The 72,089-nt window shown below is 36.2% G+C and overlaps 4 protein-coding genes, 2 long non-coding RNA genes and 1 pseudogene across 6 annotated transcripts; 6 read left to right on the plus strand and 1 right to left on the minus strand.

The window, feature by feature from the left end:
- Window positions 1–4,655: 4,655 nt before the first annotated feature.
- LOC146898877 (uncharacterized) lies at window positions 4,656–5,754 on the plus strand. Its single transcript, XR_015021822.1, has 3 exons — window positions 4,656–4,945; window positions 5,046–5,102; window positions 5,442–5,754. It is a non-coding gene; the product is annotated as an uncharacterized LOC146898877 (long non-coding RNA).
- Window positions 5,755–5,812: 58 nt separating this feature from the next.
- LOC146898878 (uncharacterized) lies at window positions 5,813–7,488 on the plus strand. Its single transcript, XR_015021823.1, has 4 exons — window positions 5,813–5,968; window positions 6,170–6,218; window positions 7,171–7,233; window positions 7,351–7,488. It is a non-coding gene; the product is annotated as an uncharacterized LOC146898878 (long non-coding RNA).
- Window positions 7,489–14,606: 7,118 nt separating this feature from the next.
- LOC146898879 (uncharacterized) lies at window positions 14,607–14,963 on the plus strand. Its single transcript, XM_085736639.1, has one exon. It carries the CDS (start codon window positions 14,607–14,609, stop codon window positions 14,961–14,963), a length of 357 nt encoding a protein of 118 aa, XP_085592765.1.
- A 47-nt stretch (window positions 14,964–15,010) lies between these two features.
- Window positions 15,011–16,855, plus strand: LOC146898880 (uncharacterized). The gene has a single exon (XM_085736640.1). It carries the CDS (start codon window positions 15,011–15,013, stop codon window positions 16,853–16,855), a length of 1,845 nt encoding a protein of 614 aa, XP_085592766.1.
- A 939-nt stretch (window positions 16,856–17,794) lies between these two features.
- LOC146898881 (uncharacterized) lies at window positions 17,795–18,693 on the plus strand. Its single transcript, XM_085736641.1, has 2 exons — window positions 17,795–18,031; window positions 18,094–18,693. The coding sequence occupies exons 1-2, from the start codon at window positions 17,795–17,797 to the stop codon at window positions 18,691–18,693; spliced, it is 837 nt and encodes a 278-aa protein (XP_085592767.1).
- A 19,155-nt stretch (window positions 18,694–37,848) lies between these two features.
- On the plus strand, window positions 37,849–44,067 carry LOC146898882 (uncharacterized; annotated as a pseudogene).
- Window positions 44,068–54,031: 9,964 nt separating this feature from the next.
- LOC146898883 (uncharacterized) lies at window positions 54,032–54,694 on the minus strand. Its single transcript, XM_085736643.1, has one exon. The coding sequence runs from the start codon at window positions 54,692–54,694 to the stop codon at window positions 54,032–54,034; it is 663 nt and encodes a 220-aa protein (XP_085592769.1).
- Between the last annotated feature and the right edge of the window lie 17,395 nt (window positions 54,695–72,089).

Genomic DNA, 72,089 nt, shown 5'->3' on the forward strand with positions numbered 1-72,089 from the left:
ACATGATTGGGAAAACATGGATATTAATAAATCCCTTTGGTTGCTCAACATAGACTTCTTCATTTAAGTAACCATTTAAAAAGGCACTCTTAACATCCATTTGGAACAGTTTAAATTTAAGTATACAAGACACCCCCAACAGTAATCTTATAGATTCCAGCCTAGAAACATGAGCAAAAGTTTTATCAAAGTCCATGCCTTCTACTTTAGTATAACCTTGAGCAACTAACCTTGCCTTGTTTCTGGTTAGAGTTCCATTTTCATCAGACTTTTTTTTATAAATCCACTTGGTGCCAATAACATTCATACCTTCATGTCTTGGAACCAGATCCCACACTTCACTTCTCTTGAACTAATTTAATTCTTCTTGCATTGCTTCAATCCAGAATTTATCAGTGAGAGCTTCTTTGAAATTCTTTGGTTCAACCTTGGACACAAAGCAAGAAATGTAAATAACTCAATTTGATCTTCTAGTTATGATCTCTTGATCAGAATTTTCAATAATGAGTTCTTGAGGATGATTCGTCTGAACTCTTGGACACTTGATCTTTCTCGGCTTCCTCGGTTACTTCTTTCTTAGGTTAAGACTCATTCACTTGGATATGTACATTTGTTTCCTGAACATATATTCCAACATCAGAGTCAACATCAGGAACTCTGTCTTCAAACACATCATCTATCACCACATTGATGCATTCCATGATTGGTTCTGGAATTGAAAACTCTATAAACTTTGATGTTTGTAGAGTATCCAAGAAAAATCCCTTCATCACTTTTGGGATCCATTTCCTTCTGTGATCTCTATATGTCAATATGTAGCACTTGCTTCCAAAGACATGGAAATATTTGACAGTAGGTTTTCTTACTTTCCATATCTCATATAAGGTTGTGGTGGTTTCTGGTCTTTAGAGTAACCCTGTTATGTATATGACATGCTGTGTTGATGGCTTCAGCCTAGAAATGATATGGCAAATGTTTTGCATGAAGCATAATTCTTGCTGACTCTTGTAAGGTTCTGTTCTTCCTTTTCACAACACCATTTTGCTGACGTGTTATAGGAGATGAGAATTCAAGTTTGATTCCCTCACAATAGCAGTATTCATTAAATTTGGCATTCTCAAACCTAGTTCCATGATCAATTATGTTTCTCATAATGGCACTATATTTTTCTCTTTGCAGTCGTGTGCACAGATTTTTAAACACATCAAAGGTGTCTGATTTTTCTCTAATAAAATTTATTCAAGTAAATCTTGAGAAATCATCAACAACTACAAAAGCATACCTTTTACCACCAATGCTTTCAACTTGCATAGGTCCCATCAAATCCATGTGCAGAAGTTCAAGAACTTTGGAGGTTACATGATGTTCCAACCTTCGATGGGACATTCTTGTCAGCTTACTAATCTGGCATTCACCACATATGCTGTCTTCAACAATTTTGAGATCAGGAAGTCCTTTGATAGCTTCTGAAGATATGGCTTTCTTCATTCCTTTCAAGTGTAAGTGTCCCAGTGTTTGGTTCCATAGCTTGACCTCTTCTTCTTTACTCATAAGACAAGTGATAAGGTGTGCTTCTTCTTGAGATACCCACAAGTAACAGTTGTCTTTAGACCTGGTTCCTTTCATGAGGACTTCACCTAGTTGGCAGTTAATCCTTTCACTAGAAGCACATTATCAAGTCTTGGCATACCATGCTTGATCAAGTTACCAATACCCAGAATTTTTCCTATAGCTCCATCACCAAAATTAACATAGCTGCTAGCATAAAGCCTCACATCTTCAAGGTATTTATCTACCCTAGTCGTGTGTCTGGAATAACCACTATCAAAGTAACAGTCCTCCTTAGATAATGCTATTAGAGATGTGTGAGCAATTAACCCAGTATTAACACTTCTGGGAATCCACTTCTTCTTGGGTTGTTTCTATTGAGATTGCTTATATCGCCCATGGAACTTGAAACAATATGGTCTAATATGATCACTCCCCTTACAGTGATGGAAAATCCAAGAGCTAGGTTTCTTCTTGGTCCTTGAACTCAGATGTTCCTTAGAATGTTCCAACATCGGCTTACTCCTTGTTCAGTCATCACTTCCAGCAGCAACTATAGATTTATGGTCATACTGTTGCTTCCTGACCATTCCACAATCTTCTAGAGCATAGGAAGAGTTTCTGTTTCGTTGTTTCTTGTTTAGATCTTTATAGTTAAAGCCAACACCTTCAAGTTTCTTTATGTTCTTGACTTCAAGAATTTCTTCTAGAACATTTTTTCCTATAGTCATCATTCTGACATGCTTCTTTATATGCTCCAGTTGTGAATTCAGTTGTGTAACGTCATCACTGAGTTCTGAAATTTTAGCAAGATTCTCACTCCTTTCATCTTGCAGCTTGCTGATGATATCTTCTTGTTTCTCAATCATCTGACTCATATCAGTGTTTTTGGCAATTAGTTCATTGTAAGAGACAGCTAACTCATCATAACTCAGCTCTTCATCATATGGCTTTGTATTTGACATAACTCTACCAGTCAATGCAGTGACATGTTTGGCAGATTCATTTTCCACTTCATCTTCTGAGTCATCTCCATCTGACCATGAAACATCCAAACTTTTCTTTTGTCATTTAAGAAAATTAGCACATTCTGTTCAGATGTGGTCGTACCCTTCACATTCATGACACTAAGCACCCTTATATTGATTATTCTTCTCATTAGTTCTTGCTATCATCTCTGTGTTGGGTTGGTTGTCAATGTTGGACTTGATGTTCTGACCATTGTTCTGACCATTAAATCTGGATCTTCTGTCAACTTGTTTGAAGATCTTTTTGAACTGTCTCCCAAGTAGCAGTAGAGACTTTGACAAATTTTCACCATCTTTATGATTTCCATGTGTCTCATCAGTTTTAACATTGGACACAAAAGCAATGCCCTTGCCTTTCTTATCTGTCTTGGTATGGATGGTTATTTCAAAGTTTTGCAGAGACCCTATCAATTCATCAACCTTCAGAATTGAGATATCATGAGCTTCCTCAATGGCAGTTACCTTCATGGGTAGTTTTGATAATCTCCCAATCATCCTTAGCCATAGTACATTGCTTGATCAATCTGAACATGTTCTTGTCTACCCCATAGAATAATGCATTCAATGCTTTGGAATTTCCAAGAGTCAGTTCATCTTTAGCAGTGGTCCATTCTTCTTCTAGTTTCAAGACAACTGTCTTGTTCCCATCTTTGCCAAGGGCCACAGGATGTTCCCAATCTTTCAGAACTGCTTTCCAAGTTCTGCTATCAATGGATTTGAGGAAAGCACTCACACATGATTTCCAATAGTCATAGTTTAACCCATCCAATTGAGGTGGTCTGTTAACAAATCCTCCTTCTGTAATATCTTGCTTGTCAGTATTGGAATATTACAAGTCGATCATGCCAGAGGATCATTGTAACAAAAAGCAAGTATGACGGAAAAATGTATTAAGTTATGTCACCTAAATACTAGTTAAGTATCAGTGTCGTATTTAACACGCTTAAGATGAAGGACATTTTGGTACTTTCACACAAAAGGGTATTTAAGTGTTTTTAGGCCAATAATCTTCATAATTTTGGGATGTTTCTCTCTCTAGGTTTTGGGGAAAATAGTTCTCTCTTCCTTCTCTCTAGGCCATCGCCCCTTCCTCTCTCCCAATCCACTCAAACTCTCTCAAGGATCCTTTGGATGGGGATGTAGCAAGCATCATAATCTTCTTCTTCTCCTTCATGTAACAACTAGAAAGCTTGGATTGATCATAGAGTTTGATCTTTGGAAACTTAAGCTTGTACTTATTGCAGGAATTTTCTTAGGTGAGTTCTTTCGCTAGTTCTCCTACCATGGGTTGTGCAATTCCTTGTGACAAAAGTATGAATTGTGTTAGTATATGTTTTAGGGTTTTAGTACCCCTTTGTACCATTTATGATTAAATATTGTTAATTGATGTCATGCATATGATATAAGTTGTTTGTATGATGTTTTTGGAAGATTAGGATGCATTAGAACACTTGAATTTGGAGGTTTTTATTTAAAAATACGATTTCTGCACTTGTGGACTGGTGTCAGCACGCTCAAGCGTGCAAAACGTCGTAACTTCTAGTTCTGCATGCTTGGGAGAACGCTTAAGCGTCTGGAGCACGCTTGGTAGCACGCTTAAGCCTCCACAACACGTTTAAGCGTGGAGCTGCCAGACAGCACTAGACAACACTTTTTGAAAATGTTCCGGTGGTCCAGAAATGTCGTTCGGGGACCTTTTCTTGCAAAATTTTGTTGTAATATGAACCTCTCAATTCCAAGTGTTTAATGTACAATCACTACAAAAAAACGCGTAAACTCCGGCGGTTTTGTTGCGGCGGTTGTAAAAAACCGCCACTATTAACGGTCTATTACGGCGGTTTTTCTGAACGCCACTATATACTGTGTATTACGGCAGTTTTAGCCGCCACTATATACAATGTCTTATTCAAACAACACCCATTGTATATTCTGGCAATTTCACCCGCCAGTATTTACAACTTCATTTTTCAAGCTAGGCGCACTTACATTTGACTTTCCCTCTTTTCCCCTCCTTTTTTTTAGAAAAATCCCTCCATATCCTTTTTTTTTTTTTCAATATCTCCTCTTATTTTTTTATTCCTTTTTATCCCTTTTCTTTCTTTTCTTCCATTCACATGTACCCAGAACCCATCGAAACCTTCTTCTCCAAATCGAAACCCTCCGTCTTCCTAGTTTGACTAAATTGAACACTTCTTTCTCCAAATCCTTTCTTCTATCGTCGAATCCTTCGAAACCGTATACAGCATCCAAACCGGCGAACCCATCGAAACCCTTTCGCCGAACTCCATCGAAACCATCTCAAACCCTTCCCTCACTATCGAATAATCTCAAACCATTGATTAGAATATGTTCTGGAAGGTGAAATTCAGGTTCGTATTGCTTTTGTTTCATTAGCTAGTTACTTATTGTTGAAGCCCTCGATTAATTATTCACAGATAGCTAAATTTCACTAAATCTTTGTTCTTGAAGGTGTGAATTCAGGTTCTTAAAGACACACCCATCATTGCTTCTCAAAGATTTGGACTGGTAAATTACTAAATCTTTGTTCTTTTTGATGTTTTTTTTTTAGTGATTTGGACTACTTAAAGATTTGGGTATTTTGGGTTAGTGGTTTCTTGTTCTTTCTGACTGTGGTTCTTGTTTCTTTGCTCATTATTTTGTTGTTTAACTATGAATAAAAAATATTATGTATGATATGCATATTGTTCAAGGTTTAGATCTACAATGCCCTGTTCACATGTTATGTGGTTTTCCCCCAAATTTAGCCAAATTAATTATGAACGATCCTAGCTGGGGTTATCGTTGGATTTGTTTGTGTTGGATAAATTTACGTTTTTAAGCAATGGAAGGAAAATCACTATGCAGAGGCTATTTCGGGTGCGCAAGAGCGTTTGGAGAGGCCGGGCATCTGATGGCTGATGGTATTGCTGCTACTGGATGTTGCGTCTGCGATCGATGTTGAGGGTGCGTTTGTGTTAGCCCAAACTATGTGGAAACATGCTCAGTTGACGGTTCTTGAAGGTATATTGACGATAAATTGAGTAGTTTCTATGATAGTACAATCAATCTAATATGTTGTTACTTAATCTTATTTTTATACGAAATAAGGAGATGTGTGTTCTAATTGTACTTTGATTGTACAGGAAATAAGCATCAATGTGTAATCTCGTAGTTTACAGTTAAGCATTTAAACTAGTACACTTAATCTAATACTTTGATTAGCGTATCTCATAGCTTGTCTGAGTTTCTTTTTTGTGCTGATAGAATATCCAAATAATTTTCAGGGAAGTAGAAATTGTTAAAGTATATGAAGCTCTGGACACATTGAAGCAACTCTTCCTTTCTCACAGTGAAGCGGATTTGAGGAACAAACAATAGAAATAAAAATAAAGGTAAAATATACATCGAAGTATGGTTATTGCTAAAAGTTCATTGTTGTGTAATAGAACGGCTAGATTATCTCCTTTATGAATTTTTTTGTAGTGTTATTAGCTTACTTTGAGTTGGTTTTATGCATCCATGTATTTGGTTTGATGATTGTGCCTAACTATAATGTAACATTTTACCTTATGGAATTGAAACTTGGATTAGAGATGGATGTGGTTGGTAGGGAATTGAAACTTGGATTAGAGAGCTTGAGAGGTACTAAGCTCCAATACTCTTCCTTATCACTTCCTCTTGATTTGTCTCATGTTAAAGCTGGTGGATTTGGTGACATGCTCTCTTTATCCTCTAAACTCTCAAATTCAGAATTTTGGTCTTTATTCTTCCCTTTTCTAACTGCTAAAATAAGTTTTTGGACTGCTATGGCTCTTAAAATGGAAATTTGTATTCCAGAAATCCTTTTGGTGCTTACTATTACTCTAAGGGATTTAATGTGGCAGCAATGGTGGCTCTAGTTGTTGGCTGTTTGCTTCAGTTTTAGTTTTCTGTTTGCTTCAGTTTCAGTTTTCTCCCTTTCAATCTTATATTGGTTGTATTTATTGTATTGCTTTATAGTGTTAACAATATTCTTGGTATTTTCTTCTAGCGTTTTCTCACTAATCTTCAGTGGTGTTGACTTCACATGAACAACAATGAGGTTGACTCTCATGATGGATTCTAACATTCTTTCATTTTATACAGCTTGTTCATGAAATTGTTCATGTGGATCATTTGTGGAATCTACTTGATTCACCTCATATTTGTCATTAAATGATTAGTTGGAATGATAAATAGGAATGTTACAAATGTTTGCTTTAATATGCTTTTTTGTGATATGCTTTTACAAGGTAGTTAAATATGCTTGACATATCTAGGTACTTTGATTTTTTGTCTTATCTCTTGAACCTTGTAAATGGTATATTTTTTCTTTTAGTAGAAATCATCCTTGTTTTGTACCAAAAAAAAGAAATAAAGAAATCATCCTTGTTTCTTAACCTAAAAAGTTTTAGGAGCATATATAAGTCTTTATGAGCAATGTCATGTACTAATGGCAGTAGTTCCTGTTCTGGTTTAGTAGTTGGTGTTTTCCTGTTCTTCATATAGTTTTGTTTTTCCAGTTAGGTATAATGTATTACAATCCTGTTCTATAATCTACGTAGTTTTGTTTCAGTACTTTGAGAGAGTTACTGATAGAAAGACAAGTGATCAATGGGGAATTGTTTTTGAAACTCAGGTTCCTCTTTCGCTTCCTCTTTTAATGCTTTTTTATCAAGTTTTGTTGTTTTATGACTTAGCATTATGTGAACCTTATTTGATCTATGTATACGTGTGTGTGCATGTATCCGAGAAGTTCAAGAAGAGCATAACATTAAGGAGATAAGGAGGACCATATATATGTAGAAGATATCACAGATAAACTCTACAACATAATTGAAGAGCTTAAGTTTACTTTATAAACATTCATGTTAGTATTAATAATTGCTATTTAGGTAAATCATTCAGATATTTTTTTTTTGTTGTAAAAGTGACTATTCCGGCGCTTCAAACTGCCACTATGTGCAGAATTTTTTTTTTCTTAAAAAATGGGCATTACGGCGGTTCAAACTGCCACTATGCTCAATTTTTTTTGCTGAAAAGGTGTATATTCTGGCGTGTTAAACCGCCGGTTTAACCAAACGCATGTTACGGCAGTTTGCATGGCGGTCCTTCTTAAACTGCCGCTTTAAACTTTGTGGCAGACAAAATTCCGGCAGTTTTGAAACCGCCAGAAAAGTGCATAGCGGCGGCTAAAACCGCCGGAACATCCAAATTTTAGCCGCCGGAAAATACATATTTTTTTGTAGTGAATTCCAAACAAGGTTTCAAACAAGGGAAAGGCATGGTAAATCATTAACAATGCTTGCTGATAAATGATACACAAGAGTGATATGTTACGCAATATGTTCGGGTAGTGATGAACTAAGAAGGGGAATGAATGTAGAGCCTTGACATAGCTTGTCAAGAACTAGAATAACTTGTAAGGAAATAGAATGCTACGCATGAGCAATAAGCTTGATAAGACGCGAAGTGATATAGAGTATTCTCTTTGCATAGGAGCTAGAGTGACCATACGAGTATGGCAAGACGTGAATTGATTAGATATCTATTCACAAAGGAAGTTAAGCAAGCATATAGTTTACCTTTAGTAGCATCGTTTAAGGAACCGAGGTAAAAGAGATAGCATATATAGTTGTAACATTCATGCATGCATAGACCAAGACTTTAAAAGTTAAAAGTGCCATGTCTCTTGTAATCCTTCCAAGGTTGGATACAAGGGGTTCTCATGATGGGAACGGGGTTAGCCGTAAGGAACCCGCATGTCACTTAGTAAGCAAGATGTAGTGGTCGTGTCTCTTGGGATCCACACTAGTTTGGACTCAAGGGGTTCTCCAAGGGGAATGGTTTAGCCGTAAGGGAGCCACGCGTCACTGCAGGAGTTCCGTTGGTTATACCTTAGATAGGTTTCCATCGGTTAGAAGGGATTGTGCTCGGGTTTACTCCACCCCGGGGCTCTCCGTAAAATGAACTCAGATAATTGTTTGTTTGTTGAACGCTAACCTAATGAATGAATCTGACTATGCATATTTATTAGACATTTATATGTCATGTCATAGAGCCATGGCGTAGATTGTCAAGAACTAGTAGACCATTGATGTAGATCGTCAAGAACTATTATGATAGAAAGATAAGATATGTTGTTAGACACAAAGTATGCATGCAATAGAGAATGTAGAGAAAGTTATGCCGATGACGATCTTAGGTTTCCCCTAATCGTCCGGTTTAGAATCGTGTCATGATTATGTTATGCTTAGGCCTCGATACGAAGAACATATTCTTGGCAATGCGGTTTTAGATTCCCCTTGACCGCCATGACACGTATAAGAAGTGAAGCCTATAACAAGGTAATAAGAATCTAATGACGACCCTAGTATGCATGACCGTCTAAGTATGTAAGTCCCCACACACGTATAATCAACCGTCAGGTTGTATTGTAGACACGTGGTGACCGTAGGTTTTCGCCGAGGTTACCTATAGCCCAGGATTAGGTAGAACTCACTGAGACATTATGTCTCATCCCAATCCTTATTTGTTTCAGATAAATAGGTTGGATGGCAAGCTAGTAGCCGAATGGATGTTTCAGCAAGTGTTCGTTCGTACCCGCTGCATGATGATGTGGATATTCGAGGACGTATTTACTATGTTATAGAAAAGTTGAATTGTATTATCATTGTACGAACGCATATTGTTGTATAAGATATTCATTCAAAGTTTTATTGTTGTAAATTTTAATGTATCCAGTACTAAACTTAACGCACATGCTAAACTTTCTAGATACGTTTAGTGTGGGTGTTACATTTGGTATCAGAGCAGGTCGATTCAGATCGTGCCATGGATCATTAAGTTACAACTAAGGTAGGGGAACCATTGGGTTCCGGGTAGATGTTTTAATTTTTGTTGTTAGTTGAGCCTGATCAACTCAATTTAGCATTCAACGATTAGAACGGATGCCTGAGAGATGGATAGTGTAACATCCCGTTTTCCCAACGTAAAAATTTCATAACAATTATTAGAGTTTTTCATCACAAAACGGAATGTCACATTTCTTAAAAATCATAAATGGAATAAATTAATATTTATCCTTCAAAATTCAATCAACAATTAATTAATACTTTGCAACGGAATTATTCATCATCTAAAATAGTCTTTGGCACAAAGGCCTCATCATAAAAGTCTCATAAATACTCTAAAACATAATAATTAGTTCAAATCCAACAACTTCATTATAAATCTCTTAAAACAATACGTAAGGAATAGAAACAATGTCAAAACTCCCATCCTGTTACGTATCAGAGCACCTAAAGACACACTGTGAGGAGTCCACTCACGACCACGCCTAATCTTGATTACCTGCAAGTTACTCATACGAAGAGCAACATTTTCAAGCAGAAAGGGTGAGATTTCTCAAACAATAATATTAAGGTCATAAATCATAAATTACATTTAACAATATAAACATCTTATAATATAACAATTATAATCAAATATATAGACATCATCATTTCATCTTAGCAATATATCATCATATAGCAGTCACAATCATCGTCACATATCATCATACTAAAAGACATCACAAGGTAATTCGTTAAAACATCACAACTTAACAACTTGACTTGACAATGCATCTAGACTCGACTATGCAACTCTTAACGTCTTAAACCATATGGAATCATCATCAAATGCAAATGCATGTGGTACCATTCTAGGGCATAAGCCCTCATCGTCGTTGAGCATAAATATACTCCTAGGGCATAAGCTCTCATCGTCGTTGAGCAAAAGCTCCTAGGGCATGAGCCCTAGTCGTCGTTGAGCAAAAGCTCTAGGGCATGAGCCCTCATCATTAAATGAGTATGCATGGACTCAACATCTTACGTCTTAGAAACTTCATGAACATCTTACAACTCTTTGACTTAGACCGACACTTACATCTTAAATAAGACTCAGCAGTTTATGCAGCATATAAATAATTCATCTCATATCAGCTTCATAATACAACATCATCAAATGATAATCAATAACATCTTAAACATCGCATCAACATAAGCATCATAATTAACACATATAGTGCATAAATAACAATATCACATATTTATATAACCCATCTTTAAATCACACATCTTCAAATAACATATTTTTATATAACACATCTTTAAATAACACAACTTCAAATAAGACATCTTTATATCAACGTACATCTTCAGATAGAACATCAGCAGATAATTCACAGATTACACTTCATTAAATAATCCATTCAACACACATCATCAAATAATTCATCATTATTAAATAAACCTTGTAATAAATAGAAATTGAAAGTTTCATTCCTATACTAATTGTTAAATTTCTAACTAAAATCTAAAATAGAAGAAAAATTTTCAAACAGTATAAATGAGAATTCCAAATAAATGGGCACAGGCTCAAATTTGATTAATTGAGTGGTAGTCTGCCAATCGCGTGGCTCCACGAATCTTTAAACGATTGGAAAATGGTAAATATATGTGAAAGCTACATTGAATACAATAACCGTTATTCTCCCTATCAACTTATAACTCCACCATTCCGAGTCTTTTATTTGCAGAAGCTTCAAGTTGGAGGTCTTTTGACAGCTAACATGTCTTAAGTGAATCAGCTATGACCCGATGCAATTACTTTGTCATAATCCTTAACTTTTGCATAGATCGCCCTTTTGGGTTTCAACCTATCAGGATAATCATTTTTTGTTTTTATGTCTCTAATTTTTTCCTGGACCGCCCTTTTGGGTTTTCAGTCCACCGAGACGCTTTTCAAGTTTGTGACTTATCGAGCTGTTTTTTTTAACAAAGTATTTCTTGACTACATCTGTATTTACAAGACGTGCGAGTTTGTCACCATCCTTTGTAATTAGGCATCCCTTTGCCCCTGGAGTCTGGTTGAAAAGATAATATATTTTTTAGCACAAGGTCTCCTTCTCGGGGATGAACTTTCTTGTCCAAAGCCTTCTTCATCCTTTTGATCTAATTGTCCATGACATAAGGCAATATGCGTTTAAGTTCAAGTCAAGCTTGGCCTTCATCAAAACTTCTATTGACGGGGCTTCGACCTCCACGGGAAGCACAACCTCCATGTTGTATACTGAGGGAAGCAGGGGGGGGGGGGGTTGCCCCTATTGAAGTGTGTGTCCTGAAGTACAATATCCATGCAAGACAAATGGTAGCATCTCGTGCCAGTCTTTGTAAGTGAATGTCATCTTCTGGACAAAATTTTGATACTTTTGTTTGCATCTTAGACGGCTAAGATGCCCTAGTAGGCGAGAGATCTCATTGGGAACCTCTTCATCCTTATCTTCTTCATTTTCGGACACAGGGAACTCAATGTTAGGAGAGAGTACAGGGTTGATGTGTTCAACTGGTTATTAATGTATGATTTGATTTTAGCATGTAAATAAATGTTATGATTATTTGTCAAAAAAATGTTATGATTATATGCAAATATTCGAAAATGATTATTCTTTTTCGGTTTTTTTTGTGTTACCATTTTTCCAGAAAAAAACACAAAATAAAAACAAAAGTCGGGATCAAAACGACCTTTTCATTAACGATGGAAATAAATAAAGCAAAAAGCCCGAACCAAGTTCACTTTCGGCTCGGGTGGGACGAAAGGATATATATTTTTTAAAACAGAAGACAACAAAAAAACACATTATTTGAACAAAGGAATAGTAGAAGGAACATCAACAGTGACCCAAATGCGGCTAAACATTCCATGTGTCAACACTAGGCACCATGATTTGGCAGTGGGTTAGCTTGCACATATAGATTCGGATGTTCGAAGGACAAGATGTTAGCTCGGACAAGGTGCCTTGGCGTGGACCAAATTCCTTTCAAGCAAAGTCGGGAGTAACTCTGAACACTTTCGTAGGAATCAGATTAATCTGTGTCCTTTGAGCACAATTTTGTTGCTTAAATTATTGAGGAGCCTTTTGTCGAGACTGACCTTTCACCATACTTACCTCCTGGTCTTTCTTCTTGGTACCGTTAGTGGGAACACTTTCTTTGACCAGACGTCCTTCTCGGATGAAGATCTCTCAGATGCATACCCATGTTTACTGTAACAACCCGATATTTGCCAGATTATTTTGAATTGTTTTAATATATGTTTATATGTGCTTGTGTCTGATTATTTATCAATGGATGAATTTTAAAGGGTTTTAGTGCAAAAAGAGTATTTTGGTCATTTAGTGAGCAAGGGTAAATTAGTAATTTCATGGTGAGGATTATTTTCAGTGTTTCAAGTGAGAACCATTATTTTTACCAAGTTACTAACGTGGTTGTGGTAATTAATTAAGAGCTGGTGTGCAATTGTTATTTTTACCGTTAAGTGAGTAGAAACTTTTTGAATTGGTTAATGAGTGTGTTTAACCCATTAAGACATTAAGGGTTAAGCCCAATAGTGGTGAGCCTATTTAAACATTAGTCTTTGAGGAAATTAGGTCACCTAGTATCATTTATTCATTCTCATAAAACATTTTGAGAGAGGTAGAAAGAGAAGGAGCTAGAGAGAGGGTTTTGAAGAGAGAAGATCTTGGGGAGCAAGAAGAGGGTAGAGACTAAAGGGATTGGAGCTAAATTGAAGCACTAGCTTAGATCTGTGAAGATTTGAGGTAAGGGGGCTAGTTTTCATTCATAATCTTTTGTATAATCTCTTTTCTTCTTAAACCCATAAGTGGTTATTTGTATAAAATGATTATTATGAATTTAATTGATTAAATTCGTGCTTATGCTTGATGTATTGTTTGGGTATGTGAATTTGTTGACAATTAAGTTGTTGTTGATGAAATTACATGCTCAGTATATGTTTATAAGTATTCTTTGTTGATTTTGCTCAAATTGGTATAAATTAGTTGTTGGGTATTTGTGTTGGCTGCATTATTGCTAAAACAAATATCCTTAATATGTAAGTTGGAACCAATGTTCCAGCATGTGGTTAGGCGACTCTGTAAGATGTTGGATACAATGTTCCAACATCCTGGCACGGTTCAGTGTGCCTGGGTTCATGCCTATTCTGTACGCGTGTATTTTATCGTTTAAGGAAACCATATTTCCTTTACTTACTGACCAAGTAACATTCATATCTTATAAGAATCAGCTGTGGAATATTTCTAAAATAGATATTTTATTTTAGGAAATATTTATTATTATTTGGACCATTCCTAAAAAGGTTTCGACATATTAGGACTTTCCAAATTTGTTTATGATTCTGTTTTGCAGGTTTGCTGAACCTATCTGCAAGTTTACTGAAGCCCAATGAATTATTTAGCCCAAGCTGCTTCAATATAAAAGGAAGACTTCAAGACCTAATTGTTCATTCAAGCCGTCATACTAAAAAGTTTAGATTTTTAGGGTTTGAGTCTTCATGTATTCTGTTTTTGTATCGTTTGTGATGCAAGTCTAGAATCTATATTGTGTACCTTTCTTGTGTCGGTATAGATACTTGTTTAGGACTGAGTTTGTGAGTATTGATACTCTTGTGCATCAAACCGAAGTTGTGAAACAAGGTTTGGTTGTTTGTGTTGGAAGGTAACTTCTATCTTGTTGTGTTTGAGGTCTGATAGGTCACTGGGGCAGTGACTGACCATTAGGATAGTGAGATGGGATCTCAGATCTTGGAGTTCCTAGGTTGAAGTCTATACGGGTAGGTCCTAGGTCATATAGTGTAAACGAGGAGTTTGCTGAGAGCTATTGAATAAGGACTACACTAGTTGATTTCCTTCCTGGATTGGTAGCCCCCAGATGTAAGCGTGTTGTGTTGAACTGGGTTAACAAACTCACTGTGTTCTTTATTTTTTCTGTCCTTTATTTTCTTGTTTTTATTTCTGTTTTATCGGTCGATGTTGTAACATTAACCAGAACATTGTAAACGTTAAAACATCTGACAGAACATTTAGAACAAGTGCGCTAGAATTTCAATTGGCATCAGAGCAGGCACCCTGCCTGTTTTAGGGTGAGCTCCAGGGAGTTCTATTCTAGCATTATGGACAAGGAAGGTGGATTTGTAAACAGGCCCCCTCTGTTGGATGGCATCAACTATGATTACTGGAAATCACGCATGAGTGCCTTTCTCAAATCTATTGACAGCAAAACATGGAAGGCAGTTCTGAAAGGTTGGGAACATCCTGTGCAACTTGATGATGATGGCAACAGGACTGAAGTGTTGAAACCAGAGGAAGAATGGAGTGCTGATGAAGATGAATTGACTCTTGGAAACTCAAAGGCATTGAATGCTCTGTTCAATGGTGTAGACAAGAATATGTTCAGATTGATCAAGCAATGTACTGTGGCTAAGGATGCTTGGGAGATTCTCAAAACTGCCCATGAAGGCACAACGTAAAAAGTGCTAAAATACAACTTCTTACTACTAAATTTGAGAATTTGAAAATGTTAGAAGATGAGAGCATTCAGGATTATCACTTGAATATTCTAGACATTGCAAATTCTTTTGAGTCTCTTGGAGAGAAAATCTCTGAAGAGATATTAGTGAGAAAAATCCTCATATCACTACCAAAGAGGTTTGACATGAAGGTAACTACAATTGAGGAAGCTCATGATATCTCAGGTATGAAAGTTGATGAACTTATTGGCTCACTTCAGAATTTTGAACTAGTTGTTGACAACAAGACTGAGAAGAAAGGTAAAAGTGTGGGACTCATCTCAAATACTGAGGTTACTGAATCACTTGGAAATCCTGTGAGTAGGGAAGACTTGTCAGAGAATCTTGTCATGCTGGGAAGACAATTCAACAAAATTCTAGAGCAAGTAAACAAGAGATCCAGATCAAATGGGCAGAACATCAGATCCAGCAAAGATCAACAAATCAGTGATGAGAGGAGTGTGAGACCTGATGAGAAGAACAGTCAATATAAGGAAGTTCAATGTCATGAATGTGAAGGATATGGTCACATCAGACCAGTATGTGCAACCTTCCTTAAGAAACAAAAGAAAAGCTTAGCTGTTACTTGGACTGATGATGATGAATCTGACAGAGATTTGGAAAATGAATCTAACCAACATGTTGCTGCTCTCACTGGAAGAGTTCTTTCTGAGGACGAATCTTGTGATGAAGATCTTGTCTATGATGAGTTGACGATTTCCTACAAAATACTTAATGACAGAAACACAAATATATGTAAACAACTTGAAGAACAGAAAAACATCACCATCAAATTGGAGGAAGAAAATACTGGTCATCTAGCAAAAATCTCAGAACTCAACAATGAGGTAATTCAGCTGAACTCTCAACTTGATCATGTTATGAAACAAGTAAAAATGATGACCACTGGGACTGATGTTCTAGATGAGATTCTGGAAAGAAAAATTCAGGGTAAACCAAATGGGATAGGATTCATTTCTAAACCATCAGATCAAAGTCAGCAAGCTAAGACCTTTGCCCATGCCCTAGTAGATTATGGGGTGGCTAAGAAAAAGAGACCTGTAAAGAATATAAGGTTTGTAGCTTCCACTGGAACAAATAATCTAACAACAGATAAAGGCATGGTGCCACATACCAAGAAACATCAGGTTGAAAAGGTATCTCTGTCCAGGATATGTCATTTTTGCAAGAAAAAGGGGCACATAAGACCTTTCTGCTATAGATTGTATGGATTGACACAACAATCTCGTCAGAAGAGACATAAACCAAGCATGAAAACTGTCAAGAAAGTATGGAAACCTAAGACTTATAACGTAGGATTGATGGCTCACATCTCTCTAAAGACATCTTCTAAGGTAAGCTGGTATTTTGACAGTGGATGCTCTAGAAACATGACTGGGTCTAAAGATCTTCTTAATATTGAGAAATCTTGCACCAACAGCTATGTTGTATTTGGAAATCAGACAAGAGGTAAAATTCTTGGTTCATGTAGGCTGATCAGCCCTGAGTCACCAAAACTTGATAATGTTCAATGGGTAAATGGTCTAACCACCAATCTGATTAGTATAATTCAACTGTGTGATCAAGGGATGAGGGTGGACTTTAGCAACTCTGCTTGTGTTGTGACTGATAAGAAAAGGGAAGTAATAATGAGAGGTATCAAATCTGAAGGTAATTGTTACTTGTGGATTCCACCTTACAAAGATTGGACTAAGGAACTGACTGGTTCTAATCAAGCTTTGATTCTAGAGAAGAGTGAATGTGTATCTCAATGCACTTGTGAAGATAAGTTCACTTCGGTTGAGAACAGACTCTCAAAACATGTGGATTCCACCTTACAAAGATTGGACTAAGGAACTGACTGGTTCTAATCAAGCTTTGATTCAAGAAGGATCCTCTCATTGCTGATAATGAAGCTACTACCAAGAATGCCTCACCCAAGGTTGAAAAGGTAACTCGTGTAAAACCCTAATTTCTGTTGCACCTGAATGTGATAGAAAATTAGGTTTAAAGGACTTGAACGAAGCTATAGATCGTTTCGAAGATATGTATATAGATGATTCTAATGTTAATGTGGAGATTGCTACAAAAGACACTATTCAACCCTCTCCTAACAAAAGTGATGATCTTGAGAATGGTGAACCAAATGTTGGAACATCTCTGGACCAACAATTTGACAATGCTGGATCACCTAAAGATTAATTAGGTCATGAGAAAGGTACTGAACAGGAACAAGTGTCTGGTAACAATACTGTGCACTCTTCCACTGATAAGGAAAAACAGACTGAAGCTGAGCAGATTGAGGTGGAGAGTGATCCAGAGGAGGATGTTGCTGGTAAAAAGGGTGAAGAAAACATGGTGGATGTTGATGATTCAAATTCTGATGACGTTCCACTGAGTAGGAAAATTAGTGAGAGTATGGCCAAAAGACTAAGAAGTAGTAAAGGAAATGCAGTTCTCTCTGAGGCTGAATCTCCTAAGACTAGGGTCAAGAATGTTGGTATCGGACCCAAGAAAGGATGGAGCAAGGTGAGGGTTAAAACCACTGTTGGTAGGACAAGAAAGAGGAAGGTTGTTTCCTTTAGTGAATTTGAGTATGATGTTGAAAAGGATGTGGCGCACATCACCCCCTCAGCTTCGAAAAAATCTGCTGGTAAGAAGGCTCAAAGAACTGTTGAAAATGTGCCTATTAATAAGGTGTCATTTCACTTACCTGAGAATGTACAATGATTGAAGTTTATTTTTCATAGAAGACTAGCGTTAAAAAGAGAATTAGGGAGGAAGCTGTAAGGATGACTAATGTCATAAACTTGATCAAAGAAGCTTGTCTACTTAAAACTGTGTGCAATCTTGGAAATTGCTACGAGAAATTAGTAAAAGAGTTCTTGGTGAATATTCCTGGAGATTGTGATAACCCTCTGAGTCAAGAACACCAGAGAATATATGTTAGAGGAGAATGTGTCCACTTCTCTCCCAACATCATCAACAGATTCTTGGGAATTGATGAACAAGATGTTGCAGAGCCAAAGGTAACGGAGAATCAGATTTGAAGGAAATCACTGCAAATCAAGTGAAAGTTTGGCCCAAGAAGGGTAAGATTTCTTCTGGAAAACTCTCAGTGAAGCATGCCATCCTCAACCGAATAGGAGCTGTAAATTGGGTCCCAACCACTCACTCCTCAGACATTGCTACAGGTTTGGGAAAATTTATCTATTTTGTACGCACTAAGACTAAAATGAACATTGGACATTACATCTTTGAACAAACTGTCAAGCATGCCAAAACTGATGTTGTGAGGTGTCCCATTGCTTTCCCTACCCTGCTGTGTGGTGTTATGTTAGAACAACATTCAGGCCTCATAACTGTTGTTGATGTCCCAGAAAAGAGGGAACCACCTCTTACCTTGCACCCCAAATTATTCAGTGCGGATCATATTTCAGACCTTGTTGGAACATCTGGAAGTGCACCTGCTGTAGGAACTATGACAAAGCAAGAGATTATAGCTGCACTCAAAGACACTTGTGTCATGATGGATAAAAGGAAAGCTCAGTTTGAACTGATGATTCACTCCCTGGAAGGAGAAAGTGCAGATGTAGATGAACAGAAGGAAGATGAAGGAGCAGATGAAGCAGACAATGATAATGAGGACAGCAAGGAAGATTCAGATAGCAGTTCTGGAACTGCTGAATGATGATTTTTTTTTGTCTATCCTTATTTTGTGGGCTATGCCCTGAATTTTTTGTAATACCTTAATACTCTGGATCTTTGTTGGTATTCTACTAGTACTCTGCATTTCTGACTTCATTCTTCTGGTCTCTCTATTTGGCATATTTTGTGGCTAAAAAGGGGGAGAAATATTGTTGCATATTGCTGCATATATATACTCCCTATGCTTTATGTATATGTGCACTTCTGCATATATCTGTATGCCTATATGTCTGTCGTTGTATTCCTGATTGTTTATCTGTTATTCATGTTATGTGCTGTTGCATTTATTTTGCAACTATTTCAGGCTTGTGTGTAGATGTTGGCACTCATGTTGCAACATCTTGATGGTTTGATAGGTCTTCATGATAATATGAGAATCTGTCTTAGTGTTCTTTGTACATGTTCTGTGCTGACATTCTCTGATATGTTGGAACATGTCTATGAAGACTAGTGTAGATGTTAGCACTTGTGGTAAAACATCTCTATGCTTCTGAGATTCTGGTTTTCTCATATGTTGTACATGTTCCCTGCAAATGCTCTATCCAAGGTTGGAACATGTCTGTGAGACTCTTTGCAGATGTTGGCACTTCAGCTGCAACATGTATATGTGTTATGCATGAAATCCTTGAATGCTTATGTTTGTTTATTCTTGATTATGATTGATGTGAAGCTAACCCATAGTGGTCTATGTTGGACCGCCTACCTATTTGTATGAATGGGTAGACGGCGTGCAAGATTAGTGTAGATGTTAGCACTTGTGGTAAAACATCTCTATGCTTCTGAGATTCTGGTTTTCTCATATGTTGTACATGTTCCCTGCAAATGCTCTATCCAAGGTTGGAACATGTCTGTGAGACTCTGTGCAGATGTTGGCACTTCAGCTGCAACACCTTAATGTAATTCTGAGAATCTGCTTTTCTTATAATTCTAAGTGTACATGTTTCTATCTACTGTCTTATATTATGAAACATGTCTGACGACTTTTTAAAGTCTAAGTTCTGCGTGTGACCTTTGATAGGTCTGCTAGCATGTATCTGCTGATAAGCTTGCTAGTTTGTGAATATTCCTAGAATGACTTATGCCCAGATCCTGAAGGTGATTATGTCAATGCATTAGGAACTTTTAAATGTCCAGATTTTCTGTATGCATGTATTCAGGGGGAGTAATGGAATATTCCTGTAAGTAGTCACTCATAACATCATATATTGAGGGGGAGTGATACTTCTGTGTGTGCTTGTGAGTAATCCAAGCTGGGTGAAAGATGTTGAATTAGAAGTTTAACCATTTATGTCTATCGCTTGTAAGTTAGGGAATTTGTGTCTCCTGACTTCTATATGTTTTTTGTGATAGTTCTCTGAAGGCATCCAAGTTTGTCACATGTAAGTATAGGAATTTAGGTTTTTGTGCTTCTATGGTTGGTTGGTGACAGTACTCTGTAGGTATGGGAAATTTATTTTTTCCCTTGCCTCTATGTGTGGCAGGTACTCCTGTCTGATGTGCTGAAGGATGTTGGAACATCATATATCTATAGCATTGGAATTTGATTTTCCTCTGCTCTTGAGAGATCTTGCTTCTCTCCACTTCTGTGTTGGAAGTTATCTTCCTTGAATGTAGCATTGGAACTTAGTTTTCCACTGCTCTTGAGGGAATTTTGGTTCTCTCTTCATCACCTGTACAAGAACTTAGGTTCCCTAGTTGTAGCTCAGGAATTTATTTTTCCTTAGCTCTTGAGACTATGCTACTGATCTGATCTGCTGCTGCATGTCTCTGATCCAGTGTAATACCTCTACCAGCTTAAGCTGTGATTGAAGACTTGTGAGGTATTCTTTATATGCACACTTTTGCTTTTTCTAGAGTGATACTACCTGCTACTTCTTCTTCTTGAATATGTGTTTGTGATATCTTGAGGAAGTGTATCTATGGTGTCTCTTTGGATTCTGTGTGCTAGTTGTTTCTTCATTGGTGTGTGCTCATGCTCTTGGAGGAATGGTATTTGTGTATCCCTCTGTTTCATAAGTATTGGACTTAATTTGTTTTAGCTAAAAATTTGCCAAAGGGGGAGATTGTTGGGTATTTGTGTTGGCTGCATTATTGCTAAAACAAATATCCTTAATATGTAAGTTGGAACCAATGTTCCAGCATGTGGTTAGGCGACTCTGTAAGATGTTGGATACAATGTTCCAACATCCTGGCACGGTTCAGTGTGCCTGGGTTCATGCCTATTTTGTACGCCCGTATTTTATTGTTTAAGGAAACCATATTTCCTTTACTAACTGACCAAGTAACGCGCATATCTTATAAGAATCAGTTGTTGAATATTTCTAAAATAGATATTTTATTTTAGGAAATATTTGTTATTATTTGGAACGTTCCTAAAAAGGTTTTGACATATCAGGACTTTCCAGATTTGTTTCTGATTCTATTTTGCAGGTTTGCTGAACCGATCTGCAAGTTTACTGAAGCCCAATGAATTATTTAGCCCAAGCTGCTTCAGTATAAAAGGAAGACTTCAAGAACTAATTTTTCATTCAAGCCGTCATACTAAAAAGTTTAGATTTTTAGGGTTTGAGTCTTCATGTATTATGTTCTTATATCGTTTGTGATGCAAGTCTAGAATCTATATTGTGTACCTTTCTTGTGTCGGTTTAGATACTTGTTTAGGACTGAGTTTGTGAGTATTGATACTCTTGTGCATCAAAACGAAGTTGGAAGGTACCTTCTATCTTGTTGTCTTTAAGGTCTGATAGGTCACCGGGGTAGTGACTGACCATTAGGATAGTGAGATGGGATCTCAGATCTAGGAGTTCCTAGGTTGAAGTCTATACGGGTAGGTCCTAGGTCATATAGTGTAAACGAGGAGTTTGCTGAGAGCTATTGAATAAGGACTACACTAGTGGATTTCCTTCCTGGCTTGGTAGCCCCTAGATGTAAGCGTGTTGTGCTGAACTGGGTCAATAAACTCACTGTGTTCATTATTTTTTCTGTCCTTTATTTTCTTGTTTTTATTTCTGTTTTATCGCTCGATGTTGAAACATTAACCGGAACATTGCAAACGTTAAAACATCTAACAGAACATTTAGAACAAGTGCTCTAGAATTTCATTAGTGTTCTTTTTGTTGATTTGTTGTGAATTCATGTTTAAACGAAGTTGTTGTTGAACTAGATACGTTGTTGTTGTTGATTTGTACCATGGGTATTTCATTTTGTGAAGTTGTTGTTTGAATTGATGAAGTTTGTGCTAAGTTGTTCATGTGGAGGACCAAAGTGAACTTTTGTTATATGAGGTTGTTGACTGAGTTTTTAATGTTGTTGGATGAATTGGACTTAGTATAATTTCTATTTTCATGTTGTGGATGTGTGTCAAGTCGTTTGGGAGAAAAAGAGTTTTTCATGTGAAATGTCGGCGTTTAGGCATTTATGCAAATAAGTGATTATGTGAGGTTTTGGAAAATGATTTTTGGGATTGTGGAAACACGAATTTTTCTGTAGATTATGATAGAGTCAAGTGTCAGGAGCACGTAGGCGAAAACGGCATCGAAATCCGATTAACGGTTTTAATTTTATGTGCGAAATGGTGAAAATGAAAAAACGGGAAAAAAAAAAAGTTGTGCTGTCAGACGAGCACGACCGTGTGTGTGCTTGGCACGGACCGTGTGTACACTCTGCCTTTTTTTTGGCACGGCTGTGCGTGTGCACGGCACGGGCCGTGCGTGCTCTCAGGACTTCGATTTTTATGTTTTTGTGCTTTTTCACCCAATTCTGTTTTGAATTGGCCTTTGGTGTAGATATAAAAGTTTTAGGTAATTTTGTTAGCTTTTCAATGGCTTCGGTTTGACTTAAAAATGTTTTATGGATTTTGAGTTATCATGAAAACAGTCCAAGTGAGTCTTGGGGAAATTTTAAGGAAACTTAGCATAACTAGTTCGAAGTCAACCCAAAACTTAGGGTTTATTTTCAAGCTTTAAAACTTGAGTATTAAGAGTCCTATTAGGATGTTTAAGAGTAATTAACCTATGTCTTGTTGAATCAAACTTAGTTATCTTTTGATAATGATTTGCTTTTGCAAAATGATAGGAACTTTGTCGAAAATGGTCTTTAAGCCCGATTGCTTGCCAATCTTTTGTGAATACCTTTGTATGATTACATAAAGATGTATGAATAATTTCTAGGTGTTGAAAATGATATTTATCTTAATATGATGTATTTTCTCCTTTACTTGGAATGTGAGAAATTGTATGTTGTTATTGAATTATGTGAAGAAGTTGATATTAGTGAATACATATATGTTGATTGATTGTGATGTTATGGTGAATACATATATGTTAATTGAATTGTGAATGTTGTTGGTGATTGCATATATGTCAAGTGATGGTGAATTTTTGGTGAATACATATATGCTAAATGAGTGGTGATGATGTGGTGAATTGTTTGTGTGAACATATGCATTGTGTCGAGTCATATGTTCATGCATTCATGACTGATGGTGACGGATGTTATATCAAAAAATGTAAGACTGGTGTGAAATCTTACATACGATGTGTCTGCTGCATTGGGGTGATGACATTGTTGGTGAATGGTACCGCATGCATTTAGGAATCATGTATAGGTGCATTGTCCATCTGTGCATGAGTCTTATTTGCATATGTTTTTGGTGAATGAATGTAATTGGTGAATTACATGTTGGTGACGTTGTGAACTTGTTTGTGTTGTGATTATGTGGATTGGTGTATATGCACATTGGTGGATTTTCTTGATGATTGTGAATAATTGTACTATGCTCTAATTGCATGTCTTACTTGCTTGTGCTTACACTCGGTGAATCAATTGATGATAATTATTTTGATAATAAGGATGAGGTGAAATTTGTATATATATGTATATATACATATGATGTGGTGATTCCTTTGATAATAATGATTGCTTTCTTATAACTTTGAATTGATGAATTGTACTTGTTGAGTTAAGTATGCTAAATGAAGAATACGGTGAGTAATCCTTTCATTGATTGATGTTGATAAAGGATGACCTTATGTCGATGACTTGATTAGAGACTGAATATGCTTGCTATGCTATGTTAGTAAAGTGATAGATGAGGTGTATGGAATGAGGGATAATAATCATGTGATGTTAGTATTCTAGGAGGGAGGGGCAATAAATCATTTTCATCTTTGGTAAATTTACCAACATGTATATGTGTTATGCATGAAATCCTTGAATGCTTATGTTTGTTTATTCTTGATTATGATTGATGTGAAGCTAACCCATAGTGGTCTATGTTGGACCGCCTACCTATTTGTATGAATGGGTAGACGGCGTGCAAGATTAGTTTTGTTGCTTGCTTGGTGAGTGCTTGAGGATAGCGGAGCTACCTCGTCTATCTATTTTTGGAGTCTTAGCTTAGGGCTCTGATTAGGATGTCGTCTTGTCTTTTATTTTAACGTTGGAGTATGTTGTTGAGATTTTACGCATGTGTCGGGATTTGGAGATTTTATTTATTGATCTATGTTGTTCTTATGACATGAATGTTTTTTTCGCAATGTTTTCCAGTGCTAAAACCCCAAAACATCATTGAATCAATGCACATTACATTTGGCGTTTCTCGAAAATGAAACTCATGGGCAATATTAACATATACGACAAGAATGGCCTATGAGAGTCTAAGCATGTTTATGTTCGGGTAGCGATAAAACTAAGAATGGGAAAACCATAGAGCCTCGAAGTAGATCGTCGATAACTAGTATGTTAGCATGAAACTTGAGTATGTTAAGCCATGTATTGATAAGTATAAGCAATTGATGACTCACCGCTAAACGAGTAGATTACAAACTCGTGGTGATCATTCATGCAAGTTAAGTATAAGCTCTTCATGTATGAACAAGACTATAAGTAACATGTAGGTGTCGTGTCTCTTGCGATCCACGCCAAGGGGGATTTCAAGAGGTTCACGTTAGGGGGACGGGAGATGTTCCACAAGGTAGTCCCGCACGGCACTGAGAGGAGACTGATGTACCTTAGCTAGGAATTCATCGATCAAGTAAGGGATTGTACTCAGGGTTACTCCACCTGATACACTCTGTAAAATCAACTCAGATAATTGTTTGTTACACGCTAACTTTCTAACATAATGAATAATCATGATTGATGCTATGACACATTTATGTTTGAACATAAAGTATGCACAAGCTTATGCAATAGAACCATATTATGAAGATATTCTGTCGACAATCTTAGTACCTCCCTGATCGTCCAGTTTAGGATCATGTCACGAATGGTTTTTGGTTGGGTCTTGATGCGTTCATCGTATCTTGACGTAGCGGTCTTTGGTTCCCATGTCCGCCATGACATGTAGAATATAAGACAAGACTTATAAGCTAAGTTATAAAGAGCCTTATGACGATACTAGTATGCACGACCGTCTAGGTTAATATGTTTCACACATGTATAATCAATCGATTGGTTGTATTGTAGACATGTGGTAACCCTAGGTTTTCCACGAGGTTACCTATATCCTAGGATTAGGTAGAACTCACTGAGACATTATGTCTCATCCCAATCCTTATTTGTTTCAGATCAGCAGGTTGGTTTAGCAGGATGTTGCAGGCATGTGGCCAAATGGATAATCAACAAGGGCTCGTTCGTACCAGTTGCAAGATTTCCTTATGGGTTCAAGAGTGATTTATCATGTATTTTAGTGTATATAATATTCATTCGAAGACTTTATGTTGTAAATATTAATATATCCAGTACTAAAGATAATGCACATACTAAACTTTCTAGCTACGTTTAGTCTGGGCGTTACAATCTGCTTATAAAAAAATAAAATAAAAACATTTTATGTTTCAAATTTATTTTATTTGTGCATTAAACTTTCTTTGTACTTTAAAATAAAGTGCTAATTATTGAAATTGACCTTGTAATATACACGAAATCTACAAAACGACCCTGTAAAATAAAAAAACACTTATTATGATCCTGTAATTCGAGATTCTTATTATTTTGTAATATACGTGAAGTCCAAAAAAGCAACCTAGAGATTGAATTTTTTTTATGATTTTTTAGAGGTTTGTTAAAAACGTTCAAATATGGTTGTACACGAAAAATTAGAAATTTTCGACAAGCGACAAATTAATTATGAATTTTTAAAGCGTAAAAAAAATAAAAAAACAAAACAACGGAAATATCGACTTATAAATCAAATTATGAGCTTATTGTTTGCAGAGTCTTCTTTAAAAACACATAAAAATTATCAGCAATGTTTCAAAGCATTTCAATTTATTTTAATTTTTCAACCAAAACGTGCAAAATTAAAATTTTGTTCCTAGTAAGTGTATGCTCACAGGTCAAATTTTGTTCTCAAATTTTGTAGGCATGGTTAAAACATAATAAGAACTTTCACAATGAAATTTTTCAGTTTTGAAACGAGAGACAAATTAATTATAAATTATTTAAAAAATTCAATTATGGGGAATAAAACTTCATAATTAATTTTTCATACGTCGAAAAAATATAATTTTTTGTTTCAAGCCATATTTTATTATCCTAAACATGCCTGGAAAGAATCATGAAAAAATTCAATCTCTAGGTCACGTTTTTGGACTAAGCATATATTATAGGGTCAAAAATAAGAAGAATATCAAATTATAAGGCTATAATATATGCTTTTTATTTTACAAGGTCATTTTTCAAACATAGTGTATATTACAGGTTTAATTTGAACAATTAACCCTAAAATAAAATATGAGTACATGAATTAAATTAATAGTTTAATTATGAATGTTAAAATTTATGCGATTGAATGGAATTAATTAAGTGCATTTCGTAGGTATATTGGTTGCGAATAATTATTTTTTAATGAGAGCCTAAAAAACTTATATTTTTTGAAGAGAAATCAGTTTTGTGTGTAGAAACTCTAAAGTAAGTTAGACTTTATTTTGTGTGTAGAAAGTCTAAAGTAAGTTCGACTTTTCTATTTCCCTATTGTAGTTTTTTTCTATGGTGTAGTTTTTTTTAAATGCCCTTGGTGTTAGGTATTGTAATTCATTAATGACTAATTGTATGTTGTTTGATTATCCTTGTTGTTTTACATATCATAAAATGAGTGATTTGTGAAATTGTTGATGCACTTTCGAATTTATTATTTTGATAGCTAATATGTTACACTACCCTATTTTGGATAGTTAATTATTTTGGACATTCCTTTTGCTTTGTGGATTTTGTTAAAGAAGAAAGAAAAGTGTAAAAAATATAAGTGTCAAACATAAAATTCAACCACCAGTAAGAGAAATTTGAGAGGGGAGGTGGGAAAACTGGGCTAATAGGTAGTGTTCTCAGTCAAAATTTAAACGATACCTTTCCATGATACTATGCCACATATATCTTTCACAAATTATAGATTTGAAAGAAATCTATATTCCTCTCCCCCATTTAATTTTTTTTACAATATATCCTTCTATTTTTGTTGTTGTGTGAAAATGAATCAAAGTTGAGAACAGTGACCATATAAAAATCTAACAACATGATCATACATCATTTTGAAACTTTATGCTATTTTTTTAAAATCAATTATGATGCTACAAAATATGATATTATATCTAGCTTGACTTTATGTTTTCTAGGGTCAGGTGCTTGCTCATGTTATGTCTTGGCTATTTGCTCTACCTAAAATTTTGGTTATTTATGTTTGAGTCATTTTAACTAGATAGTCCTTTAAATTGTAACGTGGTTTGTTTGGATGGAATCTGTGGTTTCTCATTTCATTCTGGATAGAAACTCTTGATTTTCCTGTGGAATTTTCTGCGTAATCTGGTGATAAATTCGAAGGAAAAATGTTTCCTGCGGATTTTGCCAAGGATTTGCACTCCTAGATAATAACTTCGTTATGGGTAGTTATTTCATAAGGATTTTAAAAACCGCAGCAAACATTCATACAAAAATTTCCTCAAGAAAAGCATATAATATCCGCAGGAAAGTTTTGCACTTTTGCAATCCAAAATCGTGTTAAAAACTCTTGTAATTACATGTGATTGAAATAAAATAATAGCGTTTGTTTTCGAAGAGACAAAATAATAGTGTTTGTTACCCCGCCGACAGGTCATTGAAGAAATAGGCGACAATAACTCGATAATTTAATGGTGTCGAATACACATCAATTCTATTATATTTAATTGATTTTATTTGATTTTTTTTTGAAAAAAAGGTATCAAGGATAGATCCTTTATTTATTTTAGTGGCAAATTTGTTTCAATGTATTTGGTTGTGGATCTGTGTAACATCCCACTCGTCAGCAATATGAGTTTTACCAATTGGACGTGTTCAGGAAATTCATTTACGATGAGGAATGAGTATGATTAAGACGAAGGGTATTTTGGTAATTGCACCGAAAGAGTATATAAGCATGTTTTGGTCACAAATATTTGTCTTAATCATTTCTCTCTCTAGGTTTAAGAATTCAAGCTCCTCTATATAACAGCCCGATTTTCGTTAGATTTATTTTAATTGTTTTTATGCGTGTTTTAATTATGCTCGTATGTGATTAATTACTTATGTGTGTATTTTAGTGGGTTTCAGTGCTAGAGGGGTATTTTGGTCTTTTTATGGGCAAGGGTAAATTAATAATTTTGTGGTGAGAATTATTTTTAATGTTTTACGTGAGAATCATTATAATTTTTTTACTAAGTTCTAGTGGGTGGTGGTAATTATTTAGAGCCGGTAACTATCATTGTTTCTACGTACCCGTGAGTGAATAGAAACATTTTGAATTGGTTAATGAGTGTGTTGAGCCCATTAAAACTTTTAAGGGTTAAGCCCAATAGTGGCGAGCCTATTTAAACCTTAGTCATTGGGAAAATTAGGTCACCTAGTATCATTTGTTCATTTCATAGAATTTTGAGTGAGGAAGAGAGAGAAAGTTCAAGAGAATGAGCAAAAAGGGTTAGAAGAGAGAAGCTTGAAGAACCAAGAGGTGATAGAGATTTTAGGAGATAAATTGAAGCTTTTGCTAGGATTATTTCTAATTAAGGTAAGGGGGTTAGATTTCATTCATAATCTCTTAGTTTAATATGTTCTCTAATTCTATGTAAAAGTGCTTATTTGTATATAAAGTGATTATTATGAATTTAATTGGTAAAATTCATGCTTATGCTTTGATGTAATGTTTAGGTATGTGAATTTGATGTTGATTAAGTTGTTGATGATGAAATTACATGCTCAAGATGTGTATATATGTATACTTGTGTTTTCATTCAAAATTGAGGAAATATGATATTGTTGTTGATGAGTTGATGAATTCATGATTGGTTGTTGTTGTTGCTGTTATGAGATGTTGTTGTTGATTTTGAAACCTTGAGTAATCATAATCATACATCTTATTATGAAATTGTGTTGTTTTTGATGATTTTTATGAAAAATGGGTCATATGGTGATTTTTTTAAAATGATGTTTTGGTTCAAGTTTTATGTGGATTTGTGTCCCTTTTTATGTTTATAAACGGTTGGACAAACTTTGGGATCAAATTTGAGCTTAAGGGATCAAAAATTGGGGTTTTGGGGTGAATGTTGAGTTTTTCCCGAGAGCTACCTGTCATAGCTCGCCATGGCGAGTGATTTACTCACTGGGGCGAGTTGCTCTCTGACAACATGCCCGGTTTCGCGTTCTCACGTCTTTTTCGCAAATTTTTGTTTTGATTTGGCATTTGGTGTAAATATGAAAGTTTTAGATAATTGTGTTAGCTTTCCAATGGTTTTGGTTTGACTTGAAAATGATTTTTGGATTTTTGGATTTTGGTTTATGATAATTTAGGATAACTTTCTAAGTCAACCCAAAACTTATGGTTTGTTTCCAAACATCAAAACTAGAAGTATTAGGAGTTTAATTATGAGGTTTAAGATTATTTAACATATCTCTTATTGAATCTAACTTGGTTTTGTTTTGAAAATGAATTGGTTTTGCATTATAAGTAAAACGATACGAACTTTGCAAAACTTGTTTGTTTGCAAACATTGATGTATACACTACTACACTCATATGTGATTTGTATATATTCTTAGTTGAGGTTTCCAAACTTGTTTGTTTTGTTTTGTCGGATAACTTGGAAAAGGGTAAAATGATACGAACTTGTCGTAACTTGTGATTTTGATGATTTTGTCGTATTTGGTTGGTGAAACGCACATGTATACTCTACTGTACTCATGTGGTCTAGGTGTATACATAGTTAATTCATTGGATCTTGTTTACTTGGTTTTGGTTCAATTGTCTCAATTATTTTAAAGTTGTAAAATGAGAGACGAACTTTGTCGAAAATAATCTTTAAGACCAAATACTTGGCAAATCTTTTGTGAATAGTGTGATATGATTATAAGAATATATGTGAATGTTTGCTAGGTGTTGAATATGATGTTTGTCATAGTGTGTTGAATAGTATGAATGTTTTCTCCTTTACTTGAATAGTGAGAAATTGGATGAAGTTGTTGGATTATATGATATAGTTGATGTTGATTAAAGCATATATGTTGATTGATGGTGATGTTGTTAGTGAATACATATATGTTGAGTGATGTTTATTTTGTTGATGATTGGATATATATTATATGAGTGGTGATGACATGGTGAATTGTTTGTGTGTGAACTTATGCATTGTTGTCGAGTCATATGTCTGAAGGTGAGAAAAACACAAGAAGGGGGGTTGAATTATGTTACCTTTTTTTTTCGTTTTCTCCTAAACTGAAAACACTAACCAGAAGCAAATAGAGTTCTGCTTCTGAAGTGATGTTCAGGATTAACTTGCAGCGGGAAAAAACAGAGAGAGAAAGAAGAAAAACACAAAGCAATTATACAGGTTCCTTCCACAAATCGGAAGTAGTCCTGTCCCCTTGCACTTCCAAGGAGAGTTCACTATAATGTAATATCTGATTACAATTGCTCACTGCTAAAACTAGCAAGAGACTTCAAACTGCTCAAGCACAACTGCAAGAGACTTCCTATGCTCCTCAACACAATCAAGATACTTCTAATGCTCAAGCACAACTGCAAGAGACTTCTAGTCAAACAAAATTACAAAGAAAATTGTTTGAGGTTGAACACTGGATATACAATCAGTGGTGTTCACAATACAAATCAGATACAGACTCTTAAGACTCTACAATATCTAAGATATGAAATTTGAAACAGAAATTCTAAGTGAACTTTTGAATGCAGAATAATTTCAGCAGAGTTTTGGCACTTGTAAATTGTTGTTGAGGCCTTGCCTGTAACACCCTACCTCTATTAAGCGGTAAAACGCGCGAATACATCAGACATATTCTAGAAATAGATGATACGTCTTCAAAATCAACATACATGCATAAAGATCATGTTACATAACATAGCAGCAGAACATACATATAATTCTTAAACATCTTCAAATCTCAACATGATACAAATGTATTCTCCAAATCTCAAATAACAAGTACCATCTCAACTCCAAAATACATAATCAAATAAAACAACATGCAAGAACTACCCTAGATCAGAGCCCTAATCTAGACACTTGCACATAAAAGAGGAACTCCACTCCTCGGCAACATCAAGCAAAATAGTCTAAGCATCCTGCACTCCATCTACCCGTCCATACAGAAAGGTAGGTGGTAAACCACTGAGGGTTAGCATTACATCATCATAATCCATATAAGATTTAAACAAGAACATTGGAGATGAAAGAATATATTCAAGAATAACAATTCATACATGTATTCACAAGTATTCACAACATTCATATCATTCATTCCATCATTCCAAGTTCATATCAACAAGTGTACCATACACATATCACAACTTCACATTGTCAATTAACAATTAACAATCCAATCCACAATTACAATTAGCAATTCAACCACCAAGCACATCTCAATGCAATTCAATTCACCAACAATTTATGCAATGTCTCTAGACTCATCTAGATGCATGTGGTACCAAATCACCTTAAGGCGTCACCTCCGATGCAACAAAAACATCGTAATCACCACCATTGGATATGAAATCCACCACCATTAGTCATGAATGCATGAACATATGACTCAACTACAATGCATATGTTCACACAAACAAATCACCTCACATCACCAATACTTGTATATATGCAAACAACAACAATTCACCACCACTTAACATATATAGAATCACCAACAACATCCATAATTCAAGCAACATGTAGTTGTCACATAAATATACCCCAATCATATTCACATAAGGTATAGTATTATCCACAAAGAATTCACAAGATAATTAATTCTTAAGGTCATTTTCTACCAAGTTCGTCTCCAAAAGTCACAACTTAGAAATACTAGAGGTTATGAACCAAAACAAATTCTACAAGCTCAATTGCCTATGCCATGTATTCTCACAAGTCACTTATTCGTGCAGTAGAGGTTACATAAGCATTTCATCGGCTACATAGGAAGGATTCACAAAAATTCCAAAGTTCGTCTCACTAAATCATTTTTCACAAAAATTTACATTTTCAAAGAAGACAAGTTAGATTCACTGCATCATAGTTTAAATGTCATTAAACACCTTAGTTGAACTCATAAAAATCAAGTTTCGAAGATTGGAAACAATCCATAAGGTTTGGGTAGACTTAAAAATAGTTATGCGGAATTTTCGTAAAATTTCACCAAGACCACCTTGGAGTATTTTCATCATAACTCAAAAACCAAAAATCATTTTCAAGTCAAACCAAAGCCATTGGAAAGATAACAAAATTATCTACAACTTACATGTTTACACGAAAAATCAATTCAAAACAGAAACGTGCAAAACAGACGCAAGAACGCGAAATAGGGGATGCTTCCACTGTGCAGCTCGCCCCGGCGAGTAAATCACTCGCCTCGGCGAGTAAAGCCACAGGGAGCACCTCCTGCTCGCCTCCAACTCGCCCCCATCTCGCTGTGGCGAGTAGGGACAGTCCAGTTACGAGAAAAACCCATTTTTTTTACCCCAAAACCCCAATTTTGACTTTCCAATACTCAAATTTGATCCCAAAGTTTGTTTAAACATTTCTAAACATGAAAAGACACTCAGCAACAACAGCAACTAACTATCATGAATTCATCAATAACTCATTACAACAACATCTCATATCATCATTTTTGGACAAAAATGCAAAACACACATATAACCACAACTTAAGCATGAACTTTCATCATCAACAATTCAATTAACATTAAATTTACGTACCCAAACATTGCATCAAAACCTAAGCACGAATTTACAATTAATTAGGTTCAATTCCTCAATTTCACAAAATGGGTAAAAAGAAAAAGTTATGAAATTATGAGTGAAGCCTAACCCTCTTACCTGTAACACCAAGAATCTCTAACCCAAGCTTCAATTTAGCTCCTAGATGATGAATCCCCTCTTTGCCTTCTAACCCTTGTTCTTCAACCTCTTCAAACCCTTTCTTCTCTCTAGCCTCTATCTCTTCTCTCAAATGAAATGAAATGAGAAATGTTTGTAAAACCTAATTTTCACCAACAACTAGAGTTTATATATATGCTTTATTCAATTGGGCTCAACTCACAAACCTTAATAGGCCTAGCCCATTTCTATTCTAACCTCCAAAAATGTTATTACTCACTTAACGGTAAATTATATCACAAACGGTCACTTACCGGTAAATATAATAATTACTACAACTCCTTAATACTTAGTAAAATAATAACTCTCACTAAGCACTAAAAAAATAATCCTCAACCAAAATTACAAAATTACCCTTACTCTCAAAATGACCAAAATGCCCCCAAGTCTAAATGACTAAAATACCCTTCTAACACCGAATTCTACAATTCCCAACCAAAAATACACACAGAGGCAAATAATAACATAAGAGCACATATAACATACATAAATAAATAATAAAATAAATCTAGCGAAAATCGGGCTGTTACAACTCTCCCCCACTAAAAAGAATTTTCGCCCTCGAAAATTACCTGAAGGAAACAACTCTGGATACGCAACCCTCATCCTACTCTTCGATTCCCAAGTGGCACTCTCACCAGTCGGTCCAACCCAAATCACTTTAACCGAAAAGATCTCCTTGCCACGCAAACGCTTCATCTCTCGATCCTCAATCCTCACTGGCCAAGTCTCAACAGTCAAATTATCTCTTACTTCCAAATCATCCACTTGAATCACATGAGACACATCATACACATACTTCTGCAACTGAGACACATGAAACACATCATGAAGATTCGACAAAGATGGCGGTAACGTAATCCTATGCGCTACAACCCCAACCTTCTCAACAATCTCAAACGGTCCAACAAAACAAGGAGTCAACTTCCGACACTTCAAAGCACGTCTGACACCGGTTACAGGATTCACTCTCAAAAACACATGATCACCAACCTGAAATTCAATGTCCTTCCTCCTCTTATCATGATAACTCTTCTGCCTACTCTGAGACACTCTCATCTTTTCTTGGATCATCTTAACCTTCCCGGTCGTCTCTTGCACAACTTCCGGTCCTAACAAAGCACTTTCACATGACTCATACCAACACAAAGGAGTCCTACACCTTCGACCATACAAAGCTTCAAACGGTGCCATTCCAATACTAGAATGAAAATTTTTCTTGTAAGTAAACTCAATCAACGGTAAACATTCGACCCAACTGACACCTTGCTCCAACACACAAGCTCTCAACAAATCTTCCAAACTCTGAATAGTCATCTCCGTCTGACCATCTGTCTGGGGATGATAAGCAGAACTCAACCTCAACTTAGTTCCCAAAGCAACTTGCAAACTCTCCCAAAACTTAGAAGTAAACCTCGGATCTCGATCCGACACAATACTAGAAGGAATACCATGCAATCTAACAATCTGCTCAATGTAGATCTCAGCCAACATCGCCACAGACATACCAGTCTTGATAGGAACAAAATGTGTCGACTTCGTCAACAGATCAACAATCACCCAAATTGAATCAAAACCCTTCACAGTCTTCAGCAAAGCTCCAACAAAGTCCATTGATATACTATCCCACTTCCACTCTGGCACAAACATCGGTTACATCAAACCTGACGGTTTCTGATGTTCTATCTTAGATTTCTGACAAACCAAACAAGCATACACAAACTCTACAATCTCTTTCTTCATTCCAGGCCACCAAAACAACCTCTTCAAATCCTGATACATCTTAGTCGCTCCTGGATGAATACTCAAACTACTTCTATGTCCTTCTTCCAAAATCCTTCTCTTAAGCTCAAGAACTCTCGGTACACAAACACGATCACGAAACATCAAAACACCGTTCTCATTCAACCTGAAGTCCCCACCCTTGCCTTGATTAACCAACACCACTCGATCCACGAGTTCCAAATCTTCCTTCTGTCCATTCTTAATCTCTTCCAAAATATTACTCGTCAGCTTCAACATTCCCAATCTCACACCATCTGGCGTCAACTCACTAACCAAACTCAAATCTCGAAATTGCTCAATCAATTCCAACTCTTTAACCATCAAAGCAGACATATGCAACGACTTCCTACTCAAAGCATCAGTAACAACATTCGCCTTCCCAGGGTGATAACTCAACTGAAAATTGAAATCCTTTAGATACTCCAACCATCTTCTTTGCCTCATATTCAACTCCCTCTGGTCAAACAAATACTTCAAACTCTTGTGATCACTAAACACTTCAAACTTAGAACCATAAAGATAGTGCCTCCAAATCTTCAACACATACACCACTACTGCCAATTCCAAATCATGAGTCGGATAGTTCTTCTCAAGCACGTTCAACTGCCTCGAAGCATAAGCCACAACCTGACGATTCTGCATAAGCACACCACCAAGACCCAACTTAGAAGCATCACAATACACAACAAATGATTCCTTCGGATTCAGAAAAATACACACTGGAGCTGACGTCAACCTCTTCTTCAACTCTTGGAAACTCTTCTCACACTTAGCATCCCAAACATAAGCTTGTCCATTCCAAGTCAACTGTGTCAATGGCAACGCCAACTTAGAGAATCCCTCAATGAACCTCCGATAATAACCTGCTAAACCAATAAAGCTTCTAACTTCAAAAATAGACTTAGGTTATTCCCATTGTAACACTGCATCAACCTTCGACGGATCCACGGTAATACCACCTTTGGAAATCACAAGACCAAGGAAACTCACTTCCCGCAACCAAAACTCACACTTCGACAACTTAGCAAACAACCTCTTCTCTTTCAAGACTCCCAACACAATCCTCAAATGCTCGACATGCTCTTCCTCAGACTTTGAATACACCAAAATAACATCTATAAACACCACCACAAAACGATCCAGAAAAGGATGAAATATTCTATTCATGTATTCCATGAAAACACCTGGCGCATTATATACTTCAAATGGCATCACAGAATACTCTTAGTGTCCATACCTTGTTCTGAACGCAGTTTTGGATATATCTTCCGCCTTTACCCTAATCTGATGATATCCTGATCTCAAATCAATCTTGCTGAACACTTCCGCACCAACCAACTGATCCATCAAATCATCAATCCTCGGAAGCGGATACCGATTCTTGATTGTCACCTTGTTCAACTGCCGATAATCCACACACAACCTCATGCTTCCATCTTTCTTCTTAACAAGCAACACAGGAGCACCCCACGGAGAAACACTTGTAACAGTCCGATTTTCGCTAGTTTTATTTTATTATTTATTTATGTGTAGTATATGTGCTCTTATGTGATTATTTGCCTCTGTGTATATTTTTGGTTGGGAATTGTAGAATTCGGTGTAGAAGGGTATTTTAGTCATTTTGGATTTAGGGGCATTTTGGTCAATTTGAGAGTAGGGGTAATTTTGTAATTTTGGTTGAGGATTATTTTAGTGATTGGTGAGAGTTAGTTTTTTACTAAGTGTTAGGAAGTTGTAGTAATTACTTATTACCGTTAAGTGACCGTTAGTGTCATATTTTACCATTAAGTGAGTAGTAACATTTTGGGTGTTAGAATAGAAATGGGTTAGGCCCATTGAATTTTGTGAGATAAGCCCAATTGAGTAGAGGATATATAAACTCTAGTTGTTGGTGAAAATTAGGTTTACAAACATTTATCATTACATTTCATTTGAGAGAAGAGATAGAGGCTAGAGAGAAGAAAGGTTTTGAAGAGATTGAAGAGGAAGACTAGAGCTAGAAGAGGTGATTCATCATCTAGGAGCTAAATTGAAGCTTGGGTTAGAGATTCTTGGTGTTAGAGGTAAGAGGGTTAGGTTTCAACCATAATTCCTAAATTGTTTCTCTTTACCCATTTTTGTTAAATTGATGAATTGAACCTAATTGTTGTAAAATTCGTGCATAATTGTTGTTGTTATGTTTGAGAACATGATTTATATGATAATTGCATGTTAGTATGTGAATTAACATGTTTAAATGCATAGTTGTTGGTGTTTTGTGTTCTTGAGCAAGTTTAATGAGAAATGAAGTTGTGGTGATGATATTTGGATGATACATTTGTATTAAGTTGAGATTTGGAGATGTTCATGAATTATATGTATGTTCCGCTGCTATGTTATATAACATGATCTTTATGTATGTATGTTTGATTTTGAAGACGTAACATCTATTTCTAGAATATGTCTGATGTATTCGCGCGTTTTACCGCTTAATAGAAGTAGGGTGTTACAAGTTGATATCAGAGCCTGGTTAGTCTTGTCCAGACTAGTAGATTAGTGTTTGTTGATTTACCCTGTTAGTATGCGAATGGTAATGAGTTACCTTCGGTACTTGTTCTTGTGTTGTTGTGATGTTGTTCTTATCTGTTGGTTGGTTGTTTCCCCGTTGTATGCGACATGTATGGAAGTAATGTCGGTACTTGTTCCGGTGTTCCGTTCTTTTCGGTAGGTCTGAGCTAAGTGGGGAGAAGTCGCATACTCCGGTTATCTTTTGGATTGAGAAGCTCAGTTGTTTGTGGTTGTGGTTTCGGCGAAGTTTGAGGAGCTTTCGAGGTTTTGTCCGTACATCAATGCGGTTTGAGGAGCTTTCGAGCTTGCGATGGTTTCCAAGTGTGTGAGGTTTGAAAGCGGTTAGAGGCCCGACATCTATCAGTACATGTGTATTCAGGAGATCCGTGATTTTGATACCTTGGTGCATAAGTGTCGTATGTTTGATGATGCTGGAAGAGCTAAGGTTAATCACTACAAGGCTCAGAATGAGAAGAAAGGAAAGAGTCATGGATTTGGAAAGCCGTATAACAAGGATAAAGGAAATAAGAGAGAATTTGGTGGAGGCTCTAAGGTGAATGTTGCTGAGGTGAGGTGCTATAAGTGTGGCACATTGGGTCATTTTGCAAATGATTGCAAGGGTGGTGAGAAATGCTACAAGTGTGGAGAAGCAGGTCACAAGGCTTTTGAGTGCAAGAAGTAGATCACTTGCTATAATTGTGGTGAGAAGGGGCATATCAGTACTAAGTGTACCAAGCCGAAAAAGGCGGCGGGGAAGGTGTTTGCATTGAATGCGGAAGAGGTGGAGAATCCGGATAATCTCATTCGAGGTATGTGTTTTATCAATAGTACTCCTTTGATTGCCATTATTGATACTGGTGCTACTCATTCTTTTATTGCGGTTAGTTGTGTTGAGCGTTTGGGTTTGGTTGTGACTCCGTTGTTTCGAGGGATGGTTATCGACACCCCAGCTAGTGGTTCGGTGACTATTTCTTTTGTGTGTGCTAAGTGTCCTGTTAGTTTTGGCAATGTTGATTTTGAGTTGGATCTTGTGTGTCTTCCGTTGAAGCATATGGACGTGATTTTTGGTATGGATTGGATGTTGACTTTTGGTGTTAACATTAATTGTTTGACCAAGAGTGTAACGTTTTCTAAGCCTGTAGCTGAGGAAGGTGGGAAGTTCTTGACCGCAGAGCAAGTGAAGAAGTCTTTGGATGGTGCAGCTAGTGTGTTCATGATGTTTGCTTCTTTGAAGGAAAGTAGTGAGAAAGGTGTCGGTGATTTGCCGGTAGTGCAAGAGTTTCCAGAAGTATTTCCGGACGACGTTACCGAGTTACCGCCGGAGAGGGAAGTTGAGTTTGTAATTGATTTGGTGCCAGGAACGAGTACTATTTCGATTGTGCCTTATCATATGTCTGCATTAGAGTTAGGTGAATTGAAGAAGCAGTTGGAAGAGTTACTTGAGAAGCAGTTTATCAGGCCGAGTGTTTCTCCGTGGGGTGCTCCTGTGTTGCTTGTTAAGAAGAAAGATGGAAGCATGAGGTTGTGTGTGGATTATCGGCAGTTGAATAAGGTAACAATCAAGAATCGGTATCGGCTTCCAAGGATTGATGATTTGATGGATCAGTTGGTTGGTGCGGAAGTGTTTAGCAAGATTGATTTGAGATCAGGATATCATCAGATTAGAGTAAAGGCGGAAGATATATCCAAAACTGCGTTCAGAATGAGGTATGGACACTATGAGTATTCTGTGATGCCATTTGGAGTGTCTAATGCGCCAGGTGTTTTCATCGGGTACATGAATAGAATATTTCATCCTTTTCTAGACCGTTTTGTGGTGGTGTTTATAGATGATATTTTGGTGTATTCGAAGTCTGAGGAAGGGCATGCCGAGCATTTGAGGATTGTGTTGGGAGTCTTGAAATAGAATAAGTTGTTTGCTAAGTTGTCGAAGTGTGAGTTTTGGTTGCGGGAAGTGAGTTTCCTTGGTCATGTGATTTCTAAGGGTGGTATTGATGTGGATCCGTCGAAGGTTGATGCAGTGTTGCAGTGGGAATCACCTAAGTCTGTTTTTGAAGTTAGAAGCTTTCTTGGGTTGGCAGGTTATTATTGGAGGTTCATTGAGGGATTCTCTAAGTTGGTGATAGATGTTAGGCAAGTGCACCAAATATTATCGAAGTAGTAAAAATATCGATCCCACGAGGACTGTTTTTAACTTCAATAATTCAATCGCGTTATAAAAATAGGATGTATAAAAGTTTATTTTTGTTTGCCACTAGGCAGTAGATTTGGTTTGATTTTATGAAATCAAATAAAAGAATAAGATTTGATTAAGAAAATATGGAGAGATGAGATCAGGTCTTCGAATCCTCTATGTTTCCCTTAATTGGTTACTGCACCTAATGTTACTAATGATTTTCTAGTTTTACGATAGTTAACAAATTAGCCCTAATCAATCCCTTGAGTTAGGACCCTCTTCTTAAACTACAGCCCCTAATTCCTTAGGTGGTCTAATAATCCTTGAAGGTTTTATGAACGTTAACCTAATATCACTAACAAACGATTATCCATTCCTAGACTAACCATGTTTATTAGAACAATTCAATTAGGTCTAAGTCGAAAGCTATGGTCAGTAGTCATTCGTTTTCACAAAATCATGTTTATATTTGACCAGGATATAAAAAGCATTAAGAACAATTGAATTGAATAAAGACTAGAAATTCATTAATAAACAGTAGAGTTTCACAGCAACATATGATCAATTAGGGTTACATAGGTTCATCTCCGACCTAATCTCTAAGAGATTTAGCTACTCATAATTGAGTTTACAAATAGCATAATCAATGAAAGAATTAAAACATACATAAACTGGGTTAGAGATGATGAAATCCTCTCCGCTGCAGCCTTCTGGGTGTTAAAATCGCACTTTAGCTCTCCAAAATCGTAATCCTCATGTTTGAGACTGACTTCAGCTTAAATAGGCAAATCTGGATCGCCCAAAATCGTACCACGATGACACAAATCGTACCACGATTGGTACTTTAAACCCTAATTTCCTTTAAAGCCCTTCTTGAAATCGTATCACGATTGGTTGGATCGTATTACGATCCAGCTTCTTCAAAAACATGCTCTCTGACTTCAAGTAATCGCATTGCGATTAGAGAATCGCAGTACGATGGCTTCATTCCAGTTCTTCCAAATTTGATGCTTTTAACTGCTCCTGGACACTAAATGTTGCTTAGAACTCTATCAAAATGTCAAAATAAGTCCTAAAAATTACGTAATGACAGCATGTCATCAGTTGGCGTTGCCATTGACGTAGTTGACTCTGAAAAAACAAGCTTATGTTTGGGATGCTAAGTGTGAGAAGAGTTTCCAAGAGTTGAAGAAGAGGTTGACTTCGGCTCCAGTGTTGATTTTGCCGAATCCAAAGGAATCGTTTGTTGTGTATTGTGATGCTTCTAAGTTTGAAGATGGGTCTTGGTGGTGTGCTTATGCAGAATCGTCAGGTTGTGGCTTATGCTTCGAGGCAGTTGAAGTGCATGGGAAGAATTATCCGACTCACGATTTGGAATTAGCAACCGTTGTGTATGTGTTGAAGATTTGGAGGCACTATCTGTATGGTTCTAAGTTTGAAGTGTTCAGTGATCACAAGAGTTTGAAGTATTTGTTCGACCAAAAGGAGTTGAATATGAGGCAAAAAAGATATTTGGAGTATCTTAAGGATTTTGATTTTCAGTTGAGTTATCACCCTGGGAAGACGAATGTTATTGCTGATGCTTTGAGTAGGAAGTCGTTACATATGTCTTCTTTGATGGTTAAAGAGTTAGAGTTGATTGAGCAATTCCGAGATTTGAGTTTGGTTAGTGAGTTGACGCCGGATGGTGTGAAGTTGGGCATGTTGAAGCTGACGAGTAATATTTTGGAGGAGATTAAGAATAGTCAGAAGGAAGATTTGGAACTTGTTGATCGTGTGGTATTGGTTAACCAAGGTAATGGTGGAGACTTCAGATTGGATGAGAACGATGTTTTGATGTTTCGTGATCGTGTTTGTGTGCCGAGAGTTCTTGAGCTTAAGAGAAGGATTTTGGAAGAAGGTCACAGAAGTAGTTTGAGTATTCATCCAGGAGCGACTAAGATGTATCAGGATTTGAAGAGGTTGTTTTGGTGGCCTGGAATGAAGAAAGAGATCGCAGAGTTTGTGTATGCTTGTTTGGTGTGTCAGAAGTCTAAGATTGAACATCAGAGACCGTCAGGTTTGATGCAACCGTTGTTTGTGCCAGAGTGGAAGTGGGATAGTATATCAATGGACTTTGTTGGACCTTTGCTGAAGATTGTGAAGGGTTTTGATTCTATTTGGGTGATTGTTGATCGGTTGACGAAGTCAGCACATTTTGTTCCTATTAAGACCGGTATGTCTGTGGCAAAGTTGGCTGAAATCTACATTGAGCAGATTGTTAGATTGCATGGCGTTCTTCTAGTATTGTGTCGAATCAGGATCCGAGGTTTACTTCTAAGTTTTGGGAGAGTTTGCAAGCTGCTTTGGGAACTAAGTTGAGGTTGAGTTCTGCTTATCATCCCCAGACTGATGGTCAGACGGAGAGGACTATTCAGAGTTTGGAAGATTTGTTGAGAGCTTGTGTGTTGGAGCAAGGTGTCAGTTGGGTCGAATGTTTATCGTTGATTGAGTTTACTTACAACAATAGTTTTCATTCTAGTATCGGAATGGCACCGTTTGAAGCTTTGTATGGTCGGAGGTGTAGGACTCCGTTGTGTTGGTATGAATCAGGAGAAAGTACTTTGTTAGGACCGGAAGTTGTGCAAGAGACGACCGAGGAGGTTAAGATGATCCAAGAGAAGATGAGAGCATCTCAGAGTAGGCAGAAGAGTTATCATGATAAGAGGAGGAAAGACCTTGAGTTTCATGTTGGTGATCATGTGTTTTTGAGAGTGAATCCTGTAACTGGTGTTGGACGTGCTTTGAAGTGTCGAAAGTTGACTCCTCGTTTTGTTGGACCCTTTGAGATTGTTGAGAAGGTTGGGGTTGTAGCGTATCGGATTACACTACCACCATCTTTGTCGAACCTTCATGATGTGTTTCATGTGTCTCAGTTGCGGAAGTATATGTATGATGCGTCTCATGTGATTCAAGTGGATGATTTGGAAGTAAGGGATAATTTGACTGTTGAGAATTGGCCAGTGAGGATTGAGGATCGGGAGGTGAAGCGTTTGCATGGCAAGGAGATCTTTTCGGTTAAAGTGATTTGGGTTGAACCGACTGGTGAGAGTGCCACTTGGGAGTCGAAGATTAGGATGAGGGTTGCGTATCCAGAGTTGTTTCCTTCAGGTAATTTTCGAGGGCGAAAATTCTTTTTAGTGGGGGAGAGTTGTAACAGCCCGATTTTCGCTAGTTTTATTTTATTATTTATTTATGTGTATTATATGTGCTCTTATGTGATTATTTGCCTCTGTGTATATTTTTGGTTGGGAATTGTAGAATTCGGTGTAGAAGGGTATTTTAGTCATGTTGGATTTAGGGGCATTTTGGTCATTTTGAGAGTAGGGGTAATTTTGTAATTTTGGTTGAGGATTATTTTTAGTGATTGGTGAGAGTTAGTATTTTACTAAGTGTTAGGAAGTTGTAGTAATTATTTATTACCATTAAGTGACCGTTAGTGTCATATTTTACCATTAAGTGAGTAGTAACATTTTGGGTGTTAGAATAGAAATGGGTTAGGCCCATTGAGGTTTGTGAGATAAGCCCAATTGAGTAGAGGATATATAAACTCTAGTTGTTGGTGAAAATTAGGTTTACAAACATTTATCATTTCATTTCATTTGAGAGAAGAGATAGAGGCTAGAGAGAAGAAAGGTTTTGAAGAGACTGAAGAGGAAGGCTAGAGCTAGAAGAGGGGATTCATCATCTAGGAGCTAAATTGAAGCTCGGGTCAAAGATTCTTGGTGTTAGAGGTAAGAAGGTTTGGTTTCAACCATAATTCCTAAATTTTTTCTCTTTACCCATTTTTGTTAAATTGATGAATTGAACCTAATTGTTGTAAAATTCGTGCATAATTGTTGTTGTTATGTTTGAGAACATGATTTATATGATAATTGCATGTTAGTATGTGAATTAACATGTTTAAATGCATAGTTGTTCGTGTTTTGTGTTCTTGAGCAAGTTTGATGAGAAATGAAGTTGTGGTGATGAATTGTGCATGAATTTGTGTTCATTAGTTGTTGTTATTGATTTGGAACATGTTGTTGTTGAATTGGTGCGTTGGGTACCAAGATTGATGAATTGATGATGAGATTTGATATTGTTGTTGAAGTTGAAAGTGTAATGATAATTTGGTGAATTTGGTTATGTTGATGATTTAATTCCAAAACTTGTATGTGTTTAAGTGTATTGAACCTATTTTGACCTATAAACACTTTATGGAACTTGTTTTGGTGAATTGGGGGATTGAAAATTGGATTTTGGGGTAAAAATGGGTTAGAACCCGTAATTGAGTTCTGGAATTCTGATGAAGGACGCTTTAGCGTGCTTAGGACGCTAAAGCGACCCATCAGCGTCCCAGAAGCGTCCCAAAAGCGTGCTGTTCTAGGACTTTATGGAACTAGGACGCTAAAGCGTGCAGAGGACGCAAAAGCTTCCTAGCCCCAGTTCAGCAACTTTTGATTTTTGTTTTCGTGTACTTGGGGACCAATCAGATACTTCTAAAATGTTTCTTTGGACATAATTAACCTCTGTTTACACTTTTAATCCTACTGGAACATGATTTGATTTAGTTTGGACTTGAATTTATAAAAATCGTCTAACTTTTATAAAAACGGTCCAAACGTCGATTTTCCAAAAACTCGTTTTCTCCGAAAATTGAAGTGGGATTAGAGTTGTATAATGTTTATATGATTTCTAAAAATGGTTGTGATTGGTTCCATCAAGTTTGAACTTGTTTTGCTTTGAAAATGTAAAATTTTGTGAAAAGTGATAAAGTGAGACGAACTTTGAGTTTTTCGTGAATTCGTCGCGATTGGCCGATGAAATGCTTATGTAACCTCTACTGCACATATATGAGACTTTTGAGAATACATGGCATAGGCAATTGAGCTTGTTTACTTGGTTTTGGCTTAATTGCTCAATTACTTGTAATATTTTGACTTGAGAGACGAATTTGATCGAAAATGATTTTTGAGAGCCAATTGTTTATCAACCTTTTATGAATAGATTAATATGATTATGAGATGATGTATGAATGGTTGTTGAGTGATGAATATGATGTTTGTGATCATATGTTGTATTTGTTCATTTGTATGGATTATGTGGAATTGTGGCAACTATATATTGATTTATGTGGAGATGATTGGTGGTGTATTTATGTGTGACAACTATATGTTGCTTGTGTTGTGGATGTTGTTGGTGATTGTATATATAATATGTGGTGGTGAATTGTTGTTGATTGCATATATACAAGTATTGGTGATGGTGAGGTGATTATTGTTTGTGTGAACATATGCATTTGTAGTTGAGTCATATGTTCATGCATTCATGACTGATGGTGGTGGATTTTATATCCAATTGAGGTGATTACAATGTTTTTGTTGCATTGAAGGTGACGACCTTGAGGTGATTTGGTACCACATGCATCTAGATGAGTCTAGAGCCATTGCATAAACTATTGGTGAATTGAATTGCATTGAGATGTGTTTGGTGATTGAATTGCTAATTGTAATTGTGGATTGAATTGTTAATTGTTAATTATTAATTGACAAGGTGAAGTTGTGATACATGTATGATACACTTGTTGATATAAACTTGTATGGTGGAAATGATGATATGAATGTGTTGTGAATACTTGAGAGTATATGCATAATTTAATATTCATCATATTTGAATGTATCTTTCAACTTCAATGTTCACATTAAACCTTTTTGAATTATGATGATGTAATGCTAACCCTCAGTGGTTTACCACCTACCTTTCCGTATGGACGGGTAGATGGAGTGCAGGATTCATAGTTGTTGCTTGATGTTGCTGAGGAGTGGAGTTCCTCTTTTATCTATGCAAGTGTCTAGATTAGGGCTCTGATCTAGGATAGTTCTTGCATGATTGTTTTATTTGACTATGTATTGGAGTTGAGATGTTATTGTTGTTGATATTTGGAGGATACATTTGTATTAAGTTGAGATTTGGAGATGTTCATGAATTATATGTATGTTCCGCTGCTATGTTATGTAACATGATCTTTATGCATGTATGTTTGATTTTGAAGACGTAACATCTATTTCTAGAATATGTCAGATGTACTCGCGCGTTTTACCGCTTCATAGAAGTAGGGTGTTACAACACTCGGTCTGATAAACTTCTTCTCAAGCAACTCTTCCAACTGCTTCTTCAATTCACCCAACTCTATTGCACATATCCGATACGGCGCAATCGAAATAGGACTCTTTCCGGGTACCAAATCAATTGCAAACTCAACTTCCCTCTCTGGCGGTAACTCGATAATGTCGTCCAGAAATACTTCTGGAAACTCTTGCACTACCGGCAAATCACCAACTCATTTCTCACTACTCTCCTTCAGAGAAGCAAACATCATGAACACACTAGCTTCACCGTCCAAAGACTTCTTCACTTGCTCCGCGGTCAAGAACTTACCACCTTCCTCAGCTACAGGCTAAGAAAACGTTACACTCTTGGTCAAACAATTAATGTTAACACCAAAAGTCAACATCCAATTCATACCGAAAATCACGTCCATATGCTTCAACGGAAGACACACAAGATCCAACTCAAAATCAACATTGCCAAAACTAACAGGACACTTAGCACACACAAAAGAAGTAGTCACCGAACCACTAGCCGGGGTGTTGATAACCATCCCTCGAGACAACGAAGTCACAACCAAACCCAAACGCTCAACACAGCTAACCGCAATAAAAGAATGAGTAGCACCAGTATCAATAATGGCAATCAAAGGAGTATTATTGATAACACACATACCTCTGATGAGATTATCTGGATGCTTCACCTCTTCCGCATTCAATGCAAACACCTTCCCTGCTGCCTTCTTCGGCTTGGTACACTTAGTACTGATATGCCCCTTCTCACCACAATTGTAGCAAGTGATCTCCTTCTTATACTCAAAAGCCTTGTGACCTGCTTCTCCACACTTGTAGCACTTCTCTCCACCCTTGCAATCATTAGCAAAATGACCCAATGCGCCACACTTGTAGCACCTCACCTCAGCAACATTCACCTTAGAGCCTCCACCAAATTCTCTCTTCTTTCATTTATCCTTGTTGTACGACTTCCCAAATCCATGACTCTTTCCTTTCTTCTCATTCTGAGCCTTGTAGTGATTAACCTTAGCTCTTCCAGAATCATCAAACATACGACACTTATGCACCAAAGTATCAAAATCACGGATCTCCAGAATACACATGTACTGATAGATATCGGGCCTCAAACCGCTTTCAAATTTCAAACACTTGGAAACCATAGCATCCTCCGCATTGGTGTACGGACAAAACCTCGAAAGCTCCTCAAACTTCTCCGCATACTCAGCCACTGAACGGTTGTCTTGCTTCAAGTTCAAGAATTCCACTTCCTTCTTGGTCCTCAAATCCTCAGGAAAGTACTTCCTCAAAAACTCAGTCTTGAACCTAGCCCAAGTCACAGCTCCACCAGCCTCAAGCCTTCCCTTAGCATTGGTCCACCAATACTCAGCCTCCTCAGCAAGCATATGAGTAGCCAACCTGACCTTCTGGTCCTCACTTTTCACCATAGCACGGAAGATCCTCTCCATGTCTTGCACCCACTTCTGAGCTCCATCCGGGTCATATCTACCCTTGAACGTCGGCGGACTGTTTCTCAAGAAACGATCAAGCCTCCGCTCCTCAGCCTCTCCAGGATCACGATGACCAACTGCTGCCTGCTCATTAGCCCGAGCCAACACTTGTGCCATTGCAGTCAAAGCCTCTGCAATCTTTCCATCATCTCTACCACAAGCCATCTCACTTCTACACAAAACCAACCAACCAACAGATAAGAACAACATCACAACGAACAAGTACCGAAGGTAGCTCATTACCATTCGCATACTAACAGGGTAAATCAACAAACACTAGTCTACTAGCCTGGACAAGACTGACCACAGCTCTGATACCAACTTGTAACGCCCTACTTCTATTAAGCGGTAAAACGTGCGAATACATCAGACATATTCTAGAAATAGATGCTACGTCTTCAAAATCAACATACATGCATAAAGATCATGTTACATAACATAGCAGCGGAACATACATATAATTCTTAAACATCTTCAAATCTCAACATGATACAAATGTATTCTCCAAATCTCAAATAACAAGTACCATCTCAACTCCAAAATACATAATCAAATAAAACAACATGCAAGAACTACCCTAGATCAGAGCCCTAATCTAGACACTTGCACATAAAAGAGGAACTCCACTCCTCGGCAACATCAAGCAAAACAGTCTAAGCATCCTGCACTCCATCTACCCGTCCATACAGAAAGGTAGGTGGTAAACCACTGAGGGTTAACATTACATCATCATAATCCATATAAGATTTAAACAAGGACATTGGAGATGAAAGAATATATTCAAGAATAACAATTCATACATGTATTCACAAGTATTCACAACATTCATATCATTCATTCCATCAGTCCAAGTTCATATCAACAAGTGTATCATACACATATCATAACTTGACATTGTCAATTAACAATTAACAATCCAATCCACAATTACAATTAGCAATTCAACCACAAAGCACATCTCAATGCAATTCAATTCACCAACAATTTATGCAATGTCTCTAGACTCATCTAGATGCATGTGGTACCAAATCACCTCAAGGTCGTCACCTCCGATGCGACAAAAACATCGTAATCACCACCATTGGATATAAAATCCACCACCATCAGTCATGAATGCATGAACATATGAATCAACTACAATGCATATGTTCACACAAACAAATGACCTCACATCACCAATACTTGTATATATGCAAACAACAACAATTCACCACCACTTAACATATATACAATCACCAACAACATCCATAATTCAAGCAACATGTAGTTGTCACATAAATACACCCCAATCATCTTCACATAAGGTATAGTATCTATCCACAAAGAATTCACAAGATAATTAATTCTTAAGGTCATTTTCTACCAAATTCGTCTCCAAAAGTTACAACTTAGAAATACTAGAGGTTATGAACAAAAACAAATTCTAAAATCTCAATTGCCTATGCCATGTATTCTCACAAGTCAATTATACGTGCAGTAGAGGTTACATAAGCATTTCATCGGCTACCTAGGAAGGATTCACAAAAATTTCGAAGTTCGTCTCACTTAGTCATTTTTCAAAAAAATTTACATTTTCAAAGAAGACAAGTTAGATTCACCGCATCATAGTTTAAATGCCATTAAACACCTTAGTTAAACTCATAAAACTCAAGTTTCGAAGATTGGAAACAATCCATAAGGTTTGGGTCGACTTAAAAATAGTTATGCGGAATTTTCGTAAAATTTCACCAAGACCACCTTGGAGTATTTTCATCATAACTCAAAAACCAAAAATCATTTTCAAAACAGAAACGTGCGAAACAGAGGCAAGAACGCGAAACAGGGGATGGTGCCACTGTGCAGCTCGCCCCGGCCAGTAAATCACTCGCCTCGGCGAGTAAAGCCACAGGGAGCACCTCCTGCTCGCCTCCAACTCGCCCCCAGCTCGTTGTGGCGAGTTGGGACAGTCCAGTGACGAGAAAAACCCATTTTTTTACCCCAAAACCCCAATTATGACTTTCCAATACTCAAATTTGATCCCAAAGTTTGTTTAAACATTTCTAAACATAAAAAGACACTCAATTCCATATAAAATTTGCCCCAAAACATCCTTGTAACAAACATCACCATTTGACCCATTTTTCATTAAAACTTCAAAAACAACACAAAGTCATATCAAACCCCACAATTATGATTACCCAAGGTTTTAAACATCAACAAAAACATCTCTCAGGAACAACAGCAACTAACTATCATGAATTCATCAATAACTCATTACAACAACACCTCATATCATCATTTTTGGACAAAAATGCAAAACACACATATAACTACAACTTAAGCATGAACTTTCATCATCAACAATTCAATAACATTCAATTTACGTACCCAAACATTGCATCAAAACCTAAGCACGAATTTACAATTAATTAGGTTCAATTCATCAATTTCACAAAATGGGTAAAAAGAAAAAGTTATGAAATTATGAGTGAAGCCTAACCCTCTTACCTCTAACACCAAGAATCTCTAACCCAAGCTTCAATTTAGCTCCTAGATGATGAATCGCCTCTTTGCCTTCTAACCCTTGTTCTTTAACCTCTTCAAACCCTTTCTTCTCCCTAGCCTCTATCTCTTCTCTCAAATGAAATGAAATGAGAAATGTTTGTAAAACCTAATTTTCACCAACAACTAGAGTTTATATATATGCTCTATTCAATTGGGCTCAACTCACAAACCTTAATGGACCTAACCCATTTCTATTCTAACCTCCAAAAATGTTATTACTCACTTAACGGTAAATTATATCACCAACGGTCACTTACCGGTAAATATAATAATTACTACAACTCCTTAACACTTAGTAAAATAATAACTCTCACTAAGCACTAAAAAAATAATCCTCAACCAAAATTACAAAATTACCCTTACTCTCAAAATGACCAAAATGCCCCCAAGTCTAAATGACTAAAATACCCTTCTAACACCGAATTCTACAATTCCCAACCAAAAATGCACACAGAGGCAAATAATCACATAACAGCACATATAACATACATAAATAAATAATAAAATAAATCTAGCGAAAATCGGGCTGTTACATTGCCAATCTCTAAGTCTTCACTCCTTTATATAGAGGTGTGAAAGAGACGTTGTGAATTGTCAGCACATCAAAAAAGAGTCGTTTGAAGCTTTGATCAATCACCAATGATCTTTTTCCTGATATGGTTATTGTCCTATGAAGGATCAATTTCAAATCCATTCCCATTGTGAAGGAACATCGTTGCAGGCAGAGCTGTTTGTCTTGTCTTGTAGCAAAGACAAAAACAGAGTAGTGGAGGTAGTGGTTGTACACTTCGTACAATTGTACTTTGTTAACGCTCTTTGAAGAATAAGCATCCAATGCCTTCAAATCCTTTCAAAATGATTGTTGCTTCACTCTTCCAGTATTCTGCAATGCTTAGACGAGTTTAAATCCATTAAACAACCTTTGAAGCTTTAAGTCTTGCATCTCCTGAAGAACTTCAGCTTCTGGTGATGAACTTGCTTCTGATGAGATGCTTCTGATGAACTTGCTTCTGATGATATCATCACTTCAGGAGCACTTTGACTTGAGGAGCACTTCTCTTTAGATGTTTTAAGCTTCCTTTATGTTGATTCCTTAGCTCTCTTTTGTTCATCCAGAACCTATTTAAGATGTCAAATTTTGTCTATGGTCCTGTACACTTGAACAAATATTAGCTTAACCAATTGACAATTTTTAATACCTTGTTATCATCAAAACTCTCAAAGGTTTATTGTTAAACACATTTTGTTCCAACAATCCCCCCTTTTTTGATGATGACTAACAATAGTATTTAAAATGTGCAATTGTTGTTAATCTAATTAACAAGTTGACTATAAGGGTTTGAGGTTTGTAAGCTCCCCCTGAGTCTAATAGTACTTTAAGGTGAGCTTTGTAAGCTTCCCCTGAGTTCTATCCATATTAATTAAATTCATCATTTAAATTCTCAATAACACTCAGAATATTCTCACATCAATAGACTAAGAGATAAGAGATAGGTCCTATTAATTTAAGTTGGTTAAAATTAAATTAATGGGGCTCAGATCCTATAAATACTATACATCTACTCCCCCCTTTTGTCATCAACAAAAAGTTTAAAAACTAAAGACAAAAAGAAAGAAATAGGAAAAAAATATGTCAGAGCAAAAATACAAGGAATATATCAGAGCAAGACAATTGAGTTCAGAAGCATAAATATTGATCAATAGCGCAAAATATGTTCAGAAGCAAAAATTGAAGTCAGAAGCACAATAAATTTAAGAAGATGTTAAACAAAGAAACTTAAGACAAAGATCTAAATAAGCTAAAATATGGTGTGCAACTAAGGGTTGGCTTGTTTGTTGAACATCTCCATCATCTGTTGTTTCATCATCATGTTTGTCTCTTCTTGTTGCTTCTTCATAGCTTCTTGTTGTTGCTTCATTTCATTCTTGAAATCTTCATTGCTCTTGATCAGATTCTCTTCTCTGACTTTGGCTTCTTCCATCTTTGCTTCAGTATCAGTCTTATACTCAAACCAAAGTAGCTTCTGCTCTAAGAGTTCTTTCTGCAGCTTCTTATTCTCCCTTTCCAAAACAACATTCCTTTGTATCAAGTCTAAGCTAGTAGATGTTGTTTTGAAGTTAATCTAGTTCAAGAAGATTAAATCCAATTTCCTAGGATGCACACCAGTAGGAATGAAGTCAGTGACCTCTCTTCCTTTTATGCTTGGAGGATTCTGCACCCAAGTTTTCAGAATCTTAACTTCTTCTAGATCGCTGTCAACACTTTTCAGCCAATCTTGAAGCTTTTGTTGAGCCATGTCTTGAGCATCAATACAAGTTCTTTGAAGTGCAGTCAAGATGTAGTCAACTCTTTCCTTCAGTCTTTGCCATTGCTTTTCATAGATGTCCTTGTGAATCATGTTATTCCTAGCCTAAATGAGCTTGTTCAGCTCCTGAAAGATCTTCTCACACACATATGTTAATAGAGTAGAATCTAGAAAGATGGTTGGTGGTGAGGGTACTTTTGAAGGTTTGGTAGGAGCAACAGATTGTATAGCTAAATGGGAGGATTATGGTTGGCTGTTTGTGGATGTTGGAGTTTGATTGTTGGTTGATGTTTGATCATGAACAGACTTTTCAATCTTAGTAGAGGATGATTGCTCAACCTCAACATCAGAAGCATCTGATGTGATCATGAAGTCAGGTTCAATGACGGTTTCAGGGATAACATGTGATATAGATTGATCATGAACAAGTTGTTTAGGAAGAAATAGTTCAGAAACAACATGTTCAAGTGTAGAGACATGTTCAGAGCAAGTTGTTGAGGCCATTTGTAGGTTTGGTGTTTGGTGTTGGGGGCTTTCTAAAGTAACTTCATCAGAAGCTACTTCAGAGGCTTTCTGTATATTTAGCTCAACACCTGCTAGTTCATCAGAGTAGTGATTGACCAAGTTGTCTAACACTGAAGTTTCAGGAGCTTGGTTGGTTGAAGGTGGATGAGATGATGATCAAGCATTAAGGATGGTAGTCTCAGAACCTATGTGTTCATCTAAAAACTTTGCATCAGTAGGAACACCATTTAAGGGTGGAATCATTGGTGGTTTAAAAGGATGATTATTAGGTAGTTTATTAAAAAAATCTTCTTTCATTTGAGACATGCCAATGATTCTTTCATTAATGTTTGAGTTTATAGGTTCATGAGGGATGTTGTCAGCAGGCGTTTTGTGGAGTTTGGTTGAGTAAACCTGGCCTATAGGTATATCATCTAAGTTTAAAGAAGATGATGAAGATGTGGATTGGGAGGATAAGGATAGGGTTGACTCTGATTCTACTACTATAACATCTTCAGAGTGTGGAGAATCAGGATTAACTATATCAGCTTCTGGAGCAGCAGCTTCTGAACCAGCAACTTCATCCTCCTGAGGTTCTGCACTAGTTTTAACAACCATCAACATACTCCCAGCTTCTGAAGTTACCATTTCCTGTAGATTATTCAGTAGCTTGAACCAATTGTTCTGTAATAACACCAGCATCCTCCCTTGCAATGCTTGATACAGGAACTTCAATTCCCTTTGTAATTTGTCTGATCTTTGCAAGTGTAGCAACATCTTCAGCCTTCTTTTTCTTAACTTCCCTTGTGACCATCTCAGTAGTAGCCACAATCTGCTCTTCCTCTTCAGCCACATATGCTGACTCTTTCAACTTCCTGATAGTTGTCTTCCCCTTCTTCTTTGGGATTGGAGGTTGATCAGGAGCAGTTTGAGAAGAAGCAACAGCTTTCCCACTCCTGGTTCTTTTGTTCAGAACCGTATATGTATCCAGGTCATGAACTTCCTCCTGAATGGTTGGTACAACAGGACCAACAACATCACCTTAATAGGATCCTTCTCCTTCTTTGCCTTCTTGGACTTCTTAGCAGGTTGTTCATGAGCCTCTTCCAAAACTTCATCTTTGCTGATTGCTTTCCTTATGGACTTCCTACTTCTTGCTACAGGCAAAGCACCACCATACATATTCTCAGATACATCTTCAAGCCTGATAACTTTGTCAGTTGTTGCAAAGTGGTCTTTGATGTAATTCATCTGGATTTCAAGAGGGTTCTTCTTGCATATGGGAGAGAAGTCATCCATCAGATTTGACTGTGCACTTGATTCACTCAAATCAGTGCTGAGCTTTTTGAAAAACTCAATAAACTTCATGTTCTTGAGTGTTTTCCCATTGATGACCTCTCATGTTGCAGTAGCCAGTTGCTCATCTGTAAAGAAGTTTACCTTGCTGAGAGCATTCAGAATCACTCCTTGATAAAGGATCTCTAAGATGAGTCTTCCATAGGGAACCCAACACCTCTTGTTCTCCTGGCTTTCCATATGCACCTTTCTTTGTGTTGTTGAACATGGATTGATTGACAATCTCGTTCCATGGACTGGTCTTTGAATTGGTTATCCCACCTGTGTGTTTTCCTGATGCATCTCTTCTGAGAACAAAAGCTATATTCTCTTCTGAGATGAAAACTGGGATTCCCATGATGCTTGACCTAATCTCAGTGCATCTGAATGGTTCCAACCCCATTTCTTCTCTAGTCTTCCCTTGAAGAGTATGGTCAATCAGCACTTTATCTGTTTCTTCCAACATAGCTGCATTTCTATCATAGACATACGCTCTCACCCATAAGTGTCTTACCAAGGTCTCAAATGTTGGGCCATTCAACATATTAAAGTACTCCATCAACCCTTGCATTTCATGATAGCTTCTGATGTCACACCCGTGATGAGCTAAAGAAGTGAAATCAACTGGATTCTTCGTTTGAATCTTTAGGTCCCATTCTTCCAAAGACATGGTCCTTCCTTTGATTTCGTAGGCAGGTGCTTCTTGCATGCTAGATGATGATTCTAGAATAGAACTTGATGATGCCATTAAAGTTGAAGAAAGCTTTTTAGGGTTCTAGGTTTTGATTGTAGAGAAGGTGTTTTACTTCGTAGAGAATAGATGAGAAAGGAAAGTGTATAATCATCTTTAGAAGCACATTTTCCTCAGAACCTCAATAAAGAGCTTCTAATGGACCATTGCTTCTGAACAACGTCAAGACTTAAATTCTAATTCAGGAGCAAGCAAATTTAATCAAAAACAAAGTGCATGTTCAAATTTTTCTTTATAAAATCAAATATTTCCACAGTTAAAGGCTTAGTAAATATAATCAGACACAAAGTGCATGTTCAAATTTTTCTTTATAAAATAAAATCTTTCCACAGTTAAATACTTTATACAATCAAAGTGCATGTTCAAATTTTTCTTTATAAAATAAAATTCCTATTCAGTTAAAGGCATATTAAATCAAATATTTCCATTGATGTTTAGTATCAATGAATTGTATATCTAAAATTCCTTTTTGAACATAGTCTCTAATATAGTGGTGTTTGATTTCAATATCCTTGGATCTTGAATGTAGAATTGGATTCTTTGACAAACAAATAGCAGCAATATTATCACAATAAATGGGAATACTGTTCGCATTAATCTGATAGTCTTCCAACTGATGTTTCATCCAAAGTAGTTGAGTACAACAACTTGCAGCTGAGATGTATTCTGCTTCTGCTGTAGACATAGCAATAGTTGCTTGTCTTTTGCTAGCCAAGGATATCATATTATCACCCAGAAACTGGCAATTTCCACTGGTTGACTTTCTTTCAATCCTATCACCAACTAATCTAAGGATTTCCTATAAAGGAGTCCAAGATTAGTTGTTCCTTTCAAATACCTGAAGATTCTCTTAACAGCAGTTAAATGAGATTCTCTAGGATCAGATTGGAATCTTACACACAAGAATACACTGAACAAAATATCTGACCTAGATGCAGTTAGGTATAACAAAGAACGAATCATACCTCTATACAGCTTCTGGTCTACTGTTGATCCAATATCTTCTTTGCTTAAGGTGCAGGTTGGATGCATTGGAGTGTTCATCACTTTACAATCTTCCGGCTTGAACTTCTTCAGAAGCTCCTTAGTATATTTTGTTTGATGAACATATACTCCATCTTTGCTTTGATTGATTTGAATTCTAAGGAAGAACTTCAGCTCTCCCATCATGCTCATCTCAAATTCATCCTGCATTAACTTAGAAAATTCCTTGCAAAGAGATGCATTAGTAGAACCAAATATTACATCATCAACATATATCTGCACAACAAGAATGTCTTTCTCAAGAGTCCTTCTGAAGAGTTTTGTGTCAACCTGACCCCTTTTAAAATCACTTTTGATCAATAAATTACTTAGTCTATCATACCAAGCTCTGGGAGCTTGTTTCAAGCCATATAGTGATTTCTTAAGTTTGTAAACATGGTCAGGATGCTTAAGATCCTCAAAACCAGGAGGTTTCTTGACAAACACTTCTTCTTCAATGACTCCATTAAGAAATGCACTCTTGACATCCATTTGATATAATATTATGCCATGATTTACTGCATAGGATAGAAGTAACCTAATTGCTTCCAATCTTGCAACTGGAGCAAATGTTTCAGTATAATCAATGTCTTCTTGTTGACTATAACCTTGTGCAACAAGTCTAGCTTCTGAGTTAGGAAGAGAGAGAGGAAGAGAGAGAGTTCAAGAGAAGGAGCAAAACGGGTTAGAAGAGAGAAGCTTGAAGAACCAAGAGGTGATAGAGATTTTAGGAGCTAAATTGAAACTTTCGCTAGGATTATTGCTAATTAAGTTAAGGGGGGTAGATTTCATTCATAATCTCTTAGTTTAATCTCTTCTCTAATTCTACGTAAAAGTGCTTATTTGTATAAAGTGATTATTATGAATTTAATTGGTAAAATTTGTGTTTATGCTTTGATGTACTGTTTGGGTATGTTAATTTGATTTGATTAAGTTGTTGATGATGAAATTACATGCTCAAGATGTGTATATAAGTATACTTGTGTTTTCATTCAAAATTGAGGAAATATGATGTTGTTGTTGATGTTTGTTATGAGATGTTGTTGTTGATGATTGAAACCTTGGGTAATGATAATCATAGAGCTTATTATGAAATTGTGTTGTTCTTGAGGATTTTTATGAAAAATGGGTCAAATGATGATTTTTGTTAAAATGATGTTTTGGTTCAAGTTTTATATGAATTTCAGTCCCTCTTTATGTTTATAAACGTTTGGACAAACTTTGGGATCAAATTTGAGCTTAAGGGATCAAAAATTGGGGTTTTGGGGTGAAAATTGTGTTTTTCCCGAGAGCTACCTGTCATAGGTCGCCATGGCGAGTAATCTGGTGGCCATGGAGAGTGCATAAGATGTCTAGCTCGCCATTGCAAGTGATTTACTCGCCGGGACGAGTTGCTCTCTGACAGCATGCCCTGTTTCGCCGTCTCGCGTCTTTTTCGCACATTTCTGTTTTGAAAATGATTTTTGGATTTTGCGTTATGATGAAAATACTCCAAGTGAGTCTTGGTATAACTTTATGATAATTTTGCATAACTATTTCTAAGTCAGCCCAAAACTTATGGTTTGTTTCCAAACTTCAAAACTATAAGTATTAGGAGTTTAATTAAGAGGTTTAAGAGTATTTAACCTATGTCTTGTTGAATCTAACTTGGTTTTTTTTGAAAATGAATTGGTTTTGCATTATGAGTAAAAGGATACGAACTTTGCAAAACTTTGAGATTTGAGTGAGTTGGCCTATGAAACGTTGATGTATACACTAATGCACTCATATGTGATTTGTGCATATACTTAGTTGAGGTTTCCCAACTTGTTTGTTTCTTTTTGTCGGATAACTTGGAAAATGGTAAAATGATACGAACTTGTCGTAACTTGTGATTTTGATGATTTTGTCGTAGTCGGCCGGTGAAACGCACATGTATACTCTACTGCACTCATATTTGGTCTAGGTGTATACATAGTTGAGGCATTGGATCTTGTTTCCTTGGTTTTGGTTCAATTGTCTTAATTATTTTAAAGTTGTAAAATGAGAGGCGAATCTTTTGTGGATAGTCTGATATGAATATATGAAGATATGTGAATGATTTCTAGGTGTTGAATATGATGTTTGTCATTGTGTGTTGCATTTTCTTCTTTACTTGTGAGAAATTGGATGGATTTGTTGGATTATGTGATATAGTTGATGTTGATTAAAGCATATATGTTGATTGATGGTGATGTTGTTGATGAATACATATATGTTGAGTGACGTTTATTTTGTTGATGATTGCATATATATTATGTGAATGGTGATGACGTGGTGAATTGTTTGTGTGAACATATGCATTGTTGTCGAGTCATATGTTCATGCATTCATGACTGATGGTGACAGATTTATATCCAATTAAGGTGATTATGATGTGCAGTTTGCATCATGGGGTGACGGCCTAGACGTTATTGATGACGGTACCACATGCATTTAGAAATCGTGTCTAGGAACATATCATGTCGTGGCATGAGTCCTAGTTGTTATAATACTTGGTGTTCGATGTGAATGTGATTGATTGATTACATGTTGGTGACGTTGTGAACTTGTTTGTGATTGTTAAATGTTGTTTGGAAGTTAAATTTATCTGTCATGCTATTAATTGAAGTTTAATCCAATGCTTGTATTTTCAAATTGTTTATGTTGATTATGATTGATGTGAAGTTAACCCCCAATGGTCAGCGGTGGACTGCCTACCTATTTGTATTAATGGGTAGAGGGCATGCAGAAGTAGTTGTTGATTGCTTGGTGAGTATTTGGATAACGGGAGGTATCTCCGTTATCAGTCTTTGGAGTCTTAGAGTAGGCTCTGATCTAGGATGCATGTCTTTATGATTATTCTAGATTGATTATGCTGGATTTATGTTGTTTAGATTTTGCCCATGTGTCGTGATTTCAAGATTTTATATGATGATGTATATTGATCTTATGACATTTATATTTTGGATATGTATGATTTATTTACGCTGCGACTGTTGAGAAATTTTATATATGCATGTTGTTGGAATTTCGTTGAAGACGTAACGTCTATTTCTTGAATATATGTTTTATTCGTGTGTTTTATCGCTTTAATAGAAATTGGGCGTTATACTCTCCTCCTTCTCTCTAGCCATAGCCCTCTCCCTCCCTCAATGCATCAATTCATCCTCTTCGCAAGACACGATCAAGGTTGTACAAGCTCAGGGTTAGTGATTGTGTATAAGCAAGATCAAGGCATTGGTGTGAGCTTGAAGTCAATTCCTTGCTTTCCAAGACAATCAAGAAGATAGGGTTTTGTGTGAATTTGAAGTGGAGATTGGATCACTAACATGCAATAGGATTGGAAGCTTGGAAAGAGTTCAGAATCACTACGGTGAGTTCTTAGATAGATTAACCAACTTTGGGTTTGTGTAATTCTAGTGAAAAAATCATGAATTATGTTAGTTTCCATGCTTGAATGATCTTAGTACCCAAAGCAATTCTTGTTGCTTATATGTTAAAATTGACATGCTTGATGTAATTTATTGGTTATATAAGTTGTTGGATCTAGTGTGCATTGCAGGATCATGATTTGATGAATTTGGGGTGAAAATACAAAATCTGCACTACAGACCCGAAGAAACTCGCTATTAGCAAAATATTTTGCTAATAGCAGAATCCTTCCAGAGCAAACTCGCTAATGGCGAGTTGGGGCTGACCTCACATCTTGCCATTTGGCTTGTTGGCTCGTCTTGGGGGTCCGTAGTGTTGTCCGATACTTTTTCTCGCAATGTTTTCCAAAGTTAAAACCTAAAAATATCATTGAATCAATGCACATTACATCGAACGATTCTTGAAAATGAAAATCATGAACAATATTAACGTATACGCCAAGAATGGCATATGAGAGCCTAAGCATGTTTTAGTTCGGGTACCGATAAAACTAAGAATGGGAAAACCATAAAGCCTCAACGTAGATCGTCGAGAACTAGTATGTTAGCATGAAACCTGAGTATGTTAAACCATGGATTTATAAGTATAAGCAAGTGATGACTCACCACTAAACGAGTAGATTAGAGATTTGTGGTGATCATTCATGTCAGTTAAGTATATGCTCTTCATGTATAAACAAGACTATAAGTAATGTGTAGGTGTCGTGTCTCTTGTGATTCACGCCATGGGGGATTTCAAGAGGTTCACGTTAGGGGGACGGGACAAGCTCTGCAAGGTAGACCCGTACGGTACTGAGAGGAGTCCGATATACCTTAACTAGGAATTCATCGGTCAAGTAAGGGATCGTACTCGGGGTTAGTCCTCCCGATACACTCTATAAAATCAACTCAGATAATTGTTTGTTACACGCTAACTTTCTAACATAATGAATAATCATGAATCATTCTATGACTACTTTAAGCTAGAACATAAATTATGCACAAGCTTATGCCATAGAATGAGATTATGAAGATATTCTATCGACGATCTTAGTACCTCCCCGATGTTCATGATCATGTCACTAATGGTTTATGATTAGGTCTTGATGCGTTCAATGTATCTTGAGGTAGCGGTCCTAGGTTCCCTTGACCGCCATGACATATAGAATATAAGACAAGACTTATAAGCTAAGTTATGACGATACTAGTATGCACGATCGTCTAGGTTATTATGTTTCACACACGTATAATCAACCGATTGGTTGTATTGTAGACACATGGTAACCCTAGGTTTTCCCCGTGGTTACCTATAACCTAGGATTAGGTAGAACTCAGTGAGACATTATGTCTCATCCCAATCCTTATTTGTTTCAGATCAGTAGGTTGGTTTAGCATGATGTTGCAGGCATGTGGCTGAATGGATAATCAACAAGGGCTCGTTCGTACCGCTGTAAGATTTCCTTATGGATTCAAGAGTGATTTATCATGTATTGGATAGTTTGTGTTGTGTTTTAGATGTAAGAACTTGAATTGTTGTATATAATATTCATTCGAAGAATTTATGTTGTAAATATTAATGCATCCAATACTAAAGATATTGCACATGCTAAACTTTCTAGATACGTTTAGTGTGGGCGTTACAATCTGCTTATATAAAAATAAAATAAAAACATTTTATGTTTCAAATATATTTTATTTTTGCATTAAACTTGCTTTATACTTTAAAATAGGCTTAATTGCACTTACAACCCCCTATCCTTCCAAAAGTTGCGGTTACAGCCCCTTAACTAATTTAAATACAAAACAGCCCCCTAAGTATTGAATCTTTGGCAGTTTTGGCCCCCAAGGCTGACGTGGCACCCTAAGTAAGGTGACACGTGTCTTTTTTGGCAATTTTTTTTTGGCCTTGAGGGGCGAAAACTGCCAAAGATTCAATACTTAAGGGGCTGTTTTGTATTTAAATTAGTTAAGGGGTTGTAACCGCAACTTTTGGAAAGATAGGGGGTCAAAAGTGCAATTAAGCCTTTAAAATAAAGGGCTAATTATTGAAATTGACCCTCTAATATACACAAATTCTACAAAATGACCCTGTAAAACAAAAAACACATATTATGATCTTGTAATTCGAGATTCTTATTATTTTCGACCTTGTAATACGCGTGAAGTCCAAAAAAGCAACTTAAAGATTGAATTTTTTTATGATTTTTTAGAGGTATGTTAAAAACGTTAAAATATGGCTCTACACAAAAAATTAAAAAATTTCGACAAGCGACAAATTAATTTTGAACTTTTAAAGCGTAAGAAAAATAAAAAAAAACAAAACAAAGGAAATATCGACTTATAAATCGAATTATGAACTTATTGTTTGCAGAGACATGTTTAAAAACACATAAAAATTATCAGCAATGTTTCAAAGCATTTCGAAGGCATTTCAATTTATTTTTATTTTTCAACCAAAACGTGCAAAATTAAAATTTCGTTCCTAGTAAGCGTATACTCACTGGTCAAATTTCGTTTTCAAATTTTGTAGGCATGGTTATAACATAATAAGAACTTTCACAATGAAATTTTTCAGTTTTTAAATGAGAGAAAAATTAATTATAAATTGTTTAAGAAATTCATAATTATAAAGGATAAAAATTCATAATTAATTTGTCTTTTTGTCGAAAAAATATAATTTTTTGTGTCAAGCAATATTTTATTATCCTAAACATGCCTGGAAAGAATCATGAAAAAATTCAATCTCTAGGTCACTTTTTTGGACAAGTATATTATAGGGTCAAAAATAAAAAGAATATCAAATTATAAGGCTATAATATATGCTTTTTATTTTACAAGGTAATTTTTCAAACAAAGTGTATATTACAGGTTCAATTTAAACAAGGGTTAATACCCCTTTTAGTCCCTGTAATATGAGCAAATTCTGGTTTTAGTCCTTGTAAAAAAAAAGTTTAGATTCCGTCCCTGTAATTTCAGATTCTTCCACTTTTGGTCCCTCACTTGACCACGTCAGCAGAATCTGCACATGTGGCACGCTGACTGTGCAATTTTTTTGTTTTTTTAGCACACGTGGCATTTTTTATTTTTTTTAATAAAAAATTCTTAATAAAATAAAAAAAATTATAAAAAAACGAAAAAAAAATTAGAAAAATATACAAAAATTAAAAATAATGAAAAAAATATGAAATTTTTTTAAAAATATTAAAAAATTATGATAAAAAAATATTAAAAAAAAGAAAAAAATCGTAAAATATCTAAAAAAAATAAAAAAAATCAAGAAAAATTTTAAAAAATCTTAGAAATTTATAAAAATCTGGAAAAATCTTAAAAAATAATGAATAAATTTAAAAAATCTTAAAAAATATAAAACGAAAAATAAAAAGCAAGATTTTTTATATATTTTTCTAGATTTTTTTTTATTTTTTAAATTTTTTATGATTTTTTTCGTTTTATATTATTTACGATTTTTTTAATTTTTATTCATTATTTTTTTAAGATTTTTCCATATTTTTATAAATTTTTAAGATTTTTTTTAAATTTTTCTAGATTTTTTTTTTATTTTTTTAAGATTTTTTAAATTTTTTTAGATTTTTTTCATAATTTTTTAATATTTTTTAAATTTTTTCAGATTTTTTTCATTATTTTTAATTTTTATAAATTTCTCTAGATTTTTTTTATTTTTTAATATTTTTTTGTTTTTTTATAATTTTTTTAAGAATTTTTATTAAAAAAAATAAAAAATGCCACGTGTGCACAAAAAAAATAAAAAAAATTACACAGTCAGCGTGCCACATGTGCAGATTCTGCTGACGTGGTCAAGTGAGGGACCAAAAGTGGAAGAATCTGAAATTACAGGGACAGAATCTAAACTTTTTTTTACAGGGACTAAAACCGGAATTTGCTCATATTACAGGGACTAAAAGGGGTATTAACCCTTTAAACAATTAAACCTAAAATAAAATATGAGTACGTGAATTAAATTAATAGTTTAATTATGAATGTTAAAATTTATGCGATTCAACGGAATTAATTAAGTGCATTTCATAGAGGTATATTGGTTGCGAATAATTATTTTTTAATGAGAGCCTAAAAAACTTATATTTTTTGAAGAGGAATCAGTTTTGTGTGTAGAAACTCTAAAGTAAGTCAGACTTTTTTTTTGTGTGTAGAAAGTCTGAAGTAAGTTAGACTTTTCTTGTAACATCCCGATTTTTCATGTCGCGACATAATACCTATTAATGATGCAATGCGCGCGTTTAGGGTTAAAGGCAGTTTTGGCAATTGAGCATGAGGAGTATTTAAGGACCTTAAGTCCCAAAATATTCATTTTGTTTCAAACTTTCTCTCTCTAGGTTTTTGTGGAAACATTTGCTCTCTTCCCTTTCTAGAAAATTGATCACCATCCCTCCCAAATTCATCATCACTTAATGTTTTCTCCTTCAAGCAAGCAACTATGTAAGGAATGAGTAGCTTTTGATGGAAACAACTTAGAATACTTGAAGCAAGCTTCCTCCACTTGATTCTACTTAGCTAGGGTTTTGGTGTAAGGCTTAGAATACTTAAGATTTACTTCAGTTGTACAAGGTGAGTTCTTAGATAGTTAAACCTTCTTTTGGAATGAGTAGTTATAGAGAGAAAACTATGAAATTTTGTTAAATTAGTATGATATGATTTTAGTACCCTAAAGCAATTCTTGATGATTATTTGCTAAAATTGCCATGGAAAAGGTTTATTATTGTTTCTATATGTTGCTGGATGTTTTGGTGCATTGCAGGATCAATTTGGATGAGTTTTGGGTCAAAAATTGCAAATTCTGCACCAGAGACCTGAAGAAACTCGCTATTAGCGAAATATTTCGCTAATAGAGTATTTCACAGAACCTTGCCCAGAAACATTTTGCCAATGGCGAAACTCTCTGACCCTGCCAACATGCTTTTGGCTTGTTGGCTCATTTTAGGGCCGGTGGTGCAGTCCGAAGCCTTTCTTTCATCGATTTATAACTTTATAACCCTAATACAACATCTAGACAATGCACATAACATCAAATGATTCATGAAATGAAAGTCATGGCAATTTTAGCTTAATTGGCAAGAATGGCTTATGAGAGATTTACACGAAACATGATGGGGTAGAAATGAATTAAGAAAGGGAATAAACTTAGAGCCTTGGCCTAGCTTGCCGAGAACTAGAATTTTAAGCATGAACTTATGTATGTTAAGACGTGAAGCAATTAGTTTAATCTATTCACTAAGAATGTATAAGAAAGACGTAGGTGTCGTGTCTCTTGAGATCCACGTTAGGTTGGGATCTCAAGGGGTTTTCTTCTAGGGGAACGGGATAAGCTTTGCAAGGGGGGACCCGCACGATATTAAGGGAGTCCGATACTACCTTAGATAGGTCTTCATCGTTTATGTATTGGACTGTGCTCGAGATTACTCCACCCGGGTCTCTCCGTAAAATGAATTTAGATAATGTTGTTGTTTAACGCTAACTTCTAACTTAATAAATGAATATGACTGTGTATGATACGATATGAATATGATTCGGATGACGATAGACATGAGAAAACTATGAAGATATACCGACGAAAATTTTAGGTTTTCCTAATCGTTCGGTTTAGGATCGTGTCATGAATATGTTAAGTTTAGGCCTTGATGCGTTTAGCGTATCTCGGTATAGCGGTCTTAGGTTCCCTTGATCGCCATGACACGTAAGATGTAAGCTAAACCTATGACAAATATGATGAACCTATGACGGTTCTAGCATGCACTACCGTCTAGGTAAGCATGCCCACACACGTATAATCACCGCCATGTTGTGTTGTAGACACTTGGTAACCGTAGGTTCCCCCGAGGTTACCTATAACCTAGGATTAGGTAGAACTCACTGAGACATTATGTCTCATCCCTTTCCTTTTTTGTTCAGGTTCACATGTTTCTAGTTGCAAGGGTAAGGAGAAAGCTTTGAATTGATTGTGCTTTCGTGGAACCAACTTTGTATTTGTCTAGTTGATGCATATGTTATATTATATGACGTGTTGTATTGAACTTTGTAATCAAGTTTCGTTTGACTATCTTGTGTAAAAATAATGTAACATAAGACTCAAGTTGGCTTTTGTATCTGAACTCCCGACTGTTGTCATTTCAGTATTGTAAAATTAATGTATCCAATATCAGTTATAAAGCACTTGTTGAAAATTATAGACACTTTCAATTTGGGCATTACAATTTGGTATCAGAGCATGTCATTTGAGATCTTGCCTTGGGTCATTAAGATTACAATCTAAGTAGTTATTCTCTTTGAGTCTTGGATGTTTATTCTCATTGTTATATTTGGTTGAAATTGATCACTTTGACTTGGATATGACAGTTAGAGCAAAATGTCCGGAGAACGAAGAGGACGTGGCCGGCCAAGAGGTAATCAGAACGTTGAGGAAAATGTCAATCCTGAAGCTAACATGTGGGCACATATGATGCAGCAAAATCAACAAATAATGCAGTTGATGCAACAACAGATTCAGCAAAATGCTCAGTCTCAACAACAGTGGGCTGCAGCTATGCAACAAGGTCAAGGAGTTCATCAACAACATCCACCACCTCCAGTCGTTTGGAATCCCACTTTCTGAGAGTATAATCAGAATCGTCCCCCGTAATTCAATGGTCATGGTGAACCACAAGAAGCTAAGAGGTGGATTAAACACATAGAGAAGATTTTTCGTATGGCTGATTGTACTGAGAAAGAAAAGGTAATCTTTGAATCCAATCAATTTCGTGGTGCAGCGGAAGACTGGTGGGAGACCGCTCAACGCCGTATGATAACCAGTGGCATGGAGATGAATTGGAATAATTTCAAACAAGTGATGTTAGAGAAGTACCTCTATGTGACATACAAAGTAAGAAAGGAGCAAGAATTTCTTCAGTTGATGCAGGGAAATATGTCAGTATCATATTTCACAAGGAGGTTTGAAGAGTTGTCCCATTACTCTACTCACAATGAGTATGCAGGTATTGAAATGTGGAAGGTTAATCAGTATAAGCATGCTCTGAGGGGTGAAATTTATGCGGTGGTTAGTCAGCAGAGGTTGACAAGCTTGGATGAAATGGTGCACAACAGTCTAGAAGCTGAAAGGGGTTTTGACAAAGCGATTAGAGAGGGTTCCACGACTTTTGATAGGAAGAAAGGAAACTTTGTTGATAAGCATCACGAGAAACTAAAGCCAAAGGGCACTCCTCAAAAAGGGAAGAAGACAGGTTTATTCAAACCTTTTCCAACCTGCAAGAAATGTGGAAAGGCTCATACGGGGGAATGCAAGATAGTTACCGACTCTTGTTTAGCGTGTGGTCAGGAAGGACACTATGTAGCAAATTTTCCATATAGAAGGAACAAGTTTTGGGTCAAAAATTGCAAATTCTGCACCACAGACCCGAAGAAACTTGCTATTAGTGAAATATTTCGCTAATAGCGAAATTCACAGAACCTTGCCCGGAAACATTTTGCCAATGGCGAAACTCTCTGACCCTGCCAACATGCTTTTGGCTTGTTGACTCATTTTAGGGCCGGTGGTGCAGTCCGAATACTTTCTTTCATCGATTTTGAAATTCTAGCGTACTTGTTTTAACACGTTCTGTCAGATGTTTTAACGTTTGCAATGTTCCGATTAATGTTTCAACATCACGCGATAAACAAAAATAAAACAAGGAAAAATAAAGGACAGAAAACAAAGAAAACAGGAAGTTTGTTGACCCAGTTCAGCACAACAAGCTTACATCTGGGGGCTACCAAGTCAGGAAGGAAATCCACTAGTGTAGTCCTTATTCAATAGCTCTCAGCAAACTTCTCGTTTACACTATATGACCTAGGACCTACCCGTATAGACTTCAACCTAGGAACTCCCAGATCTGAGATCCAATCTCACTATCCTAATGGTCTGTCACTGCCCCAGTGACCTATCAGACCTCAAACACAAAAGATTAGAAGTTACCTTCCAACACAAACAACCAAACCTTGTTTCACAACTTCGTTTTGATGCACAAGAGTATCAATACTCAAAAACTCATTCCTAAACAAGTATCACAGGCGATACAGGAAAGGCACACAGTAAAGATTTTAGACTTGCATCACAAACGACACAAGAACAGAATACATGAAGACTCAAACCCTAAAGATCTAAACTTTTTAGTATGACAGATTGAATGAGCAATTAGGTCTTGAAGTCTTCCTTTTATACTGAAGCAGCTTGGGCTAAATAACTCGTTGGGCTTCAGTAAACTTGCAGATCGATTCAGCGAACCTGCAAAATAGAATCAGAAACAAATCTAGAAAGTCCTAATATGTCGGAACCTATTTAGAAACATTCCAAATCGTAACAAATATTTCCTAAAATAAAATATCTATTTTAGTAATATTCCATAGCTGATTCTTATAAGATATGTGCGTTACTTGGTCAGTAAGTAAAGGAAATACAGTTTCCTTAAACGATAAAATATGCGCGTACAGATAAGGCAGAAACCCAGGCACACTGAACTGTGCCAGGATGTCGGAACATTGTATCAAACATCTTACAGGGTCGCCTAACCACATGCTGGAACATTGGTTCCAACTTACAGAACAAGGATATTTGGTTTAGCAACAATGCAGCCAACACAAATACCCAACAATCTCCCCCTTTGGCAAATTTTTGGCTAAAACAAATCAAGGCCAATACTTATGAAACAGAGGGATACAAAAGATACCATTCCTCCAAGAGCATGAGCACACACACCAATGAAGAAACAACTAGCACACAGAATCCAAAGAGACACCATAGTTACACTTCATCAAGTCATCACGAACACATATTCAAGAAGAAGAAGTAGCAGACAGTATCACTTTAGAGAAAGCAAAAGTGTGCATACATAGAATACCTCACAGATCATCAATCACAACTTAAGCTGGCAGAGGTATTACACTGGATCAGAGACATGCAGCAGCGGATCAGATCAGTAGCATAGTCTCAAGAGCTAAGGAATAAATTCCTAAGCTACAACTAGGGAACCTAAGTTCTTGTACAGGAGATGAAGAGAGAACCAAAATTCCCTCAAGAGCAGTGAAAAACTAAGTTCCAATGCTACAATCAAGGAAGATAACTTCCAACACAGAAGTGGAGAGAAACAAATCTCTCAAGAGCAGAGGAAAAACTGAGTTTCCAATGCTACAAACATAGGTGTTATACCCTAATTTTGGACCTAAAAATTCAAAATCTTCTTTCATCTTTGACATATGTCTATTATTCTTGAAGAATTGCCAATTTGCTATTGTTTACACTGACCTTTTACTCTGCTTTATTTCCCAATTTAGCTTTACAAATCTTTTCAATTGTGTATTTTGTCCATGTTTTCTTGCATTTCAAGTCATCCAAAACTTTTTCTTGCATTTCAAGTCATTTGAATTTGTCTCTAATCAATTGCATCTTTCTCTGCATTTTATTTCAATATTGTTTGCAAAATTCATGGAAAAGGGTATTTTAGTCATTTCCTGCATTCAACTCATTTTAGTCCTTAAAAATTGTTTGTGACTTTTCGTTTGATTTGTATAAGTCCCTGTTCCACTTTCATGTTAAAATCCATTTCAAAAAAATTGCATTTGAAGTCATTTTTGAGTCAGTTTAGCCCATAGGGGCATTTTAGTCATTTCATGTGTAAAACTCCTTTTAATCCCTAAAAAAATGTCTCTGAGACTTTCCAACTTGCTTGTATAAACTTTTGCTTGAATTCCCTGTTAAAAATCATTTTGAATTTGCATTTGAGCCATTTTGAGTCATTTTAGTCCCTATGGGCATTTATGTCATTTCACACGAAATTTTGGCAGAGAGAGGTTACTTTGAAGTACCTCATTTAAGTAATTGGTTCGTTTTAGTCCATTTTGTGTTTTTTATTGGTTCCACTTTACGTTATTTTCCATTTACCAATTTTAAATTCAATTTTAGTTTAATTTTCATTTTAGTCCTTTTTGTCATTTTGTATTTTAGTCCTTTTATTTCAGTTTTTTGCAGATTGGTCCTTATCTTTTGGTTAATTGCAAATTTGTCCAAAAAGTTAGTTACAAGTCCAGGTACACGTGGCAGATTATGACAGGCCAGAATATCACATGTGTCAGCTATAAATTCCAGTCATCATAGTCAAAAGGGTCAACACCATTCATTCTGTTACAACTCATCACAAACACTATTACTCTTTCTCTCTCCACCAAAACAAATCAAAACCGAAACAAACTCTGAAAAATCTGAAGAACATTGAAGAATGAAGATGAATCTTCATCTTCAACCTCAACAGAAATTTCTAGAATCCTAACTTCCTCCATAAACTGAATTCGTAATACCTGCAACAAAATCACGTTAACAACAAATTCCAAAACACAACAGTCATCATCAACGATCTTCCCCCATCAAAATCCATAACCAATTCAATCACAGACTCACTGATTCACCACTGAATCACAAATTCCAGCATATCAGTTTCAATCATAGCAAGAACGAATAACAGCAAGAGTCAATCGAAGCAAATCAAAGAGGAACAAGAACGAATTCGAAGAAAAGGAACGGAATTGCAAAGTTTCAAGGAAACAGAAGGAAGAAGGATACGACTAGCTCGGATTCACGCTGATAACGCAAGGTATGTCAGAAACTTTCTTGCTCCTTTTCTCTTCAAGATTTTCGCAAGATTGAATGTTAGATCTAGAAGGTTTTGTGTGTGTTACTGCAAATCTGAGTTCATATCCGAGAAGAGGAGAGGAAAAGCGTTCTAAAACACTAAAAAATTTCTGAATCGGAGAAGAAAAAATGACCGGCGCCGGAAACCGTCGCCGAAAACCGCGCCGGCGTTCTTGATGCTCGCCGGTGAAGACGACTCAGATTTGCAGACTCTCTCTCTTCTTCTCACTCTAGAGAGAGAAACGTATGAGGTTTGTGTTGGTTTTCTTGTGATTCTTGCTTATATACTTCCCTGTGATCTCATGTGTGTGCGTACATGATATTACCATGCTCCCTCGTTTGAGAACAGTTGGATCTAGGTCTTGGAAGATCTGGATCAATCCAACGCTTCAGAGGCTCCTGGATGATCCAGATCCATCCATATGTGTGGACTTGGGCCTCTATGCACTGTGGGTTTCGTTTTTGCTATATTTCTTGCTAAATACACCACTGTTCAATGCTGTTTACACCACTGTGTGCTCAAAACTTTGATAAAAATTCCAAATAAATTCCTATTAATTTTCTTGTGTCTTTTGGTGAATCTTGATGTTGTTTGCATGATTGAATCTTGATTAAGAGTGTATGAAAATACTTTGTGTTCTTGTTAATTCAATATCTTGATTCATGTTAAAATTTTGTTATAAAAAACTTTCAAGTTTTGTGAATTCTTTGTGGTAATTTTGGCATCTGAAACCTATTCTTTGGAATGTGGTTTCATGCCAAAATTCACTTCAAGATCATGTGTGACATTTCCTTACCTTTAGCTCACTTTTTTGTTAACTTTCTTTGAAAAATTGTGATGTGACTTTGGGCTTGGATATTGATACATACTTGTGGCTTTGAACGTGTAACTTTTGAAGTGAATTTGCCTCTTAATATGGTGTATGCTTGCTGTTTTGATTTAGTTCTTGTGGACCTTGTGTTTGGTAAATAATGTGAAAATCTTTTGTGAAATAAAAGTGCACAAAGAACTTGAAAACCTTATAATTTTTGGCATGTTAACTTTCCTTGGTTCTCATATTTGTTCCCTTGGAATAAGGCACTTAAAACTTCCTTATGTTGTGAATCTAGGTCTTGAGCTTGCTTTAGAATTATATTGAATCTCAAGTCCTTTTGTCACTTTTTTGCTAAAATTGTTAGATTACTTCACTTGCAAGCTATAACTACTTTACTATGCATTTGTTATTTTGTTTCCATTTCACTTGTGCTACTAATCCTTTGTTTCTTGTTCCATAAGCCTTTCATGAACATCCCCATCTCATCTCATATTCATCTCTATTTTTCTTGCAATTTAATTCTTGCCAAGATTTAGCATGTAAAAACTTAGGGACTTTGTAATTTCTTTTATGCAATTTTAATTTCTTGCAAGACCATAGCATGTATCTAGGCCAATGATGTAAAGGACAATGGACTCTAATGATGTACACCGACACTAGCACACACATCACATAGATACTTTAGATGTATGGCTAGGTTATGCATGTTTAGATGTATGTTTAGGATTGCATGTTTAGATGAATGCTTAGGATTTACACTTAGGAAAAATCAATTTTCAAAAAAACTTGAACAACATCACTTGAAAACCTTTTTCCAAAAAATATAGGAGTCAAAACTCCTTTGCATTTTCTCTTTTATTTTCTTAATCAAATTTCAATGAAAATTAATCATACTTGACTTTTTTTCAAAATAACTAATCAAACCTCACTTTTTCTTAAAATCTCAAGCCTTTAAGGCCTCTCAATCTCCATTCTTCAAAATTCCCATTTTCAAACTTAAAATCAACCAACAAAAACAAAAACATTTTTGGAAGAGAACCACGGTGGATTTGATCCCTTAAAAGGGTACGTAGGCAAGGAATCAAAATTCCTTCAATTCAAATAAAACAAAAAAATCAAACATTCTTCTCCCTCCAATTCTTCACTTAGTAAACTCCTAGGTTTAAATAAACACTTTCAAATAGCATTTAAAAATAAAGCGCGCGCGTAGAAAGTAAAGATGGTTCCTATAGGATACTATAGTCGTTATGGGTGCCTAACACCTTCCTGTAGCGAAAACAACTCCCGGACCTCGATTCTCAAGGGTTTTTCTTATTTTTCCCTTCCCAAGAAAAAATGAGATATCAAAGGTTAAAAGGTTCAAACGTAATCAATGTTTGACACCCGAAAAGCCAAGATAAAACAGCTGGCGACTTCACTGGGGAGATTCGAGAGTTACGCCTAGTCTTTATTTCCAC

Source organism: Medicago sativa, chromosome 8 (genome assembly GCF_051527215.1).
Source record: "Medicago sativa cultivar Bolivia chromosome 8, Bolivia_mono, whole genome shotgun sequence".
Lineage (NCBI taxonomy): Eukaryota > Viridiplantae > Streptophyta > Magnoliopsida > Fabales > Fabaceae > Medicago > Medicago sativa.

Excerpts from the sequence above, each read along its gene's own strand:
- LOC146898879 (XM_085736639.1), top strand. The coding sequence starts at position 14,607 with ATGGACAAGGAAGGTGGATTTGTAAACAGGCCCCCTCTGTTGGATGGC.
- LOC146898880 (XM_085736640.1), top strand. The coding sequence starts at position 15,011 with ATGTTAGAAGATGAGAGCATTCAGGATTATCACTTGAATATTCTAGAC.
- LOC146898881 (XM_085736641.1), top strand. The coding sequence starts at position 17,795 with ATGACTAATGTCATAAACTTGATCAAAGAAGCTTGTCTACTTAAAACT. Across the intron at positions 18,032-18,093 it reads AAGATGTTGCAGAGCCAAAG|GGTAAGATTTCTTCTGGAAA; the intron begins GTAACGGAGAAT and ends TGGCCCAAGAAG.
- LOC146898883 (XM_085736643.1), bottom strand. The coding sequence starts at position 54,694 with ATGGCATCATCAAGTTCTATTCTAGAATCATCATCTAGCATGCAAGAA.